This window comes from Chenopodium quinoa, unplaced genomic scaffold, assembly GCF_001683475.1.
Source record: "Chenopodium quinoa cultivar QQ74 unplaced genomic scaffold, ASM168347v1, whole genome shotgun sequence".
Lineage (NCBI taxonomy): Eukaryota > Viridiplantae > Streptophyta > Magnoliopsida > Caryophyllales > Amaranthaceae > Chenopodium > Chenopodium quinoa.
In genome coordinates, this window is record NW_018745650.1 from 1,706,127 (window position 1) to 1,778,215 (window position 72,089).

The 72,089-nt window shown below is 37.8% G+C and overlaps 6 protein-coding genes and 1 pseudogene across 6 annotated transcripts; 5 read left to right on the top strand and 2 right to left on the bottom strand.

The window, feature by feature from the left end:
- Positions 1 to 3,228: 3,228 nt before the first annotated feature.
- On the bottom strand, positions 3,229 to 19,214 carry LOC110717046 (annotated as a pseudogene).
- A 1,455-nt stretch (positions 19,215 to 20,669) lies between these two features.
- LOC110716893 (glutathione S-transferase T3-like) lies at positions 20,670 to 21,722 on the top strand. Its single transcript, XM_021895547.1, has one exon. It carries the CDS (start codon positions 20,670 to 20,672, stop codon positions 21,720 to 21,722), a length of 1,053 nt encoding a protein of 350 aa, XP_021751239.1.
- A 1,122-nt stretch (positions 21,723 to 22,844) lies between these two features.
- Positions 22,845 to 23,585, top strand: LOC110716895. The gene is made up of 2 exons (XM_021895548.1): positions 22,845 to 23,054; positions 23,193 to 23,585. The coding sequence occupies exons 1-2, from the start codon at positions 22,845 to 22,847 to the stop codon at positions 23,583 to 23,585; spliced, it is 603 nt and encodes a 200-aa protein (XP_021751240.1).
- Positions 23,586 to 29,553: 5,968 nt separating this feature from the next.
- Positions 29,554 to 30,785, top strand: LOC110716896 (feruloyl CoA ortho-hydroxylase 2-like). Its single transcript, XM_021895549.1, has 2 exons — positions 29,554 to 30,101; positions 30,209 to 30,785. Exons 1-2 carry the CDS (start codon positions 29,554 to 29,556, stop codon positions 30,783 to 30,785), a joined length of 1,125 nt encoding a protein of 374 aa, XP_021751241.1.
- A 220-nt stretch (positions 30,786 to 31,005) lies between these two features.
- On the bottom strand, positions 31,006 to 32,246 carry LOC110716852 (GTP-binding protein At2g22870-like; the record flags this gene model as incomplete). The annotated part of the gene is made up of 3 exons (XM_021895498.1): positions 31,006 to 31,378; positions 31,488 to 31,646; positions 32,110 to 32,246. Coding segments are annotated over 3 exons (510 nt in total), but the record flags the coding sequence as incomplete, so codon positions are not given.
- Positions 32,247 to 35,024: 2,778 nt separating this feature from the next.
- Positions 35,025 to 37,525, top strand: LOC110716984 (3-oxo-Delta(4,5)-steroid 5-beta-reductase-like). The gene is made up of 2 exons (XM_021895631.1): positions 35,025 to 35,352; positions 35,474 to 37,525. The coding sequence occupies exons 1-2, from the start codon at positions 35,311 to 35,313 to the stop codon at positions 36,611 to 36,613; spliced, it is 1,182 nt and encodes a 393-aa protein (XP_021751323.1). The 5' UTR covers positions 35,025 to 35,310; the 3' UTR covers positions 36,614 to 37,525.
- Positions 37,526 to 49,348: 11,823 nt separating this feature from the next.
- LOC110716818 (classical arabinogalactan protein 9-like) lies at positions 49,349 to 53,442 on the top strand. Its single transcript, XM_021895459.1, has 2 exons — positions 49,349 to 50,152; positions 53,099 to 53,442. Exons 1-2 carry the CDS (start codon positions 49,580 to 49,582, stop codon positions 53,180 to 53,182), a joined length of 657 nt encoding a protein of 218 aa, XP_021751151.1. The 5' UTR covers positions 49,349 to 49,579; the 3' UTR covers positions 53,183 to 53,442.
- Positions 53,443 to 72,089: the final 18,647 nt, after the last annotated feature.

Sequence of the window (72,089 nt, forward strand, 5' to 3'; positions counted from 1 at the left end):
TTTCCGCAACAAGTACATTTGTTGCAATTAATCATTAACGGAGGGAGTAATAGTAATTTAAATGTTAATATTGTATTTTTGGCTCCGGTATTCTATACTCTACTCCACCATTCAATAACCTTCTAAATCATAGCTTATTCTTCCTTAATTAAAAGGTCTCAAAATCTAATGTAACTATTTTAAGTAAATAGAACACAAAATAAAAAATAAAAAGAATACAGTTATTATAAAGATAATACAAAGTATTAAAGATTATGAATAATATAATATCATATCATATCACTAATAAATAAAGCCGGTATAGGTCACGAGACAGCGACACTTGACATTCCAGTTTTTCGCCAAGTGTCGTGCCATGTAGGCGACAAATAGGTATTATTATGACACATCTAATGCTAAATAATCGAATTTTGGACAGATTTTTGAAGATAAAAATGTTGTATAGAGTTTTATTATCGATACACTACTAATATTTCATATATAGAAAATTAATCATAACTTTTAATAAAAATCTAATAACCCGATTCTATTTCCATCATAAAATTCATTTTAAAAAGCTCTTTAAAATAAGATCTATTTATAATATATTTAAAATAATAGAGAATTAGTAAAAATAAGTTTTAATCGGTAAACATACTTTCAATTTAGTAAAAATAATTTAAGTATGATATCGCATGTCTAAATATATATCCTGCATTATCAAAAAGGATTATATGACCGTATTTACATTCAAGTCAAAAGGTTTATCCTAAAATTTAATAAACAACATGTACATCGCCCGAGCACAAAACTAGTCATTAATATATAAAACCGGTCTCGCAGGCAGGCCACGAGACATCGACACTTTGCATTCCAGTTTTTCGCCAATTATCGAGCCACATAGGTGACAAATAGGTATTATTGTGACACATAGAAAGCTAAGTAAACGAGTTTTAGATAGATTGTTTTAAGATAAAAATATTGTATAGTGCTTTATTATCAATATACTTCTAATATTTCATATATACAAAATTAATTATAGCTTTTAATAAATATCTTATAACTCATTACTATTTCCATCATAAAATTCGTTTTAGAAAAGTTCTTTAAAATGAGATCCATTTATAATATATTTTAATAAAAAGTAGAAAATCAGTAAAAATAAGTTTTAATTAGAAAAAATAATTTTAGTTTGGTAAAAATATTTCAGTTCACTAGAAATAATTTAAGCGCAATAAAAAAAAATATCAAGTTAATAATAACATAGATTTCTTTTTACAAATAAAACTACAAAAAATACACTATTATATAAATAAGCGGTACGATATCGTATGTCTAAATATTTTACATTATCAAAAAGGGTTATATGATCGTATTTAACATTCAAGCTAAAAAGTTTGACATCGCCTAGGCACAAAACTAGTATATGTATAAAGGGGAGTCTTTTCTCGAGATTTTAGAGTGCCACGTAGGATTTTTATTTTAAAAAAAATTATTAGAGCGCTACGTAATATTAGTATTTTTAAAATAATACAATAGGATTATGCCACGTAAGATTAGTTAACGTGCCATGTAGGATTATAAATTATAGTGATAGCCAATAAATAATTCAATTGGCAAACAAAATTGGCGAATGAGATTTTAAATTTAAAATTAATTAAAGGAAAATTTGAAAAAAAACCACCCATTAAATAGACCATTTTAAATTTAACCACCCATTTAAAAAAAAATTGTATTTAACCACCCCTTAAAAAAAATCCACACAGAAGACCACCCAATTGTAAAATCCGGTAGAATTTCCGTCACTGGGCCCCACATAACTTATTTCCCTCCTTTTTTTTCGTTCCATTTCGACTTCCCTCACTATTGAACTTTGTGTCCCTGCCTTTTCACCGCACCTTCACCACCAACAACTCCCAAACCACAGACTACCGGCTGCCTGCAACCCAGCAACTCGCCGCTGCCGCACCACCTAGCAGCAAAATAACTACCTCCAACCGTCGAACAACAGAGCAGCCACCAGTAGCCCTCTCGCCGCTCCACCCACCGCACTGCTACAGCAACCCAGTTTGCCGCAACCTTCAGCCCCGCAATCAATCATCACCGCCCGGCTCTCAACCGCACAACAACACCATTTTCAGTCACCAACGCAACCACCACCTTCATATCCACGCTTCAATTCACCAACACCAAAACGCAGCAACAATTGCGCAATTAGAACCTCCAATCCACCATCAATTACAGCAATTCGCCACCCAATTACAACAATTCCGACCTTCAATAGCAACAACTTCGAATTGTGCTCCAATTGAAGATCTAGAAGGTGCGCTCATGGAAGCAGATTCGAAATAACTTAATCACCCCAATTTTCCCCAATTGTACAAACAATTAACTAATCAGCCCAATTAATTATTGCTTTGAAATCAAATAATTCGTGCTAAAAAAACAAACCCTAACTAACAATTCCGCCAAATTTCCCCAAATTAATTGCAATAAGAACCCTAATTTTAAAAATTTAGAAACCATACCTGCTGCGATTACAACTGCTGTATGTATGGGGGATTTGTCTGCAACTAGGGGATTTGATTTCGCTGCAAATTTTGAAGAAATTGAAGGAGATTTGTGGGTTTAATTTTGGGGAAGTGTTTACTCTGAAAAAATCGTGGACAATTTCAATTACAAAGGGAAAAGTAGTCGTTATTAGCCGTTGGGTGGGCCCAATGTCTTAAATTTCCACCGGATTTTCAAAATGGGTGGTCATCTGTGTGAAAATTTAATTTAATGGGTGGTTATTTTGAATTTTTTTTTTTTTGGTGGTTAAATTTAAAAGTAACTCTTTTTTGGGTGGTTATTTTCAAAATTTCCTTAATTAAATACGAAATATTATCTTTTGATAATAAAATTTTTATCTAATATTTTAAAACAAAAAATATTAAATGATATACCACGTACAACTAATAAAATAACAAATTTAATCACATAAATATAAAATCAATTTTTAAAAAAAAATACAAACAAAGCGTGCATCGCACGGGTTTATCTAGTATATTATTATAGTAGTAAGATTTTTCCTAAAAAGAGGGGAAGTTTTGGAGGGAAAAAATAGCACCAGAAAGTGACATGTGTTATTCCTGGTATCTGTTTTAGTATTATGTTATTGATTTCTGGAGCAAAGGTGGTGCCAATTTCCATAAAATAGTAAAGTCCTAGTTTACTATAAGGGCCGGAGATAATGCATGCGCAGCGTGTGGAGTACTACTACTAATTAAATTCTTACACAAACAAAGAATACCAACAAATATAGTCAGAGAACTATTAAAATTATAACTTAGATTAAAAATGAAATACAAATATCAATTGACTTACATGCCAGGGTCCTTCCTTAAAGTAAGAGTGCCGATCAGCTGTACCGCTACGGTAATTCCCTTTCACCACTTCATCACCTTCACGCTAACCAGCAAAGAGATGCCTAAGAGAAGTCGACCACCATCTTTATCTGTTTTTGTCATCTTGGTCACCAACAATGCAACCACATAAATCGTCACCTTTTTTTACCTGTTCCACCACCAAATTAAAATCTGTAGATGATATATTTTTGAAAAATTGAAAATTCGAGCTGAAAATATGAAAAATTGAAGAAAAAGAAACTGAACCAGAAGAAAGATTCAAGAGGAGAGTGAAATAAAGAGAGACAGCTGACCCTACGTGATTGAAATTAACAGCACTTCGAAGCCTAACGACATTAGAAGCATCGACTTTAGCCAGCAACAATTGACATTAGAGAAGGACCTTGCATTAAAAAGATGAATCAGGAACTTCATCCGACTATGCTTGATGATAAGCTTCTGGTATATATGATGCAACTTGCTACTTTTCTGTGGTTAATTATCATTGCTTTCATCAACGTATCATCCAAGTCAGGATCACAGATTGACATACCACAGTCCATTAGCTCCAGAAAAGGTAATTGAGCTGTGGCAAATAGAATACCACCTGGTTGTTCGGCCCGGGGTCACCCACATTGTTGGGCCACACGCACACTCCACTCCACATTAGTATGATATTGTCCGCTTTAGGCCTAATCCGCACGGATTTGTTTTTAGGCACCTTCCCAAAAGGCCCTCATACTAATGGAGTGTGCTTCCACTTATAAGGAAGTCATTCCTTCTTTCTTTCTGTGGGACTTGGGATAAGCAACCCCAACAAAATACCAAGTTGTAGAGATCGGAAGGGGGTCACTATGACACCTACAAGACAATCAACCAAGAATTCAATCTAATCAACCAAAATTCTCACATAACCAAATCAGCAATTAAGTAGTAGCAAACAGACAATAACACCGGCAATACTAGGAAGAAACAATAGCAATCAACACACATGAATTATACGTGAAAAACCCCTTCAATATGAAGGATAAAAACCACGGGACCATTTAAGGAGTCCACCCTAACTTCTCTTATTGATAAATTGAGGGAAAAAGAATCCCAAATCAGTTGACAAAGGATTCACAACCCACCAGCAACAATAAATAATTAGAGATTAAAAATAGAGAGTGAAAAGAGTAGAATTCACCCCAAAACAACAGTCAGAGACGTTTCTGATCAAACCACAGCTCAAACCGACGATCCAGCTGTCCAAAATGAGGCCTTAATGTCAAGAATAAGCTGACAATATTTGAGCACGATCCAACGGTGGAATTTCCAGCAACGACCAGTTTTGTAAAGGTTACCCGGAAAAATTCGAAAATGGAAGCTCTTGTAAAGAACCCTCACTCTCTCTCTATTCTGTGTGTGTGAATGCTCAGCTGAAATTAGCTTACTTTGGTGACTTGTTTACCACAAGATATCACCTCAAAGCTTCCAAGTGAAGGCACAAAAATAAGCCTCAAAGAGGACTTACAAAACTTCGTAAAATGTCTTGAAATGGACCAAATTATTGGACCAAAGTAAAACTCATTTTACTACCACTTGGGCTGGACCCATAACAAATCTCCTCCTCCAGCCCAACACGGGGAAGACGACCATGCTTCATGATTACTTGACGCTCAATCCCGCAAGCTTACTACAAACTTCAAGCTCCCGCAAGCTTACTACAAACTTCAAGCTTGCTTTCGGGAACCATCTTTGTGAACATTCTACGCCATTCTTATCAGTGTAGACTTTTTTAAGTTTCACTTTCTTCTCTTTGATCACATTTCGCAACCAATGATATCGAACATCAATATGTTTGGTGCGAGCATGATACATACATTTCGCAACCTATGATGAAAAATATGTTGTATTGTAAAGATTTACATGAAGCAGTGGAAACAACCACAAAGACAAATGGTAGCACTGTTAAACCAACAAAGTCTACAAAGCCTGATAAGATGGATGATAAAGATAGGGTAAAGTTGAAAAGGAAGACTTTAGGGACTACTAGACAATGAATTGATATTAGCATATTCAATCATGTGTCACAAGAGTCCAACCCATATGATTTGTGGAAGAAACTAGAAGGTCTTTATGAAAGGAAGACCACACATAACAAAGCTTTATTGATTAAGAAACTTGTTAATTTGAAATTGAAGGGTGGAAAGTCATTTACTGAGCATCTTAATGACTTCCACGATATTATTAACAAGTTGACTACTATGAAGATTGTTCTTGATGATGAATTGCAAGCTTGGTTCATATTGAGTTCTTTGCTGGACAATTGGGAAACTTTGATTGTGACTATTAGTAACTCTTATTAACAAGTGTGCGATATCTTTAGATGTGATCAAAGAGAGCATGTTCAATGAAGAAATCAGAAGAAAGGAGATGGGAGTTGATAATTCACAAGCTCTTGTTGTTGAGAACATAGGAAGAGGCAAGAGTAGGGGTCCCAAAGGCCGTGATAACTCATGAAATAGGTCCAAATCCAATGATGGGAGAAATGTGACTACATGCAACTACTGCAAAAAGCCTAGTCATATCAAGAAAGATTGTTTCCGTTTGAAAAAGGAACAAAGAAAGAAGAATTTTTCACAAAAAGAGGGAGATGATAAAAACACTACAACAACAGCTTCTAAAAGTGATGATGATGTCACTTTAATTTGTGCAACTAGTGAGTGTCATCACTTCAGTGGCTTGTAGATACAGAGTTTTCATACTATTGTGTTCCCGGAAGAGAGTACTTCATGAACTACAAGCTCGGTGACTTTGGTAGTGTGAAAATGGGAAATCAGAGCTGCATTGTTGGGTTAGGTGATATTCGTGTGAATGCGAGTGTTGGGTGCATGCTTACATTGAAGAATGTGCGCCATATTCGTGATCTATGCTTTAACTTGTTGTCTGCTAATAATGTTCTTGATCTAGAAGGCTTCCAACATACTTTTGGTGATGGTAAGTGGAAGTTGTCCAAAGGGCCTGATGAAGGCGAGTTGTGTTGCTCCTTGTATAAAACATATTTGAGTGTATGTTTTGGTGAGCTTAATGCACTGGAAGAAAAGAACTCTCCTAATTTGTGGCATCGAAGATTAGGACACATGAGTGACAAGGGTTTGAAATGTTTAGCAAGTAAAACTCCTCCTGTTGATACTAAAGTTGCTCTTGACCCCTATGATCATTGTTTGGCGGGAAACCACCACAGGAAGTGTACTAGGTGGCAAGCCAAATTATAGCTTGTTCACTCTGATGTTTGTGGTCTTATTAAAGTGGAGTCTAATGGTGGCAACAAATATTTGGTCACTTTCATTGATGATGCAACTAGGAAAACTTGGGTTTACATTGTTGAAGATGTAATGAACTGATATTCTGACTTGTATTTCAGATTTAATAAGCTTGAAACTTTGATTAATAATGGTAGAAATTTGAGTACAAAAGTGATAGGTTAATAGCTTAAGGCTACTAAGGCCAAGGACTACTAACCTAAAAGTACTAGGCTTCCCAAATTGCCCTTCCTAATGTTAGCCTATTACATTACTGGCCCCCTTAACTTCCACCTTGTCCTCAAGGTGGATGATAATCAGCACTTGATTTTCGGCAAAAGCAATGATCTCTCAAAGGAGGAGATTGACTTGGGCTGCTGTAAAGTGGAGTAGTGAGTTGGGCGGTGACAGAAAACTAGGCCTAAAGTCATTAAGCCCATTTGTTTGCCTTTCTTTCTTAACAAAGAAAAAGACTTTTAAATGAGCAAGCCCCTTTAATCTCAAGACCCCACTATATTTTGTGTGTTGGCCATCTGTTTTGTTTGAAGCACGTGACTCCTAGCTGAATGCCTTTGCAATATCTTCAGGGTGTATTACTACAATAACCTTACTAGCACTTTTCAAAATTGGCTTCCTCCACAAGCCAAAGACTTTAGTCAAACTTCTGCCAAAAGCTGCTCCTTCTGCATACTTCAAGAAACCACCAGAGAATGGTAGCCACGCAAAACCCTCAAGCCCACATCGGCTGCCGCCACCTTTGCCACCGGCCCACCTCAATAACCCGTTCCACCATTCTTCACCGTCAGTCCCACTACCGACACAAGAGTGTGGTCCTCTTCCGACCAAGATACCACCGCTGGTAAAGCCACTAGAGAAGTCACCGCCCCTTCTTGCAACCATAGACTGTGACGACTCAATTTTACAGGTAATCTTGCCTCCACCCGCGCCGCATCTACTATTGCTGCTCCGGCTCCCTTCACCATCTTTTTCTCCTGCTAACCAACACCCCGAACCACCACCAGATCCACTTCCTCCGGCACCACCTTTCTCGAAATTTCCCTCACCCTTGTAAATGTTGCCCTCCTCACTGAAACCACCAGTAAAAACACTTTCAAAAGTGATAGCCTCACCACTAAAACCCCTAGCATCACTAATTCCACCTGCATTCCCATCAGCTTGTGCGCGAGATCCACCACCAAACTCGCTGGCAATTTGACCTCGACCTCCACCGGTAAACCCATCTCCGAAATCTCTAAGCCTACCACCATATTTGAATTCTTTTGCAAAACCCTAACCTCCACTATCCAACTCGCCATCCAGATCCCATGAACCACCACATCTCCCATCAACACAGCCTACCTCGCATACAACTCCAGTTGGGATGTCTGTTAAATCCTCAGGTAAGTCATCTTTGAAAGTGCTCACCGCACTGCCAGATTCACACCCCACCGGGTCTTGCACCCCGTGACTCTTCTGATGTACTACCTTGCTGCTAGACCAGGGACCACAACAGGAATCAGATTGTGCCGTCGCCAAATGGAAATGATGGACCAACTGAAGAGAATGGTAGCCACCAGTGTTCACATTCGAACCACTGCAGTGCTTCGCCGCAAAGCCCGATGATGTCAACCTTGAGCTTCTCCTCTTCATTCAAATGGAAAAAATGACAGTAATCCTCCATTTGGAAGATCCGGTCATCTGAGTTTCTTCCATTGAATTTGTGAATTTGAAGCTCCTGCCGTACGGATTCTCTTCTCCTCAAGATCCGAAATACCTCTCCCTTTTAAGGGAATTGTGTTAATTTTCTTCATGAATCCATTTCTTCATGACTCATACACCATCTGTTCCAACAAACTGCATTGCTCAGTTCTTTTTTTTTTTTTTTTTTACCACCGCTACCAATTGTAATGAACTGACATTCTGACTTGTATTTCAGATTAAATAAGCTTGAGACTTTGATTAATAAAGGCAGAAATTTGAGTACAAAAGTGATAGTTAATAGCTTAAGACTATTACTCTCTTGATAACTTTAGGTTATCACTCTCCTAGTAACTTGAGGTTGCTACTCTCAACATATTTTCCTCACAATTCACATAATGTCCTATTGCATATACTATCCCCTATTTATACTAAGGCCAAGGACTACTAACCTAAAAGTACTAGGCTTCCCAAATTGCCCTTCCTAATGTTAGTCTATTACAGAAGGCCAAAAGCCAAGCTTAGTTTTAAAAAGCGCAAGGCTCAAAGTGTCCCTAGAGCCTAAGTGCAAAGCGAAAGCGCACACCTTTTGGATATGAGGCGCAAATTTTTTTTAATTTTAATTTTTTATTTATTTAACTTTTTTTTTGGCATTCAAATTCTATTTTAAAATCAAATTAAAGTGATAATTATTATATTTTTATTTTATTTAGTGCTTTTTTAGGAAATTTTACTGCTTTTTTATTATTGTTTTGGTAAAATACTCAAATTTAAGCATAATAAATAATAAAAACTATTTTTTTTTTGGTAAAAAATAGGGAGAAGGTGGTCAGGCAGCAGCAGGCTTTTGTCATTTTATCAATTAAAAAAAACTGAAAATATAATAAAGTAAAAAAAATCTTTAGGTGGGTGGATAGAGTGGGCATAGGAGAGAGAATAATACGAAAAGCAGAAAAAGAAAGAATGGAGAAGAGCAGAGGTCGAAGAAGAGAATAGAAGAAAAAACTTTACCTGGGTTGTTTCACCGGCGTCGGCCGCCAGTCTGCTGCCTGAAACCGCCGGGAATTGTTCCGCGGCAATTCTTCTTCAACTGCAAAGCAACCCATAAATTAGGGTTTTCAAAAAATTAGGGATTTTAAATTGGGGGTCATATTGAAGCAATTTTATTCAATTAACAAGGGGCTTTTGCTCGAATTATCACTATAAAGACCGGGTAAGCTTCAATTTGGGAAAAAAATGGTTTTTTTCACAAAAATTAATCTGAATCCCTTTTTCTCACGCTTTATAAACATAAGGCGGCTAGGCGCTGCGCCTTGGTTGAGGCGCGCCTTCTGGAATGCGCTACGCCTAGGAAGGCCGAGGCGTTTTAGCCTTAGCCTGCGCCTCGCGCCTCAACAGCGCCTAGGCGCGCTTTTTAAAACTAAGAAGCCAAGTGTTTAGAGACATTTTAGAAATTTCATGATATGGTGGAACGGGTGACGGAAAGAAAGTTAAAATGCCCTCATTCTGACAATGGTGGTGAATATACTTCACATAAGTTCAGCATGGTATTCGACATGTGAAGACAGTTCCACACACCCCACAACATAATGGTGTAGCAGAGAGGATGAACAGAACCACTATGGAAAAGGTGAGGTGTATGTTGAACATGTCAGAGTAAGCCGTGCAAACTACAATTTACTTGATCAACCGTTCTGCTTCTATTCCTTTCGGTCTTGACATTCTTGAGAGAGCATGGAAAGGATGTGGTCCTACATATTCACAGCTTGGAGTCTTTGGATGCAAGGCATAAATGTATGTGCCGAAAGATCAGATATCGAAGCTTGATTCCAAGACTACTCTATGTGTGTTTGTTGGCTATGGTGATGAAGAGTATGGGTTCAAGAAACAGAAGGTAGTGAGAAGCAGAGATGTAGTGTTATTTGAGCACGAGATGGGTGCAGAACTTCTGAGTGTAAGGAATCATACTAACTTAGATTCATCTATTGATGCTATTGATGTTTCTTCTGTTCTTACCTTTATTTCTGTTGAACCCGCCAAGAGTTCATGATCTTGATGCAACACATAATGGTTTTGAGGAGGTATAACCTAATGTTGGTGGTGATGTACCAGAATTTGATGATGCTCCTAATGATGCTGAACAACCTACCCCGCTAGTGGATGATGTACAAGTTCCAAGGTCAATCAGAGATCACAAACCTTCTTAAAAAACAATCATCCTAGTCACTGATGAGGGGGAGCCCGAGAGTTTCCAAGAAGCGATGTCTAGTGGATAAGAATCTTTGGCTAAGGCTATGAAAAAAGGAGATGAATTCTTTGTTGGAGAATCAAACTTATGAGTTGGTAAAGCTTCCTAAGGGCAAGAAAGTATTGAAGAATAGATAGGTTTTCAAGAACAAGAAAGATGGTGAGAATATAGTAAAGAGGAAAGCTAGATTGGTGGTCAAAGGATGCAACCACAAAAAGGGCATAGATATTGATGAGATCTTCTATGAGAACTGTTTTGGGGTTAGTTGCAAGTCTTGATCTTGAGTTAGAGCAGCTTGATGTAAAAAATGCTTTTCTACATAGTGACTTGCATGAAGAAATCTACATAGAAAAACCTCAAGGCTTCGAAGAAAAAGGGAAAGAAAAACATGTTTTCAAGTTGAAAAAGACTGTCTATGGTCTTAAACAGGCACCAAGGCAGTGGTATAAGAAACTTGATTCGTTCATGACTAGTCATAGTTATAAACGGACTTCTGCAACTCCTTATGTGTATTTCAGAAAGTTACCTGGTAATAACTTCATTATCCTTCTTTTGTATGTGGATGATAGGTTGACAGTTGGACAAGATTCGGTGATGATTAGCAACTTGAAGAAAGACTTGTCCAAGTCATTTGACATGAAAGATTTGGGTCCTACAAAGCAAATCTTAGGCATGGAGATTGCTCATGATAAGAAAGTTGGAAATTTGTGGCTATCACAAGAAAAATATATTGAACGGGTGCTTGAAAGGTTCAATATGAAGCATACCAAGCCTGTTAGTACACCATTAGCGGCTCATTTTAAGCTAAGTAAGAGAGTTTGTCCTACAACAGTGAAGGAGAAAGCAAGTATGTCTTATATTCCTTATTCTTCTGTTGTTGGTTCTGCTATGGTGTGTACTAGGCCACATATTGCACATTCTGTAGGTTTGGTGAGTAGACACTTATCTAATCTGGGTAAGGCTCATTGGGTTGCAGTGAAGTGGACCTTTAGATATTTGCATGGTACCTCTAAACTTTGTTTGTGTTATGAGGGTGGCAAACCTATTCTTGAGGGCAATACAGACATGGCTGGTGATCTTGATAACAGAAGGTCTACCATAGGTTACAAGTTAAAAAAGTGTGTGGCCTTGTCGAGAGGCAGAAATAGCAATTGTGGAAGCAAGTAAAGAGATGCTTTGGTTTCTTTAAGAGTTGGGTTTGAAGCAAAGTGAGTATGCAGTACTTTGCGATAATCAAAGTACTATGGATTGGAGCAAAAATTCTATGTATCACGCTCGTACCAAGCATATTTATGTTTGATATCATTGGTTGAGAAATGTGATCGAGGAGAAGAAGATGAAACAGAAAAAGTCCACACCGATAAGAATGGTGCAGATATGTTGACAAAGATGGTTCCCGGATGAAGTTTGTGGTAAGCTTGCGGGATTGAGCTTCAAGTGATCATTGAAGCATAGTCGTCTACTCGTCTTCCCAGTGTTGGGCTAGAGGGGGAGATTAGTTATGGGTTCAGCCCATGTGGTAGTAAAATGAGTCTCACTTTGGGTCCAATAATTTGGTCCATTTCAAGTCATTTTACTAAAGTTTTATAAGTCTTCTTTGAGGCTTATTTTTGTGGCTTCATTTGGAAGCTTTTGAGGCGATATCTTGTGGTAAACAAGTCACCAAGTAAGCAGCTAAGGGTTGAGCATACACATGCACATATTGAGAACTAAGTGAGGGTTTTCAAGAGAGCTTTCAATTTCGGATTTTTCTGGGTAGCTCTTACAAATTTGGTCGTTGCCGGAAATTCCATCGTTGGATCGTGCTCAAATTTGGATAGCTTATTCCTGACATCAAGGGCTTCATTTTGGAGTTTGAGCTATGGTTTGGTCGGAAACGTCTCTGGACAGAACTGCTTTTTTTGGATGAATTCTACTCTTTTCACTCTCTAATTTCAATCTCTTATTGTTTGTTGTTGTTGGTGGGTTGTGAATCCTTTGTAAACTAATTTGGGATAATTTTCCCTCAATTTATCAATAAAGAAAGCTAAGGTGGACTCCTTAAACAATCCCGTGGTTTTTATCCTTCACATCGAAGGGGTTTTCCATGTATAATTCTTGTGTGTTGATTGTTATCGTTTCTTCCTAGTATTGTTGGTATTGTTGTTGTTTTGCTACTGCTCTATTGCTGATTTGGTTGTGCTATTTTGGTTGTGTGAGAATTTGGATTGATTGGATTGAATTGTTGGTTGATTGTCTTGTGTGTGACATTGTGGGTGTCGTAGGGACTCCTTTCCAATCCCTACAGCTATAGGCAGAAAGTAGTGTGCTTTCAGAATCAAACAGATAATGTGTAACTGAAACCAACAAAAAAAAACCAAGGTAGCATTAAGTCTAAACAAGGAATAGAAATTTACTTGAAGTGATATCAGGGCAAAGCACTAGCAATAATCTTGATAAAGTTCGGGAGAACACGTCACATATCATTCCAATGCCACGATCAGTGATGCTAGACCTACATTAACAACAAAACAATCTAAGATTCCTGAGGTAAACCAAGTAAACTAGAAACAAAGCCTAATCTTGCTGATGAATGACAAATTTGACTAAGCAATGAAATATGAAGATGAGGCATTACCCACTCAAGTCAAGCAGCTCTAGCTTTGAAAAGCTGTAAGCAATAGCCCGACACTAATGAGAGCATTCTCAGTCCCCTGAACAAAAGGAAAATGGCAACCAATAGAATTCGTCAAGCCTCATCATTATATTCAGTTGTATACTAGAACAAAAGGTGTACAGCCATTCCTTTTTTTTCAACAAGAATAAAAAAAATCTGTATATTTGCACCAACCTCAAACTTGCTGCTGAGAGAGCAAGAACAGTAGCATGAGATAATCTAGGCGATGTAACATGAAAGTTCTGCAACCTTGGGCAGAATTTTCCCAAGTTGTCCATCATGGTAGTGACATCAGTACTATCATTATCTTGATAAGAAAAATTCAAAGAAATCTCCTCAATTTAGGGCAGTTGATATTCTGCAGTGATGAAACCCAAGTAAGCACTAAAAAAAAAAGGGTTGACAAAAAGATTTAATAATATTAGTTCAGATATTTGAGAGTTATAATAAAAAGGAGGGAGTAATTACCGTCTAAGATAGAGAATGAAGATCAGAAAGCCAGAGTGCAGAAAGACAACTTGAAGAAATAATGACCGATCCTAGATTAGAGCATCCTTCCATCTTAAGACTAGTAAGACACCGTCTATCAGCAACAAAACAACCCAGCTCATCTCTACAGTACAAAAACAGCAATGTTAATGGCTTGTGATTACCAATTTACCATGGACGGTAACAATAGCCTAGGAAAAATGACATTCGATAATTTCAGGACATACGATATAGTGATAACACTAAAACTAATGAACCTGTATGTTAAGATATAAGCAACCTCCCTCCCCAAAGTTCGTCAGAAGGTTTTTCATTTGGCAATTGACATGTTGATCGTCACTTGAAACAATGACTTAGCAGCTATTTGTCTGCCAGAGGTAAGCTATCAACTACCAGTTAGGTTGCTCAGACCACTACAAACAACAATCAGCCTTGCAAAATCAATTCAAGTTGGAAGCCACTACCAGTTGTGTTCACAGCATTACATAAATTTTCTGTCCACTAGAACAAGCACTAGAAGAGTTTGAACTTGTATATCCTTTAAAACATATAATAAAACCAAGATATTGATGTTCAATTACCGAAAAAATACTCAGATTCATGAATTTCTCGTTGGAAAATAACCAGAAATCTAATTAATTGAACCAAAATGAATAAATCAAACCCTAGATGAATTTTTCAATAAAAAAAGAAATCACGTAGTATAATTCAGCGTGATAAGGAAATACCAAGAACTGAATACATCAAACCCTAGATGAATTTTTCAATAAGCAATCGTTTTATGATAGATCAAATTTGAAACATAAACCCTAGTATCTAACTCTTGTTAATCACAATTCACAAATTAATTGACTATAGAAACTAGAAAGCCATAGAGAAGAAAGCATATCATAGGGAAATGGAGAGAAGAGCAACGAGTCATCTTCAAAGAAAGCTCAAAAGCCGCTTCAATGGAGAACCAGAACGATCTCACCTTGGAGGAGGTGGTCGGCCACATAGTAAGAGAAAGAGGAGAGAGAAAACCCTTGATCTTCTAAATTGGTACAGGAGGAAGAGGTTGACGGAGAAGGAGGACGCCAAAGAAAATGAAGGAGATGGTGAAGAACATAAAGAGGTTTCTCGTTTTTATCAATCTAATGAAAAAAAAAATGAAGTATGGAGTAAAAGAAGAATGGCTAGCTGGTTACTCGTATTTTTTATTTTCTAAATTATTTGCAGCGCCTACACTTAAAAATGTTGCTAATACATTTTTTTTGCAGCATTCAAGAGCAAGGAACATTGCAATTTTCTTTTCTTTTTGTTTTTTTTTTTTTTTTTTTTTTTTTTTTGCATCTTGCTTTAACTTAGAGCGCTTCAAATAAGTCTTAAAAAAAAATTCCCAAACTATTTGCAGCGTTTTTAGCTATAAAGCGCTGCTATAAATACATAAAATCTTTGACCCACATTGACTAATGATATTTTGCAGCGTTCTATACAGAGGTTTGCTGCAAATAGTGTGCTGCAAATGACGTTTTTTCTTCTAGTGTAGTGACCATACAAGGTATCATCACACTGTTTGCAATCTCATCAACAGCTAACTAATGATTAAAATTTTAAAAACAATGAAATTACCAGACTGTAACAGTTTAACATAGCATCAATGTCCTTGGTAAAGCACAAATGTGAAGGTAGATCTTAATAATCTCAACGAATTTTTTTAAACTACAAAACAACCCATTAGCCAATCAAAATGAGCAACCAGCAATTGTTTTTTGTAGGATTAAGAATTAGTTTATTTATTTTTAACTTTAATGGGGGATCTCTGGTAAGAAAACAATGTTTCTGTATGCAAAATTACAAATAATCAACTTCAGTAGATGGAGAGGATGGAATAGGAACACGTCAGCACTTTTGGCTCTACATTCATTCCAATGTCATATAAAGATGCCACAGCAATGTGCAATACGATTTATATGCAGTAAATTCCGAACATCAAAATTTCAAAACTATTACTTTACCTAGTGACTTCAATATAACACATGTTGTACTTTCTTAAATTGTTGCAACCATAGGAAAGAAAGCAATGACCGGGACTTGTAATCAACTAACCTGAAATTCCAAAGGGCAATAGAGAAAGGGTGATTCATTGCTTCTGACTCAGTCTATATATTACTTTATGAACATGGTCTTCATAGCCTTTCAATCACACAAAGGTTCCTTGATCAAAAGATTCATCTTCTCCTGAAGAAACTTCAGGACATCTTGCCTCCTTTCTTTTATAAGCAACAGCCTCAGCTTGCGAAAGGTCAAAACTGGAGGTTGAATTCCCTTTTCAATCATCTCTTCCATATATACACATGCATCACTGACCTGGCCCTTTTCACACAACACATTAATAAGAACTGAATAGGTATGCATGCTTGGAACAAACCTTTTTGACATCATGTACTTCCATACCTTCAGAGCCTGCTCCAACTGATCTCTCTCAAAAAACATCTTTATCATCACTGTATATGTGTCTGTGTCAGGCTCACACATCTTAATCATCTTTCTAAACACCTTGAAAGCCTCATTAGTCTTCCCCTGTCCAATCAAACTGTTTAATATTATATTGCAAGTCCTAGCATTAGGTACAACCCCTTTACCATTCATCTCTATTAAGACCCGAAATACATTTTTCAATTTATTTACTTTACAAAATGCACTAATTAGGGCATTCTACACTCCCACATCAGCCTCCACACCATTTTCGACCATATCCATAAATGTATCTATGGCGTCTTCCATTCGATTCTCTATACCATAAGTATAAATTAAAATACTATAATGAAAAGATGTTGGCTTACAACCATTAGCATCCATGCTCCTAAGAGTTTCTACAGCTTCATCAGTTCTCCCTGATTTACAAAGGACGTCAACCATTATACCATATGTCACAATATCAGGATTGCAACCTACATTATTCATTTGTCTGAAAGTCTCCCTTGCCCTGGGGAGATTTGGTTCTCTTCCCCAACCAGAAAGCAGTATGCTATAAGTTTTCGAGTCAGGAACAAATTGTTCATGCATTTTATCAAAGATCTCTTGGGCCTTCCTTACATTCTTAGACTTGCATAAAGCACTTAGAAGCCCATTAAATGCAGCTAAGTTTGGAGTAATACCATATTTTTCCATAACATTGAATGTATAGAGTGCCTCATCCACCTTCTGCATCCTAGCATACTTTCTCATGATAATGCAAAACGTCTCAACACTTAGCATCCCCTTGTTCCTCATAGTGTTCACAAGATCCCACATAATCTCAAACTGCCTTATTTTAGCCAAAGACCCAATCATAATGTGATAAGCTTCAACAGTATGTGTGTAATAATGTTGCTTTCCTTCCCATTCAAAAAAACAATATGATATCATACCTGCATTTCCAAATCTCTTCAGAACATCCTCAACCATCTCTGGTGAAGCCTCAACTCCGCTATGATCAAGCCTGACATCCAGTCCTACTTTAGGAGATGACATCATGATTCTACATATTTTTTTAAATGGGGCATCGGATAAATCTTTGACGGCTGCATCAGATGTGTACATTCTAGTAACAACACCCTAGACTGAAGACAAATTCTTGTAATGATAGTGAGCCCTAACCATCTCCTTTTATCACTTCAAACTCGATCACCTTAAGCATTAAAAAATTTACATAAGAACAAGCTAAATATCTGAGGGTAGATTCTATCTATATATATATATATATAAGAAACAATGCATTGCTAATATATCAACATTACACGACCAATTGATTCAACTGCTATCTCTTCTTTAACTAGTATAGATTTAACATCAGCTAAGCTAGAACTTGCTATTTATAAATCATATACCTCTCAATCAGGTAAACATTATTCTGCAGTGTATTTGAGTTCCTTGTAATGGAAAGTGATAAATTGCAAAATTAGAGGGAAAGATTGGATCTTTAATCAATGGAAATACATAAAGGGTCTGAAACATGACTTTAGGCCACCACTCTTCAACTGCCCAAGCTTACAAATTTCTGGATACCCCCTCTCTAGTCTCTACTCTTTTTTCCTCAATTGATCAAGTTCACCAACCCCTAAAATGCGACCTAGTAAAAGGAATTAATTACTATTACTTGTCTTCTTCCAAATATGACGAAAGAGCTGCTCAAGCTCAACCAACTACCAAGTGCTTGCTTAGCCTCCTATGTCCTGGTTTGCCTGGTACCCTGGTTGCGGCTAGTGCTAGCATCGCAACCTCGTGTAAGGAGGGTCACAGGTGGTCTGTTGTAGTTTATCATATTCCGTTCACTAAATTTCCTCCAACTTTATGAGAAAATCATGTTTTCTCTTAATTGTTTTCAAACCTTTTCCACTTTGGATTTATCATGCTATCATCTTTTCATATTAATTTGTGCACAATCATCTAATTGACCTTTTTAATCGACACTATAATAACAAGCTACTGGCTAACCCACTTTATAATACATACCTAAATAACAGTTAAGAAGAGTAAATAACAAGCTAAAGTTCAAAAATATTATAAACAAATTCAACCATGAAACCTACATTTGGAAATCTAATTCAACATCTAATAATTTAATAACCCAAGCAAGCAATTTCATCATTTGCAAGTTTAGCCATGGCAAATTCCAAAAGGAGTTCAGAGGTGCCAACTAATTCCTAAAATCAGATTAAAAAAATTAATAATAAAGATTGAATTTGCCAAATTTAAATTTCAAAAAATAAAGAATGGACAGAAATATAGAGCAGTGAGGTCTAATTTCATAGTTCAATTCTAACATTAAAGAGTTCTGCAATACTTTTAGCAACCAAATTTGATTCAGTTATCAAATAAATAGGGATATTTGATTCAATTATCAATTAGGCTCATAAATTTTATTTCTAACAACATAATCGCTGGTTATGATCTTTCATAATCTTAGTTTTTACAAATTTACAACCAAAATAGTTCAGATTTTCGAACACTAAACTTAGTAAACTGACAATTAAATTAAATTAAACCCTAGATTGAGAAATTGATATGATGATTACAAAATGAAACAAAAATTTACCTCAGAAGCTGCTTCAATGGGGGGATACAGCTATTTCAATGGAGAACGTCAAGTGCGCTTCAATGGAGAACGAACAGAGAGATAGGAGTTTTTTTTTTTTTTTTTTTTTTTTTTTTTTTTGGAATGGGGGATACAGCAATTCAATGGGTTGGAGACTTGGAGGCCTTGGAGCCCCATTACAAGCCCCGACCCGCCCTAGTTATAAATGGGTTAGATCCGCTAATTAATAAATAGGGCAGGGCAGGTCAATAGAGTCATCCAATTATAGATTTTTGATGGGGTGTGAGTGTGTGACCTCGTGACGAACCCTACAAGAGATTGAATTAGAAATAAATCTCTATTACAAAGAAAGAGTATCAATTTTCCTTTTACCCTTTCATTTTTTTTAAATACCGTTTTCATATACCTATACCTAACAAAAAATGACACAACCTAAATGGATTTGGATTGAGTTTTCCAACTCGACATGGGTTGACATGAACTCGGCCTGAAAAAATTAAATGGGTTAAGTTAAGGTTTAAAATTTCAACTCGGAAATGACCTATGTAACTTAAAATATTAAATAAGGTCGAGTTAAACCAAACCCAAATTTAATAACTCGAATTAAGGGCAACCGAATTAATATGATTTTACCTCATATACACCCTTCTAATTACCCTTATATAAATAATCTTATCCTAAGAGCTCTACCAATGGTGGGCTAAAAATATGCTCATGAGCATATTTGTGAGCAAGAAGGAAGAAATAAGGGGTTACAATGGTGGGTGAAATGACAAAGCCCGTGGGCAAGTGTTAAAATGCCCAAGTCTTGGGCATAATTTATGATGAACAGTGCAAGCGTGGGCCCCACTTAAATCAGAATAAAAAATAAAAATAAAAAAAAAAGGAATTTCTGGACTGACGCGTGCAGAGCTTCAGCGAATGGGAAAGCGACACGTGGCAGGCTACAGCGAATTAACCAATTGGAAAATAGCCTCGTTACACAACGGTTATATATATTAAATCTAATTTTCTGAAAATTCTATTTATTTTAAAAAAATAATAATACCAACGGCCATAAAATTTAATTCTGTAATAGACATGCATTTTTGATATATTTTTGCATAATTTCATAAATAACAAAAATCCTCCATATTCTTTATTTTTCTAAATAATCCGAAATTAGAAGAAGATTTTTGTTGTATTTCACCGATTTTCAGGTAAATATTAATATTTTTTTTTTTTTGCAAAATTCAGTTATTTATTAATATTATGTGATTTTTTTGCAAATTAATAAATGTAGTTCATGTAATGTAATTGCAATTATATATATAATTGTATTTAGAAAGTTGTTGCTATTTGTTCATACATTAATAAATTTGAAGTTAATTTAATCTGAATTTATTTGCTGATTTTTTGGAAATTGGGTTGTTGTTTTGTATATGTGAAGTAATTTTTTATGCTTATTTATATTTATATGTTATTTTTGTATAGGTAGTTAATTTCGTTACATTATATTATGTATTATATGTTTTGTTTATATATTGTTGAACGTGAATGTTGTATATTTAATAAATTAAGTGGTATTAGATTATATTTTTTTGATTTGTTGTCATTTTAATTTATTATTTAAATGTAGTTAAAATTGTTGCAAGTTGTATATTAGTAAATTAAGTGTTGTGAAAGTTAGGTTATGTACAGATGTTAAAAGAAATGGTTAAAATAATGTTGTGAATGTCATGTCTTATTACAATCTTTTTAAACATATTTATTTTTTGTTTTGTGATGCAGAATCTTTTAATGGATCCGAACAACCCAAATTTCCGTCAACAATTTTCTGGTTTTAGTGATGATTTCCTAACAAATTGAGTTTTGATTGTTCTTGCAAAGAATGGGAAATACGTCTTTGCAACCACCTCCACAGCATCAGACACCCACTGAATTTTCCCTAGAAAACTATGATAATGAAGAACGTACACCTGTAACTGATCATGGTAGCAACACCCAATTCGATGACAGTCAAGAAGAAAACGTACCAGAGACGCCGCAGTATCCTCCACAAGTTCCCAAAGTGCAATCCAACCAGGTTGCTGCACGAGCGACTCGTGTTTGGTCTATTGCGGAAGATGAAGCTCTAATTGGGTTGTACTTGCAGATTAGCGAAGATGCTATTAAAGGTACGAACCAGAAAGCAACTGACCAATGGCGCAATGTACACGCAGCATATCAAATGGCTCAGGCGGAGAAGCCAAATATACTTCTGCCAAGACCTATGAAGAGTCTGTCGTCGCACTGGAGAAGGTTGGCAGCAGACACACTACAGTGGATATCTTGCTATGATGAAGCGGGTAAACTTCCGGAGGGAGGGAGTGGTTACAACGAAGCTGACCGTGTAAAAAGTGCATCAAAGCTTTTTCATCTGGCCACCGATCACAATTTCAGTTTTCCTCACGCAGTTGAAATGCTTAATAAAGATCCAAAGTGGAGGCCAAAGCTGAGATGGTCCTTGTCAAAGGAGGAAAGAAAAGTTGTTTGTGATGTTGAGGAGCAAGGTAGTGCTGGAAGTGGGAAGAGGTTGAGAGATGATGTAGGGGATAAAACCCCTACAAATGGTTTTTCATCTGGAGGAATACGACAACTCGATGGTGTGAAGAAAGCAAAGGCCAAACGTAAAGGGAAAGCAGTGGCAACAGAAAGTGGTTCGTCTGACCTAGGCGAACAAATGAAGGAATTCGCTACAATTCGCGAAAGGGAGGCCATTATGAAGGAAAAGAGGATAAAAATTGAAAAGGATAAGGAACAGAGGAAACGAGAGGAACTTGACATTCATAAGATGAGAACCATGTTTGATATGCTGCAAACTCTGAAGAATTCGCCTACGCCACTCACTCCTCAAGAAGAGGCGTACAAGAATTTTTTACTTGGTAAATTACAAGGCTTTTAAGCATGTTATTGTAGTTGGTCTACGTTTGTATTACTCAAGTTTTTAATTATGCTATTGTAGTTGGTCTATGTTTGTATTAATTAAGTTTTTAATTATGCGCAATGTAGTCTTTTATTTTTAACTTGTACTAGTGGTGTGTTTAATTTCAATGTCAGATGTAAACTTGTATTCTGATTTTCCAATATTGAATGACAAGTTGTTTAACAAGTTGATTTCAATTGCCATTGTTACCGACATAATTGCATTCACTTTTTTCATTGTGTAGTACTTTTTTCTGAATTCACTTTGTCAGAATTCTTTAACTTTTTGTCATTGTTACCGACATAATTGCACTCAAGATTTGTCATTGTCAACTAGCATAGTATACCTATTCCGTGGCTGAAAATTTGATTCCTTCAATTGGTGTGGTCATTCAGATTTGTAACCACATATTCATTTGATATATTTGCTATATATAGTAAGCATGGCACATATCCACAACCACACAAATTCAGAAACTTACATTATTAATACAAGATGTATTCCAGAGCATCATCAAGTTCAAGTTCGAGTTCATCTTCTTCAAATACTGAAGAATATGATCAACTCGTTGATGAACTCTTCACATTCCAACCCCCAACTTTCCTCATGCCCCAAAAACAATCCCAACCCACTACAGAAACACCCAGAGGGGGTACGAATAGAAGAGATAGGAAATGGGACATGCCAGGCTGTTTAATGATTATTTTTTTGATAATCCTGTGTACAACACCAACCAATTTAGAAGAAGATTTCGAATGCAACGACCTTTGTTTTTACGTATAATGAACAAGGTCGTTGAAGGTGATGTTTACTTCCAGCAGCGTAGGGATGCAGCTGGAAGGTTAGGCTTATCACCTCTGCAAAAATGCACAGCCGCGATAAGAATGTTAGCCTACGGCTTGGCTGCAGACACCGTGGATGAATACGTTCGAATCAGTCAATCAACCGTTCGAGTTGCCCTTCAACGTTTTTGTGCCGGGGTCATTGATCAGTTCGGAACCGAGTACCTGCAAAACCCTACAACTGATGATTTGGCCTGAATACTGCATCAAAATGAACTGCGTGGTTTTCCAGGCATGATAGGCAGCATTGATAGATTGCATGCATTGGGAATGGAAGAGTTGTCCAACGGCTTGGAAAACGCAGTACGCCGGTAGAAATAAGAAAACAACGCTAATACTGGAAGTTGTTGCGGATCAGGATTTATGGATCTGGCATTCCTTCTTTGGTATTCCCGGATCTTGTAATGATCTTAATGTGCTGTACCATTCACCAGTGTTCGATGAGGTTCTGCATGGTCGAGCTCCTCCGGTAAATTTTACAGTTAACGACCATGAATACAACATGGCTTATTACTTAGCCGACGACATTTATCCAAAGTGGGCAACTTTTATTCAGGGTATCACACACCCTCAAGTTCAGAAGGATAAAATGTTCACTGACCACTAGGCTGCTGCTCGGAAGGACGTTGAAAGAGCTTTCGGTGTTTTGCAAGCTCGATTTGCTATAATACGAAAACAGTCACTGGCATACGATGAGGATATATTGCGGGACATAATGAAAGCATGTATCATTATGCACAACATGATTGTTGAAGATAAGCGCCACAACTACACTCGAGCTGAAGTTCTGAGAAGCTTCTACGAAGAAGATCAACAAGATTTAACAACAGCATCAATGTCTACAACGCCACCGTTTGAATTCAACGTAGGCCGACCTACCAACTTTGACTTTAACTCATTTCTACAACGAAAAGCTCCCCTCCGTGATAGAGAAACTCATCTATCTCTGAAAAGTGATTTAGTCGAACAAATTTGGTTACAATACGGGCCAACTAATTAGGGAAAAATTAGCATGACTTAAATAAGGCCAACTACTATGGCCTACCTACTTTTACGTACGCAGTCGTGTGTATTTTTTTAATTGTTTTGTTTATTTTATTCCCTAAGTTTAATTACGCATGACGTTTCAAATGTAATCGGTTTTTAGTACTGTACCTCTTTTTAAAATAAATAAAAACATTTACGAAGTTTTAGCGTTTTGTTACAATTATTTCATCTAACGTACATAATTTAACGACATATTTTACCGATAAAAACGATACAAATGAAAAAAATAAGTTACACAAATTTAGACTAGTTTTTTTTTATTTGGAGTAATATTGTTAAAATATAAATGAAATTAATAAATAAAGAAGTGTTGTGTAGGAAAGAGAAAGTAATGGTGGGGTATTGAAAAAGTAAGAGAGAGAGAGAGTGGTGGGCAAGCATTATTTTTGCTCACCATTGGGAGAGAAATTGTGAAAAAAAATTGCCTATGGGCAAAACTGATTTGTTGAGAGAGAAAGTGGGTCGAGAGATATTGGGCAAGCATTATTTTTGCCCACCATTGGAAGTGGTCTAACTACTCTTAGAAAATTAATCACAATCCAACTACCTATTTTTTTTCATTCTTTCTTCCTCTCTCTGTATTTATACACGCAATGGCAGCAATTTAGTTAATGTGTTTCTTTTCGAATCCATACTGCTCTATGGATTCAAGTCAATTCGAAAAGAATAAGCCAAAAGGGTTCAAGTTGACCCATACATAGTTTTCATTAAAAAAAATTAAAATATAGATTAAACGGGTCAATTCGAACCCAATCGTACAAGAAATTAAATTAATCAGGTTAGGATTAAAAAATTAAACCTGGAAACCTAAACAGGGCAGGGTGGATAGAGGGATAATCAACTCGATTAAAGCTGACTCGAACATGAATCCAACCCAACCCAACCTGATTGTCAACCCTACACACACCAAAGCTTGTATTAGTTATATGTAAGATTTATTTGGTGATGGATCTCTCAAGACTCTCACAAGGCTCGTAAGCTATAATAACATTAGATTTTCGGATTTTAATAAGAACTAAAGAAACTACACGAAAATAAAAAGGATAGTACTCTAATTTTCGCAAGAATAGAGGGTATCTTCCTAGTCGCAACTAGAAGCTGATCACAAGTCGCAACAACTGATGTTTTTGATTAACAATCAAACGAGCAACGCTCAAAGGGGTTAATTCCCAAAACTAATCACTAGTAGAAAACAGTAAATGGCAAGCGGTTCAAAACCCTAATGGGAAGCGGTTTTTGAACCGCTCGCGATTGGGGGGCTTCCCATTGCCATTTTAAACCGCTCCCCAAATGGAAAGTTAGGTTTCACTTTTCAGAGTTCAGTTTTCTATTCTTCATTCTTTGAGTTCTTTCTGGCTTTCTGTCCGTTTAAAATGGCTGGAAAATATGGTTGGCAATTTGGCATTTGGGGAAACCTGATTTATTAAATTGTATGCTACTGTGCTGCATAGCTTATGTTATGCTATTGAAAGTTTTATGTTATGCTCATTACTAGTTGCAGCTGAGCTTTTTATATGATAAGTAGTAAGTGACTAGCCCCTTGGCCTATGCTCTATGAGGCAGTGGAGTCAGGCCCAAGGCTTTCTCGGCTCTTTGCATTCATTGCTGACTTCGAGCAGGAAAAATATTGGGAAGACCATCCAGGAGAGACAGTACCTCTGATGAAACCTATGTTTTATGGTGGTCCAAGGAAGGTATACAGAGGGGAGGTTCCAGTCTACCCTAGTGACAAACCCAAGTAAAATAAGAACGAAAGTTGAGATATCATAACTCTATATTCTTGAAGCAAGATTACATGCCTGAGCTTAACTTTTACCTTGTCAACCCTCCTCAGTTTTCTTTTATCTTTGTGTTTTACAAAGTAGCCTTAGATGGGTGACAGCATCTTCGAGGTATTTATACTGCTGTACATAAAAAGGTACGAAGTACCATATCTACAATGTGTGATCACCCTTTTTGGAATGAATTTCATGTATTTGATGTGCATCAAATAATTACGAGTATTCAATTTTTGGAGTCATACATAAAAACAAACATCTCATAAAAAGTTTATAACGATGTGACGATAAATGATGTTTAAGGATCATATGTTATCTCAAGCCTATTATACAAATGCATAATTGATCACTCGTTTTTCCTGTGCGCTCATGATATGCTTGCTTAAACAAAATCAAAACGAAATATAAACCGAAAAATTAAGTACAAACTGACAACTACATATATTCTTTTCGTATCTTTCTTGCAAATAATGCTTCATTGCTTCAGGTGTGCAATATGAAAATATTTTGTCTAATTCAATTACTCTTCTTCTTCCATCCCCTCTTTTTTCTTTGGAGGGTTATCATTTATTTTTCTCTTCAACACAGTAAAGTACATCTTCTCGTTAATTCCATCCCAATGAAGTCCAATTTTATCTCCTAGTTTAAGTCCTCTTCGGTTGACAACTTTGCTTTTGTAATTTCCAATGAGCACACAACTTCCACTTGACCATATTCTTAAAGTCATCTTAAATTCATATTTATCATCCCAATCAATGAAATCAATTTGATAACCATCTTTCTTGCTTTCCTCTTGAATTCTGTTGCTGAAGTTTTTATACACCCATTTCTTGTAGAGTAAAAGTCGATCTTGATTATCAATGTCACTTGGTGTTAGGATTTTCGTAAAGCTCCATTCTGGTGTGGCTTCGAATATATTGGGAGTACTACTATTTTGAGCAGACGAACTAATGGCAGTAATTCTAGTGGTAGTGTTAGTAGAAAGAGAAAGAGAAAGAGAAAGAGAAAGGATAAGATGATCAACTTCCTATTCCCCTGTATTTTCCTTCAACGAAGATAAATCGATGTATTTTTCACCATTAACCTCACAATTTTGGTCTAAAAGAGTAGATTTTATGGTATTTTCCGTTTCCATAAAGTCATAGAAGGTGTAATTGTTTACCAAATGTTGAACCTTTTGTTTCTCCATGATCGATTCATCAGAATTTCCCTCAAAGTTTGAACTTTCTCCAATGTTGTTACTCTCTGTTTCTTTGCTTTTTTTCATGATCAAGAATAAAAACAAAATTCTCGAAGGTTTTGATAAAATTATGAAGAAGCTAAAGTGCTAAACTAATAGAAAAAAGAAGAGTTTGAATTGATGTACTGTAATTCGAAAGATAGGAGAATTTTATTTATAATAATGGTGTAATTTCCTTGAAGAAATTATAATTCTAATAGGATTTGGAAATCTATCCTTTTATTTATAATGGAGAAATTATAATTCTACTAGGATTTGAAAATCTATCCTTGATCCTTGTCTTTTTTAGAAAGAAGAAGGTTTTTTTTTTTTTTTTTTTTTTTTTAAGTTCTCTTATTTTATACAGTTTTTTTTAAAACTTAGTTAATGAAGTGGATAAATATATGATCATTGATTTAAAATAAAAGACTGATGTTTTTTTTAATAGATTTTTTTTTGGAAAGTTTTTAATAGAATAAAAGATTGGTATTATTCAAACTTCACTTTTTTTTCCCTACAAATATAAAGAGGCATATACTATCAAGTAAAATATTGTGTTATATTCATCTTTATCTTACTTTCCTTTTTTTTTGAAAGATATCTTAATTTATTAAACATAATTGAATATCTATACATATTTTAATTTATTTTGGATATAATATTGAATTTGGGTACGTAGCCATTGTTAACCCTAATTGAATTTTTTATCACGCTTTTTTTTTTTTTGTTTTTAGATAATCTGCTAAAAGTAGTTCCGAAGACTTGATTTTACTCTCTAATCTCTATGCATGCCGACATATAGATTTGATATGATTTCCACATTGCAATGCTTTTATACCAATTTTTTAAAAATTATAAAGTATATGTAATTGACTTGGGCTTAGACCATTAAATTAGGAATCTCTCTTATTTTTGTACACTTGGGAGTGTCTTAGATTAGTCAGAACATTGAAATACGTAGTAGTTTTTGTGCAACTAACTTTGGGCATGATGGGAGCTGACCATTCATGCAATACTTGTAGAAAAAGGGGAAAAAAGCAGAGAATTTTATACAAACTTCATTGCATTTTATTTTATACAAACGTTCAAAGAATAACATAGAGTAAGTTGGTATTGTTGTAATTGTAAGTTGTAACACCAGAGAAGTCTTGAAAGATACAAGTACTTCCTAACCATTCCAATAGTTTCTTGGTTGTGAAATATGGAGAGGAAGCTAAATTCAACTCGGCTTAGCTCGGTGATACTGCTAGTGATCCATGGGGGATATGATGTTGTTTGTGATTCTGTCTAATTAACTCATGGAAACTTCAATTATGACGTTTTCCTCAGGTCGTTCGCCTTTTCCGCCTTTCATCTTATCATACTTAGTGATCGAACACAAAGGTACTCCGTAATAGGTATCGATCTGAAAAGCATAAACCAAAGCAGCAAAAAATGAATGAAGTTATAAACTTATAACACTTTAAAGAATGAAATTTTAACTATGTATTTTCTGAATAATTTATTTAAATTGTGCAGTGCATGAGACTAATCTATACCGCAGTTGTAGTTGCATAAAGCAAAGCAGTAAAAAATGAATGAAGTTATAAACTTATAACACTTTAAAGAATGAAATTTTAACTATGTATTTTCTGAATAGTTTATTTAAATTGTGCAGTGCATGAGACTAATCTATACCGCACTTGTAGTTGATATTTGGAACGAGTATAACACTTAAAATTAAAAATAAATAAATTATATGTTTACAAACAATATAAATAAATTATATATACACTAAAACATTATTTTAAGTAGTTTAAAGTAGAAACGTAGAGATAATAACCATATTAAAGTAAGAGTAATGTTATATGTTGCCTAAGGGCTACAAATAAGCATTGAATATCTTTCCTTTGGTATTATTTAGGAATGCATGACAAAATCACGCACAAATTAGTGTAATTAATGATTTAATGATCATATTTCACAAAATGTTCTTTTTTCAGCTTCTTATACTCAGATTTTAAGGCTATGTATAGCATTATCCTTAACATAATTTGATGACATTCTATAGTACGGAGTACCAAAATAGTTATTTGACATTTAGTACAAAGTACGGGTACTATTAATTGATCAGCAGGTCTTGTACGGACACGGGCTATAATAAATCATTGTAGACCCAAAATTTAATACTCTCAAATAATATAGTCACATTCGGGATGATATAATCACTTTTTTAGTTGATATATTTAATTTTTTGTGAGTCATATTTTAAATGATTTATGTATTTTAAACAATTTATCTTTTAGATGATATAATTATTTTTAGAATGATTTTATTACTGTTTGATACTTTTTTTAATGATAAATTCACTTTTTGAATGATACATTTACATAATGAGTTTTTGGATGATATAATCACTTTTATAATGATATATTAGATGGTTTGGTGTGCACCGGGTCTATTCTAGAATTTGTCTTAATCGAAACTTAATTTTGTAGTTAATTGTTTTTTATGGAATATTATATTTTTATGTCAATAGTCACTAAATGCTTTGGATTCCGTACTATGGAGTAATTATCTGCGAGTACGTTAACTCCTTAATGAAGTGTTTATAATTACTGTCCTTATTAACTCGAATTAAAGTGATAAACGTACTAAGTATATTAAGGGAGATTAAATTGAAGTAAGCGATCAAAATACTTTATTTAATGCGGTTATTTATTTGCTGATAACTACACAGGGAGAATTAATCAAAAGTGGTGTCACTGATCATAATTATATGCTAATGATCTGTTGCTAATTTTCCTAAGGTATTCCGAACGATCCATTCTAATGTAAGATCGTTTATACACCTTGCTGACTTTCTTGGAGAAAGATTGTTTCAGCAAGACAAAGAATTAGAATCAAAACATTATAAATTTCGCCCATAATACAACATTTAACTCATGAGAAAAAAGAAAGAGCCTAATACAAAGAGCAATTTTGCACTTGCACCAAGCTTACGAAAAATGGCTCATGAAACAGAAGATCTAACCTCTTTTCTTATCGAATCGGGCCATGGAGTGAAAGGTTTATCGGAGATGGAATTGAAGGATTTGCCAAAGGAGTACCTACAACCTCAATCAGAGAGGCCGTCCAACATAAAGATCATGGAAGAGGCATCGATCCCCATAATTGATGTGTCTAATTGGGATGATCAAGCAGTTTTAAAATCACTATGTGATGCTGCTCAGAAGTGGGGATTCTTTCAGATCATCAACCATGGGGTGCCACTTGAAGTACTTGAGAATGTGAAACGAGCAACTCTCGTGCTCTTTGCTATGGCACCCGAGGACAAGAGGAATTATTTCAAGGAGAATTCACCTAGCAATCATGTGAGGTTAAGTACTAGCTTTATACCCGAGGTTGAGAATGCCTTAGAATGGAAGGATTACCTTAGTCTCTTTTATGTCTCTGATGATGAGGCTCTTGCTTTATGGCCTACTATTTGCAGGTAATTAACCGTTAAGCTGCACTATGCAATCACTAATTATATTATTGTTTTGTCATGAGAATGCTAAATCCATCAAAATAATTATCTGTATTACCATTGATGTTCAGGGACCAACTTCTGGACTACATGAACAAGTGCCAAGTTGTGATTAAGTCCCTCCTGCAAGTCCTGTTGAAAGGACTCAACATTCAAGAGATCAATGAGGAAAAATGGTCTCTTCTTTCGGGTTCCAAGAGGATTAATCTCAACTTCTACCCAAAGTGTCCGAAACCTGGACTGACAGTAGGAGTAGGGAGGCACTCAGACGTGTCCACCTTTACCATCCTCCTGCAGGATGATATTGGTGGACTCTATGTTCGAGCACCTGATGGAGAAGGTTGGGTCCATGTGCCACCTATCCCCGGGGCGTTGGTGATTAACATAGGTGATGCGCTGCAAATCATGAGCAATGGCAAGTACAAGAGCATAGAACACCGTGTAATAGCAAATGGAAGTAAAGACAGGATTTCAATTCCCCTGTTTGTGAACCCAAAGCCTAGCAAGATGATCGGACCTCTCAAGGAAGTTTTGGTCGAGAGTGATGAGGAACCCAAGTACAAGGAGGTGTTGTATTCTGATTATACTTTGTACTTCTACAGGAAGGCTCATGATGGTAAGGGAACCCTTGATTTTGTTAAGATATGATCTTTCTAGAGATGAGAAAGGTAATAATTTGAAACTGATAGAATGAATATGTAATAAAACAACAATTTACGTTCATTACAGATGCTTGTATATAGTAATAATAAGAAAGTAAAATAAAGATATTGATGTTGGATGTAGACAGATCTTGTTTCAAATTGTCATCCCACTTAGCTTACAGATGATGTCTTTGCAGTATAATAATAAATGTACGTGTCATATATGAGTACTAATAGTATATCTAGCAACATAAACATCTACCCATTTTTTTTTCTTTATAAAATTTCAAAACTTCATTCCATTTTATACAAACTTGCAAAAGATAACATAGGGTAAGTAGACATTTCTGTAGTTGTAAACCAGAAATCTTCTAATATACTTTCTAACTATCCCAATAGTTTCTTAGTTGTGACATGTGGAGTAGAAGTTGGTCTCGGCCTAGACCAGTGACACTGCTAGTCATGATCCATGGGGGATGTTGTTTGTAATTCTGTCTGATTAACTCATGGAAACTTCTGATGTTATCCTCAGGTCGTAGGTCTTTTCCGCCTTTCATCTTATCACACTTGGTGAACACAAAGGTGATAGGTATCTGAAAAGCATAAACCAAAGCAGCAAGAAACGGAAAATCAGTAGCACATTTAAATCACATTCAAAAATGTTAAATGAATTAACGATAGTATAGTGTTCAGAAATTGGATACATTCCCGCCCAAGCCAATTAGCACAATCAACATCTATCTTCTGTGGGGGAACACTTGCATCAACTAGGAGTAACACAGAAACGAGTGCATCTCTATTCAAGAAGTAGCCTTTAGTGAATGCAGACCAATCTGTTCGAGCAGATTCAGACGCTTTGGCAAATCTATGTAAGAAAATCAGGCATAAAAAAGTGATCTTTCAAATGTTGCACTATTGAAGCAGATTTCAAGATCATCATATGCATAATTGCTATCCACCATTGCTATCCAAGGTTAAATATGACTTAATTAAGGGCGGTTAATTTCCACAATGACATGTAAGGAGACATTTACTTCCTAAACTTGAAAATAAACAACACGATTGGAGACCAAATTAACTACAGCGGATGTAGCCTAAATACATATCAGTCCGCAACATGTTTTACAGGGTGATCAATAATTTTGAAGCAATGCCACAAGGCGTAAAAGCAATCCTTTTTTGGCACTTCAATATGATTCAAGCATATGATCAGGTATAAACACGAATAACAATTGATTCACAATACAAGTATACAATATTCCCAGCATGAAATAGACTCAAGAATTACAGAAATTGCCCAAATTAAAACCAAAATTACAGAGACTCACCCATATCCAGGCAAATCAACAATATACCAACTCTTGTTGATCAGAAAATGATTGATAAGCTGAGTCTTCCCTGCATATAAATTCAACAACCTAATCAAACACAAAGTTAACAAAACAAATGAAATCACAAGTATGAATCATATGCAAATAACCCCAACAGCGAATTACCCCTATTCATAATTGGTGCAAACATGATTTGCTCTTGAGAAACTGAAGAAGTTCAAGGACTGCAATTGTGGTTCTCCAACTGATTCAAATTTGGTGTATTATATAAGAGAAGCTGTTGGAGTCATGGGCTCTAATATGAAGAAAGTATCCATAATCTCTTCTTGGGGAGAGAGTGGGGGGAGGGTAGTGACTGCTTGAGTTGAGCACTAATTTGTGAAATTTTTTTGCATTTCTTTTTCTTTTTTCTCTTATAATCTATACATACATACATACATATATATATATATATATATATATATATATATATATATATATATATATATATATATATTTATATATATATATATATATATGCATGTATACACACACACACACACACACACACACACACACATATATATATATATATATATATATATATATATATATATATATATATATATATATATAAGTTATTGCAGGCATGATTTTCTGAATACTATCCCATTGTAGCACCTTATACACTTACAAGGCTCGTTTCCCAGCTCAAAGGATAAAAAAAAGTGTTGAAGTTGTAATAGCTTGTGACTTCAAGGAGAAATCCAGCCAATTACCCCCAACAGGATGTGGTGAAGTTGTAAACGCCGAGAAATTAGACAAGATCCCAATGTGAGTCTAATATGATCAGTGTCAATTTTCAAGGTCCTTGTGGTTGCCTCTTTCCCTAAAGGATGTTAATTAAGGCCAGGATTGCATCTGAGAAATAATATTGTGAGCTCAAAGTCACATTGAGCCTTTTGATGAATTAGCAGAGTTTATTGGTAGTGCTGAGAGAAAGATCTTTTGGATCTCTAGGGCTCCAGTGATGAAGAGCTGGGGAACAAGCCAGATATGGTGTTACAATGGGAAAATATCTATGGAGCCTAACCTGCTTTGACCTAGACAAGCTAGTCCTGATCAATCAAATAGCAGAAAAAAAGGAAAGAACTATTAGCAAAGAATATGTGCTCACCTAGTCACCTCCAGGACTCTCCAAACTCTCTGGGATTCTCACTCTTTTGGATTTAATGTCCATATCTTGAACATCTTTTCTAGGCATCACCTTAATTAATCTTCTTGAAATTCGCTAAAGCAAGCATGACTTTGAAGTGGATCCAGTTCTCTGTCATTGAAGATGGTAGTGTCAATGAAATTAGTACGATTCATCCTAGCTACTCAGGCATTCGCCTATTGAGGTTTAGGAATAATACAAGAGTCTGTTGCAGAGGTGATGGGCTTAATGCAGTTTCTTTGTTCAATTTAAGAATGCTGATGGGAGTTTCACCAACGTTGCCACGTAGGCAAGGTTTGAAGTTTGAACAAGATTTGTCAATAAAATCTGCTAAGCTTTCTCATGGTGGATTTTTAAGTTCTGAAGTTGATGACGAAAGTTTGCTCATGAGGAAGTCTATGCTCAGGCTCATTGTCTGTACGCCTACTAAAAATGACAATATCTTTGTTGAGGATGTGGTTCTCTATATTTCTATTTAAATTGATTCCTATGCTCTTGTCCAGCCTCAGACTTTTATTTGGCAACAGATTATTTTATCTTACTTTGGCATTTGAGACGGAACCGATATCTATGCTTAGTTAAGATTAGAGTCCGGCTTTTTTTCGATCCAAGTGTAGCAAAGGGGGCTCCAAGCAGCATGTTGTGCAGTTTAGGTAGCTAAGGTCTGTTATATAAACTAACTCTAGGAAGATGGATCAAAGAACTAGAGAATCTGGATTCGGAGATTAACTATGATGGCCACATGGCATTGAAAGGCTTTCTCCATTGGACTTAAATGTTCTTTTCACATTTTCCCTTATTCACTTTTGAAGACATTTTGCTGCATCTTTTAGTACTTTTCTTTAATACAGTTTATTAAAACAGCTTTATAATGCCCCCTATTTTCTTCATAATGGGAGAAGGATTCACCATTCTTCACTAATGGACGTGTTTCTCTGGTTTAATTTGCATTTTAAATCGGTTTTTTCTATTATTTATATTTGAATTTTGAAGGGATGTCTAATAATAATTAAAAAAAAATGTTCTAACATGGCTGAATGATAAAGTGTGATTACCTCTCCCTAGTTGTGAATATTCTTATTATAGGGGAATAAAATGAATTGAACAAGTAATCACATGCTTTGTCTTAACTAATTATTGTCAGTTGACATTCATGTCTTGAAGCGAAACGTATACATTGCTTTACTGCTTCTAACTTGCTGTTAACATAAATACCTGAAAATGGAATGTCAAAGGGTACTATAATATTCCTTCTGCTTTATTTATTTAATTACGTACCCAATGAAAAGGAAAAAAGGGGGGAGGGGGGTGTTGGTACATATCATAGATTTGGGAATTTTCAGTCTAAAATTCTCTTTCTACTATTTGGAAATACCTTCTGGTTGAATTCTTCAAGATTAATTAAAATACAACCACTTTATCCCAAATTGTTTGCATCATTTTGATTAGACATGTTTCTCTGTCAATGCATAACTTTGGCCGTTAATTTGGTCAAGATAGTATATATTGTGATAAAAGTTATGATGATGCGAATAATTTGGTTTGGAATGAGTATTAAAAACACAGGTTATTACATACGGACTTTTAATTTGCAGCTATAAGCCTATAATCATATAGCAGTAGGCTGTTGTGTAGCTAAATTGCTTGATATGAAGTACGAAGTAATATAACAATGTGCAGTTTATTTTGTCATTAAATCTCTTGCTGAGGGTTCGCCTTCTGTATGATACTATTCTTTAGCTTCTTAATATGAGTATGAACTGGTTCAAGTAATTTTTCTAATACTTGATGACATGAATGCTGACTATTATGAAACAGAGCCGTGAAGGGTTGTATATGGATTTTTTATAATTTTGTTTATGATAATACACCTAGTCAACAGCTGCCTCAGGACCCCTGTTTTATAATATGCCTCTCTTTGCTTCTGTTCTTTATTGCCTTATTCTATCTGTCTCCGTGTTCTCTCATATAATTTCAGGGTTTTCTGCAATCAAATTTGCTCCATGAATTGGTGGTGGCTAGGAGCTATTGGTTCCGCCTTACATGTATGTCGCCTTATATTCGTTTTTTTTTTTTTCCAATGATTGTTTAATTTTCAATTCATTTCAGTATTTGCTGTATTTTGCACCTCTAAATCTTTTATTTGTGTTTGTCTGGTCTTTGCAGAGAATAGAGAGTGGAGATATTCCATCAAAATACCATAATGTAGCACTTGTAGTTGGCGTGACTGGCATCTCTGGTAATAGTCTTGCAGATATCCTTCAGCTATCTAGTACACCTGGTGGGCGGTGGAAGGTCTATGGTGTTGGGCGACGGCGTCAACCTGAGTGGCAGTTTCACCACAACCATGTTCAATATATCCAATGTGATATGGTTGATCCTGAAGCTACCCAAGCTAAACTTTCACATCTGAGTGATGTAACTCATGTATTCTACGTTGGATGGGTTACGAAATCCACTGAAGAGGAAACTTACGAAGAGAACGGAAGAATGCTGCGTAATGTTCTTAATGCGGTCATACCTAATGCGCCAAACTTGCAGCATATCTGTCTTCAAACAGGTCAGAAATATGCCCTACCTTCTTTGGACTCAACGGCTGAAATTCAAAATGAACCTCAATTTGTAGAGGAGTTGCCCAGGGAAGATACTACCGATAGTTATTATGCTATGGAGGATATATTGGCTGAGGAAGTGCAGGCAAAGGAGAATCTGACATGGTCAGTCCATCGACCTGCTGTTATGCATGGGTTTTCTCCTTACAGTACTAGGAACATTATTGGTTCGCTCTGTGTTTATGCCACTATATGCAAGCATGAAGGACAACACTTAAAGTTTCCAGGCAACCAGGCAGGCTGGGATGGGTACTCAGAGGCTGCAGATGCGGATTTGGTGGCTGAGCAGCAAATATGGGCGTCACTTCATCACCAAGGCAAGAGGCAAGCATTCAACTGTAGCAACGGGGATGTGTTCAAGTGGAAAGATTTGTGGAAGATTTTGGCTGATGAATTCGAATTAGAAACCGTGAAATTTGAAGAAGATTCTATTACTCTTGAAGAAATGATGAGGGAGAAAGGTCCTGTATGGGATCAGATTGTACAAGAGAAGGATCTGCTTCCTACTAGATTCGACGAGGTTGGGACTTGGTGGTATGTCGATTCTGTCCTCAGATGTCAGACTGTATCAGACGATTACATTAATCGGGGTATGGAGAAAAGCAGGAAGTTCGGATTTGGGGGTTCCAGAAACACTGCAGATTCATTTCGTTTTTGGATCTACATGACAAGAAAGTACAAGATTATTCCTTAATCTGTTAGGTTGTTGTTGCTGCTGCTGCTAATGGTAACTGAAGCAGATTGTCATTTGAATTCAGTGGAATTGTTATTATGCGTGAACTATGAATTGGTCTACAAGTTATGTTGTGCCCTCAACTTAGCCAAAAGCCAGCCATAGACCAGATCATTTATGATAATGGAATCCCACTCTCTTTGATAATCATCAAATCACACGTTAATGGCACATCTTTATTTATTTATTTTTTTTTAATCTTTTTTTTTTTTTTTTAATGAATTTTATTGAAATGTAGAGTACAAAGACTAGTATTCTTTTTTACCATTTCTCAAGTTTGAACTTTTATGTATCAAAAACCCTTTGTTAAAGTCAGACCATATATATTTAAATTTAGGCTATGTTTTATAATCCAATTTGAATTTTTTTTTGTTCGAGCTTGATAAGATCTGGTTTAATCTAATGTGAATATTTATAGTTTATTTTGATTTGATATGACAAATCTATTATTAGTATTTAAACACACAAACCAAAAATGCCACATGCTCTCCTTCCCTATTACCTTTCTTTATAAATCATTCTGTTTTTCTATATTTGCATAGAACTTCTTCAACTCCCTCCTTTATTTATCAATAACTCTTTATATTCTATAACCTATACTTAAATTTAACAAATTGAAACCTTCTCCTCTTCTCCCTCTATTTTTCAATATAATTTAATCACATTTGTCTTTTAATTCATTGACCCCCAATCTCTAATATAAATACAAATTTCCATTAAAACTTTTTTCACATCATCTAAGTTCAAAAAAAAAAAAAAACAAAATATCCCTCAAAATTCTATGTAAAAGTTTTACTATAATGAAGATGATGATTGAAAAGGAAAAAATTGAGGCTGCAAAAAAGGGTGACTTGAATTGGTCTAAAAAAAAAAGAGTTTTGTGTTAGAATATTATGGAAATTTCATATGATAATATTGCTTGCATGTCATTGGGTCATTATTTTCAAGATATTAAGCGCAAGAAATAGGTTTGGTAAAGAACAACTTTATAATATTTGATGTAAAATTACAACAATGGTTTGGTATACAGTTTCTTTTATACGAATTAATGATTAACTATCATGCAATTGGATAATTTGATTATACAATTATTTAAGCCATATTTTAAGTATTAATAATAATTTATACACAGTCAGTGCGTAGAACGGGCAGTATGATTTTAAACAAGTAATAACATCATATATTAAGAGAATATAATATTTTAGTCATTATATTTTATTTTTTTGAAAGCAACATTATAGTCATTTTTTTTTTCTTTCTGAAAGCAACATTATAGTCATTTTTGTATATTCTTCATGGTTCTCTGTAGAGTTCAACTATAATAATTTACTAATTTGATGAAACAAAACATGATGATAGGCATCGCATACTGAGGTTATGGCCTGTATGGGTTATGATGGCCTTTGAATCTAGGTATTCAATCACCCATAGTTTTTACATACTCTTACAATCTAGTTACTCTTCTTAGGGAAAATGGTCAAGGAAACATTAACTATTTATACTTCACTAAGATTTGACATTTTCGGCTTGTCCTTTCAACACTACATTATTCATAAGGGGTCATCAACGTGTTTATCGGGCCATTAAATCGCGGGAAAGTTGCTCTACATTCTATATGCTTCTCCGGCGATTATAAATGTCTAATACGAAAGTACTTGCTAAGGGATTGATTAAAGACTACCATAGCTCGGACTATGAACCTCCTAAACCTCAAAAGTTCATAAGGTCTTTAGATAATTAACATACCCTTTGGGTCGTTGTTTGAGGATTTTAGATGTTTTACTTGCCTAGTATCCTTATTTGTGGCCCAAACCTTGCAAAAAGCTCCCAAGAGGAAGATTTTAGAATCCACATAAAAGTGGATCAAATAAGATTTACTCAAATGAGTAACCCAATATCAAGCAATAGAGCCTCAGTTTTGAGCAAGTGTTAGGAATTAGGATGGCTTGTTCAATGTCTTGCCCTCCCGACGTCACTGATAAAACACAGACACATCATCCAATTGTTGAATTTGTACTAATATTTTCTAACAACGACAAGCAAGAGTCACACTTAAATACGTGTCGGACACACGAAAAAACATTGTACAATCTTTAACATATTTTGACAGATGGACACAAAATTTGTCTTACCTTAATGCGTTTTATTTAATATTGAATACACCACGTCAACATATATAGAATTTTCTTGTATTTGCACTTTTTTGAAGACTTTATACTCTAGTTTTGGATTTTTTTTTTTTTTTTTTTATTTTTTTTTTTTTTGGCGTTCATTCTTTTCACTAACGGTTCTATCCCCCTCTCATCACTATTTTATTAATGTCCTCCTTACATCGCCTCTTCACATGTTCAACATATTCGTTTTTTGGATGTTTTTAATACTTCTTTTAATCATTTATAAAGTTAATTATCAGTTATTCAATTTTCTTATTTTATATAATATAATTATGTTTGTTCTGCATCGTACCCATGTCTCTTAATTCTAGACTAACTTTATATTGTATCCGTTTTGTATTATATACATTCCCGAGCTCGTGCATCCTAAGTGTCACCATCACAGCCTCTACGCTATGTTGCTAAACACAATTCAACATCTTGATTTAGACTCTTCCCTCTACATTAAGTTTGCATCCTTTATCATGGAACCACACACTCTACCCTTTCTTAATCTTCCCTTTCATGGTAATTCTCTTTGAAAAGTACAATATCCATTTTGACTTATTTTGATCCACCAACTTGTCATAGTCATTGCCGTACCATCTACCATACGATGAAGGCAAGAAAATTAATTAATGATTTGTTACCTTAGTGTCGTTTGATAGAGTGTTATTATTGAAATACACTCGCTATCTTCCTTTTGATGAGCATTGTGCACGAAATTCAAACACCAATGATAATGAAAATTAATAAAAATTTGTTAAGGATATTATTCAATTAACAAATTATCATTGTCGTTATTTAACCAACAAAATTATAGAATTGAATTTAAGTTGTAAAAAAAAAAAAAAAAAAAAAAAAAAAAAAAAAAAAAAAAAGTGGGACAATATAGTGTACGATTAATTGCATATATTGGGATTTTTCTAGTGACCCTCGTGAATAAGGCCATGGCTCAACATGACCAAGTGCCATGCTTCGTAGGTTAGTAATAGGAATGTTAGAGACGACTTGTTGTGCGACAGCGGAAGCAAAGGTCGAAAACAAACAAGAAAACAATAAAGAAATTCAATGCAAACAATAAGAACAACACCAAGAATTTACGTGGTTCACTATCGATGTGATAGCTACGTCCACGGGCACCGAGATCGAATGATTTCACTATAAACTGCAAAGATTACAAAGATGATTCTTGTATTTCTCGAGAACGGCTCTCACTCTGTCTCTCTTAACCCTAATACTGATATTAGGGAGGTTTTATATTAATCCCTAATTAAAAGATACTTGGGCAAAAAGATAATAAAATAAGATAACCTAAAACCGCAAAATCCGCGTTCCGTATTTTTCCTTCTCCGCCCGGTCAGACCGGGCAAGGTCTGCCCGATCGGGCGCGAGAAGAAAACTCCATACGAATGCTTCAACGTATCCAACCCCCACCGCCCGGTCAGACCGGGCAAGGTCTGCCCGATCGGGCGAAGGCTCGCCCGGTCGGGCGAAGGCTCGCCCGGTCGGGCGCGAGAGCAGCTTCTTCAACGAATTTGCCAGGCACCTCTTCTTCTTCCGCCCGGTCAGACCGGGCAATGTCCGCCCGATCGGGCGGACAAAGCTACGAAGTACGAGTCACCTAATATACTTATCAACAATCTCCACCTTGACGAGAACTCGTAGTCAGCAAACGACCCCATCAAGACATAGTGAAAAAACATCTCAAGCCAAACCCGATGCAGGACTCATGCATAAGCCATACATCCCGATAAGTCTTCAACCAAGACCCATCACATACTCGTCTCCAAGTATAACAACTCATAATGCTCCACCTGCATCACAAGCCCCGGGCAAGCTCCACCTTAATGCCAACACACCTACACCAGGAGCTCCCCAACTTCGCCCCTCAGGGCCTACTACATCACGTAGTAATCAATATTTAGCAAGTCTAAGCAATGTTTAAACTTGCTAAACGGAACAGGCTTAGTGAAGAAATCAGCCGGGTTGTCAGCAGTCCCAATCTTCTTCACCTTAATCCTCTTGTCAGTACGTAAGAAATGATACCTGACATCAATGTGCTTCGTCCGATCATGGTGTACTTGATCTTTAGCTAAGCAAATCGCACTTAGACTATCACAATACACTGTAGCAAAATCCTGTGCAATACCCAGTTCACCTACTAGGCCTTTGAGCCAAATAGACTCCTTAGCTGCAGAAGTTAAAGCCATATACTCAGCTTCAGTAGTTGACAACGTAACTGATGACTGCAATGTAGACTTCCAACTAACCACAGAACCACCCAAAGTGAACACATAACCAGTCACAGACCTCCTGGTATCCACATCAGCTGCATAATCAGAATCACTGTACCCAGTGACCAAGCATTCCTTATCATTCCCGTACACAAGACCAATATCAGCTGTCCCTCTCAGGTAGCGAAAAATCCTTTTCACCCCTTGCCAGTGTTCCCTCCCAGGTCGAGCCATAAACCTGCTTACAACACTAACGGCATGCGCAATATCCGGCCTAGTACAGACCATAGCATACATCAAACAACCAACCGCGTTTGCATATGGAACTCTAGACATATAAGACAACTCCTCCTCTGATTGAGGTGACATAGACAAAGACAACTTACAACTAACAGTAGTTGGCGTACTTATAGGCTTCGATTTTTCCATCCCAAAACGAGACAGAATCTTTTCAATGTAGCTTTTCTGAGTCAAGAAAAGCTTACCTCTAGCCCGATCCCTGTAGATCTCCATACCCAAAATCTTCCTAGCTGCACCCAAGTCTTTCATGTCAAACTCCGAGTTAAGCATCTCCTTTAATCTTTTGTACCACTGTCGGGGGGATTGCTTAAGTCCATACAATGACTTTAGCAATCTGCAGGCATAGTGTTCCTTTCCAGGAGCTTCGAATCCTTCGGGCTGCTTCATCAGAATCTCCTCCTCCAAATCGCCATGAAGGAAGGCCGTTTTAACATCCAACTGCTCCAGCTCAAGATCAAAATGTGCTACAATTGACAATAACACACGGATAGAAGTATGTCGAACCACAGGTGAGAATATCTCAACAAAGTCAACCCCTTCTACCTGACTGAACCCCTTAGCAACTAGCCTAGCCTTAAAACGTATTTGCTCAGTTTCCGACAACCCTTCTTTCTTCTTGTAAATCCATTTACAACCCACAAGCTTCCTCCCTTCCGGTACCTTTACCAGTTCCCACACTCTGTTCTTGTAAAGGGACTGCATCTCTTCACCCATTGCGGCAAGCCATTGCGCAGACTCACTACAACTAATTGCTTGTTTATATGTGGCAGGTTCAAATGACTCTACATCATCAGCTACACTCAATGCATAACCTGTCATCGCATCAACACAGCAATTTCTTCCCTCCATCTCTTCAATCAATCTAACAGGCTTCTTGATAACTCGTTTAGGCATCTCAAGAATGGTGTCAGGTTGACTAGATGACCCCTGATTAGATTGCTCCACCTCATCCCCAGAGTTAGAATGAGTAGGAGTAATCTCAGGTTCAGGAGTACCCGGCACTGGAACATCAGCATCATCATCAATATATTGTACCCGAGGTAAATCAGCAATGGTAGACTGATGTACCTCAAGTACCCCATCTGTCTGTAATAAATTGTCTCCTTCCCTTCTCAAATCTGAAATCTCTGCATTTTTAATTGAATACATGGTGTTTTCATCGAAAGTAACATCCCTACTAAGAATGACCCGACCCTCCGAAGGTGAACAAATTCTAAACCCCTTCACACCATCCCCGTACCCAACAAAACACCCCTTCTTGGCTCGTGGATCCAGCTTACCCTCAATAACATGATAATAAGCAACACAACCAAAAATCTTCAAATTCGAAAAATTAGGCAACTTACCACTCCAGATCTCAAACGGAATTTTGGAATCAATTCCAGAATGAGGACCCCTATTAATGACATAACAAGCTGTTAACACAGCTTCACTCCAGTACCTCCTCCCAAGCCCTGCATTAGAGAGCATGCATCAAACTCTCTCTAGCAGTGTCTGATTAACCCGTTCTGCTACACCGTTCTGCTGTGGTGTCTTCCTGACAGTATGATGCCGACCTATACCCTCATCTGCACAGAACTGATTAAACTCGTCTTTGCAAAACTCTAGCCCATTGTCCGTTCGTAGCTTCTTGATCTTCCTTCCTTGTCGATTTTCCACCAAAGCTTTCCATTGCTTGAAAACTTTGAAGGCCTCATCCTTTGACTTAAGCAACCTAAGCCATGTGTATCGGGACTTGTCATCAACAAATGACACAAAATAGTGGTAACCTCCCATACCTTCAACTCTAGATGGACCCCAGCAATCTGAATGGATGTAATCGAGCACTGCATCAGTAATGTGAGCACCCTTGCTGAACTTTGACCTGTGTTTCTTACCAAACACACAATGCTCACAAAATTCAAGGTTGGCAACCTTGACCCCGGATAGAAGACCCCTCTTGGACAATAGCTGCATCCCCTTCTCCCCCATATGACCAAGCCTCATGTGCCAAATCTTAGTCATCTCCTGGTGAGATACAGATGCGCAAACCGCAGAACTAGGCAGTGTAACACCCTCAAAAACATAGAGGGTGTTCCTTTTGATACCCTTAAGTACCAACTCAGAACCTCTGAAAATACACAACTCCCCATCTGAAAACACACCATTGTACCCCAATTCATCCAGGGTACCCAATGAAATCAGATTCTTTCCTAAAGCAGGAACATGCCGTACATTAGTCAAAGTTAACCTCCGCCCATCAACAGTCCTCAACCTCATGGAACCAATACCTGTGACCTTACATGGAGCATTGTTACCGACTATAACCATACCCCCATTGCGAGGTTCATATGTATCAAACCAATCTCGACGTGGACACATATGGAACGAACACCCCGAATCTAGAACCCAGTTATCAGATAAATCATCAGACCTAGCAGAACTGACTAATGCTAAATCTTCCTCTGAATTATAGCTCTCATTCGGTTTCTCTTCAACTACAGCAGCCTGGGACTTGTTTTTCCTCACCGGACAATTATTCCTAAAGTGACCCGGTTCTTTACAGTAATAACATGTTTTAGTAGTAGTTTTACTAGATCCATCCTTGCCGTTTCCAGCACCCGACCCAGCATTGTTCCCCTTGTTAAACCCCTTATTCTTTTTAGACTTTCCGGACTTAACAAACAACCCACTACCATTATCCCCATTATCACTCGTAGCTTTCATTCTGAGTTCCCTAGTATGAAGTGCTGCCTTCACTTCTTCTAAGGTTATAGAATCCTTACCAACAACAAAAGACTCTACAAAATTCTCAAAGCTAGACGGTAGAGATACAAGTAAAATCAACGCAGCATCCTCATCATCAATTTTAACATCTAAATTACGTAAATCAAGCAAAATAGAGTTAAGTTTTTCTAGATGTTCCCGTAAGGAAGTACCTGACTGCATCCGGAGGCTAAACAACCGCTGTTTCAGTAATAATTTGTTGGTCAACGACTTAGTCATATACAATGACTCCAGCTTCAGCCACAATCCAGCCGCCGTTTCCTGATCAGCAACCTCCGTGATGATTTGATCATCAAGACTAAGTAATATGGTAGAGTGTGCCTTCTCTTCCATAACTTCTAACTGCGAGTCAGTCGGTCCGTCTCCTGACTCCGAAGTAGTACTCTTTGGAGCCAACGGACGCCATATCTGCTGTTGTTTTAACAGAGCCTTCATCTTAATTTGCCATAGCCCGAAACTATTTTTCCCGGTAAACTTCTCAATTCTTATTGTTGAATCTCCTGCCATTGTTATCTTCAAGAAACTCTCCAAGGATTGAACCTGAGCTCTTGATACCAATTGTTGTGCGACAGCGGAAGCAAAGGTCGAAAACAAACAAGAAAACAATAAAGAAATTCAATGCAAACAATAAGAACAACACCAAGAATTTACGTGGTTCACTATCGATGTGATAGCTACGTCCACGGGCACCGAGATCGAATGATTTCACTATAAACTGCAAAGATTACAAAGATGATTCTTGTATTTCTCAAGAACGGCTCTCACTCTGTCTCTCTTAACCCTAATACTGATATTAGGGAGGTTTTATATTAATCCCTAATTAAAAGATACTTGGGCAAAAAGATAATAAAATAAGATAACCTAAAACCGCAAAATCCGCGTTCCGTATTTTTCCTTCTCCGCCCGGTCAGACCGGGCAAGGTCTGCCCGATCGGGCGCGAGAAGAAAACTCCATACGAATGCTTCAACGTATCCAACCCCCACCGCCCGGTCAGACCGGGCAAGGTCTGCCCGATCGGGCGAAGGCTCGCCCGGTCGGGCGAAGGCTCGCCCGGTCGGGCGCGAGAGCAGCTTCTTCAACGAATTTGCCAGGCACCTCTTCTTCTTCCGCCCGGTCAGACCGGGCAATGTCCGCCCGATCGGGCGGACAAAGCTACGAAGTACGAGTCACCTAATATACTTATCAACACGACTCATATTTTTAGTTACTCTGTTGAACCTATAACTCAAGGATCAAGCCTCAAGCTATCAAAAAATGACTCAACCATTGGTACCATCCAATTGGCACCCACTTTAATACTAACCTAAAAGCTACCGACATGTTACTCGACTTGAATTGGTCTGGCCTGAAGTCAACCCAAACTTGATTTTCACTGGCCTTGAATATAACCTGACTCATAATAAACTTGACTCAAAATCAACCTGCATATATTCAACACAATTAATATAATAACATATGTGATAAGAATAACTATGACTTGTGACCCATTTGTATTTGACTTGCTTTTTATCAACTTGTTACTCCGTATAGACTTATTCTTAACTTGACCTAAAACTATGTGATTAGGTTTCATATGCAACTAATTTGCTAAAATATCCACTCATATTATATTATAATCGTACGATGTATGATACAATGATATTTAAATAGAGTGAAAAATTGTAAATGATTTTACCACCCCTTTTTTTATTTTAAATAATCACCCCTTAATGTTAAAAAAAATAAAAAATAAAAAATAGAAATCACTACCTCTTAACTAAAAGTTTTCGATTTTCGTGCCAAAACTTGATCTACTAAGGTTTTGGGGGTCACTTTGGTCATTTGGATCCGATTTTAGGTCAAAACACCCAAGAAAGTATCGAAAATGCCTCATTTTGAGAGTTTCACACTAATTGAGGTAATTTTCAACATGCAAAATGAGGCATTTCCAATAAAAAAAATTCAATTATGACCTCACATTGATCCAAATGACCAAAGTGACCCCTAAAACCTTAATGACCAAGTTTTGGCACGAAAATCAATGTTTTATTTCTAAAAAATGAAACTAAATGTAAAGAGGTGGTGTTTTTTTTTGTTTTTTTTTTTAACTTTTAAAAACGGTTTTTTTTTTTAAAAAAAAAAAAAAAGAGGTGGTAAAATCAATTTTAGGTGAATTGAGAGGTGGTTATTTACAATTTTTTCTAAATAGAATTATTATTATGGGTACAATAATAGACATCTCATAAATCATTCAATAAAACAATACACAATTAAAAATCAGCTTCTCAACAATATTTTGTTTTGCAAATTACATTAATTTTTTCAACATCATCGCTCTTTGTCATTGAATTTGCCACTATGTAAGAAAAATTCATAACCTCGGTTAACACAAAATGAATAGAGCAAATATACTTCACATAGTGAACATAACTAGATATTAATCTAATACCGTAATAAACTTAGTCAGAATACGAGTATAGCCTAAACATAAAAAGCACCTTCAATAAAAATAGACCTAACTCAAAATCAGCTAAACTAAAAAATGATCCAATCTTACTCGAATTAAATTGATCCGGACATGATTCAACTCAAGTCGATAAGATTAACTTGTTTCGATTCAAGTTATTATGATGGGTCAAACTAAATTCAACCCACGCGCTCGATTTGACACCTCTAATTAAGCCATGGGGGTACCCACAAAGAGTTCACGTGTGTACACTACTTTGAATGGAACATGTAGTACACAGCTCATGTTTGAAGAGTATACAAGTACCCTATGAAAACTAGTTCCTAACTAATAATGGGCAGAAAACATCACATAAGTACCAAACATAGACAGACATAACACCTAATTAAATCGGTGCATTATTTACGTGGCTTTGTGATAATGATCCATAATATTATGGGGGCATCTTATTATGATCCATCCACCCCAGCATTGGTCCCACAAGATGGCGCAATCAGATGCCTCAATTACAATTTATTAACCAAAGTAAATTAATTTCTCCCTTTCTTAAAGAAAGCAATGCTTAAATCTATTTTATTTTAGGAGAGATTCTTTGTTTTTTTTTTCCTTTGAAAAAGAAAATTGTAATCCTTAAAGCATTCTTTAAATAACCTTTCTATATTATTAGTACAAGTCGTTGTTAATTTATACTAAATAGTACTTTTCCTAAACTAAAAAACAAAAAAAAAAAAAAAAAAAAAAAAAAAAAAAAAAAAAAAAAACTATATAGTACTTCTTACATGGTGTAAAGCTCATATGAGTTTAACAAGTACATGTGATTCTACGAGACTACATGTTAATCTATATGAATGAGTACCTATTGCTTCTAAGTATATTATCTTATGTTGTCTTGGTTCACATACAGTAAGTTCATACAATTAACTTAAGATAAGTTTAGATAATTTTTCGGACAAAATAAGTCAAACTAAATTGAGCATATATCCATTTACAAATAATTCCTCCATATTTATTATTTGTATGTACCATATGGTTATTGACACCAATTACATACTTAACTTTTACCATCATTGGTTATATATAATGATTGGATGTTATTAGATTAAGCTCAACAAATAGTTTCTAAGTATTAAATTTCGACAAATTTTAAATTGAAAATTCATAATATTAAGGGTTAAATATTAATGTGCATTGACAAACATGAACAATCAAAGTGGAACAATTAAAAAAACAAGGAAGCATCTATCAATCTATATGATATATAGCACTTAATTTCTTTGTTCCTAAAAGTGTGGCTCTCTCAATTTTTGCATGGTCTAATGTGAATATTAAAAGTTATTTTTAATTGAAAATTATAAAATGTTAAATCTTAGTTTTTGGTAAGGAAAAATTGAAAATAATAATCCCACCTTTGCTCGACCTGCTCAAAACAAGCCCACTTTTGCGTTGGTAACAAGCCATCTTTATCCTCTATTTTCTCGAAACAAACCTTTTTACCTATAACCTGTTTAACAGGTTAATTTTTTTGTTTTTTTAAAAAAAAATCTTTCTCCTCCACCTCACCACCCTCTTCCCACCATAACTACAACCACCCAACTAGGATAACCACCATCCCACCATAACTGCCGCCCTCTTCCCCTTCTCCAGCGCCCCTATTCCTTCTTAACCCAGCTCCACCCCTCCCACCACCTCTATTTCACTTTGTTTTCCTTTTTCTATCTCTTAAATCTTGTCAAGGGTGTGGATTTAAGGGGTCGGGGTGGGTTTTCGTGGGTGGAGGTGGCTAATCGGTGGTGGGGTAGGGTGGTGATGAAATTATATGGGAATGTGGGTTTTTTGGGAGGGTGGAAGTGTTTTTACGGTTGTGTGGGTTCTTTGAGTGGGTGAGGGTGAACTTACGGGGTTGGGGGTGAGGTTTTCGAGTGGTGGAGGTGAAGTTAAGGGGGTAGGTTGCTAGTTTTTTGGGTGAGTTTAGCTCGTCAACGACGGAACAGGTGGATAGAGGTTTTTATGGGCGGGTTTCAGGGTGAATGAAGGGGTTAGTTGGCTTGTTTTGAGTAAATCGAGCAAAGTTGAGATTATTGTTTTCAATTTTATCTTTTGGTAAATAAATTATGCTCACCTTACCTTATATCAACGTATTTATGTGAATAATTCCAAATAAGTTAAAGCTTTTAAAAAATAAACTTTGATAAAATAAGAGTATTCAAGTTCAATAGGTTTTCATAAACCTAATTTACAATTAAAAATGAAAAGTTTTAGTAAGTTTAGGGCAAATAAGTTCCAATAAATAACTTAAGGAAAAAAAAATTACACTGATATTAGAATATATGGTAAATAAAAGATTATTAATTCAACTCAAATCACATTAGGGGTGAGAAATTATGATCACTGTACACAATACACCCATTAGTCTATTATATACAAGCTTCTTTTATAAATTACTGTAAATTTTCACAACCAAAATCCTCAAATATAAAACAAAAATATAGTGTAATCATTATTAATTTATAAAATCGGATCCTATGTACCAAAATATGGGCATATCCATCTACATACAAAAGTAATAATAGAAGTAGTAATCAATTGAAAACCCCAAACACCCTAATAAAAACGATACACATGTTACAAGTATAATTGAGAGTATATTATTGTATAATCTTATGAGAGAGTAAATGCATAAATGTATGGCTTAAGATTTAAGATGAGACATCCCAACCTGGGCCACCAATAGCCCAGGCCCACCTCTCAAAAATATTTGTTTTGGTTTTGGTTGGTACTCTTTAATTACTACTAGTGCCATGTGATCAAGTGTTTTCAGCTGCACTCGAATCTTCCTTACGCTACCCCCTCTTCCCCTCTCTCTTCTTTCCGTTTCTCAAATCACTATTTATTAGCCTTCTCCTTCTTTACTTCTTCTCCGCCGCTCTCTCTTCACTCTCTCACTCTTAACATTACTACTCTACTTTACTCTCTATTAGTCTTGCTAGTTTTTTGGTCACCTATTTTCGAGTTCGGTTTAAAGCAATGGATCTCAAGGCCACGCTATTGCTTGGCCTCATCTGCATTACCATTGCCGTCGCAACCGGTCAATCACCCGCTGCATCACCCACCCAATCACCACCGGCTAACACCCAACCACCACCGGCTAACACCCAACCACCTCAAGCTAGCCAACCACCACCCGCCACTCAACCACCTCAAGCTAGCCAGCCTCCCCCAGCCACCCAACCACCTCAAGCTAGCCAGCCTCCTCAAGCTACCCAACCACCCACCAACGCACCACCACCATCCACCACCCAATCACCCCCACCAGTGGCTCAAGCCCCTCAGCAATCCCCACCACCTGTGGCTACCCCACCACCAGCCACCCCACCACCAGTGGCTACCCCACCACCAGTGGCTACCCCACCACCAGCAGCCACCCCACCCGCTGTTACACCAGTGGCTGCACCGGCTAAGTCACCGGTTGCGGCTGCGCCATCTCCATTGCTTTCTTCCCCACCATCTCCTCCTTCCGAAGCACCTGGCCCTAGTATGGGAGGTGCTCAATCTCCTGGACCTAGTTTGGGACCTGCCTCGTCCGATACCGATGATCAGGTATTATACATTTTCACAGCTACGACCTCCGTCCTTATTTGTTCATATTTTTTTCGGAGTTAATGATCAATAAGCATGATATAATCACATGAAAATTTGTTTGATATAATTTTTCAAAATAATAGGTCTAATAATTTTTATTAATAAGCAATTAAAAATATTATTTAGGGAGTAAAAATTACATAAAAAGTAAATAAATGGTGCGGACCATAAAAGATCTGAGGGAGAGTGGATTATTTAATTTATATTTATACGTGTATTGTTGTGTAGTGCTGTACTGCTGTTCAGATCTAAGTGTTAGATCTGGTGTTACACTAGTGTTACTTTTGGTTTGTATTCGATCGGATCACTTTGTTGATCTTTGTGTTGTTGTGCTTATCATGCTGCATTCTTGTCGGGTATCTTTTTTTGTCCTTCCTTGATCCTAACATAAATCACTTGCCTCAATGCTCTACATTATCACATTACTTCGCGTAATTTTGTGGTGCATTGTTTTATTAATACTATTTCTAAATATGGGAAGAACTTTTAGAGTCGGGAGTAACAATTTAGAAATGTATTAAATTGAATGGCAGTGTGTTACTCATTTTAATCTAAAGTTATTTGTGGAAAGGGGTGAGGGTTCAGGGTTGGCTGAAGTCAAATGTACACCGACATAATAAAATGTAGTCAAATACGTACTTAAATCTGAGAGATCAGTACTCTGGGACTAGTTATGTGTCTTCATTGGTCTTCTAATTAATATTGATTACATGGAAAAATATGCTTGGGAATGATTAATGATCGTGCCACCATTTGTTCGATAAAAATCTTATATGAGACGGATGTACAATAACTTAATGCAATGAGTTTAGGAAATGGGGAGTAAATTCTAGTTATCGACCCAATTAATTTCTTCATAAATTCAATTAAGCGTTTATCAATATGGTGATGTTTTGTATGTGAAAATTGGCCTGGGTTTAAGAATATTGCATCATTAAGGATTAAGATCCATTGATTCATCATCATTCTAAATTTGTGTGACACAGGCTTGATTTGTGGCAATGTAGACATTGTAAATTTGTAACAAATTTTTTGTCATTCACATATTCAATGTTTATCCAAAAGTTTGCATTAGTACAATTATTAATTAGTGCATTAATCATGTTTGTTTCCATAAAACTTAAGCCTTTAATAGAAAAAATGTAAAATTGGTTGACTGACATTAATGATGATGCTGGCCTAGTGTCCTTGAACTTTAATTGTACGGACTTGTAAAATTAAATTGACACTATCTTACTTTAGGACTGTTTACCATTTAAATCACAAAACTTAAATCTACACCAAGGAGATAATTATTATAAGAAATTGTTAAGCGTCCTAAGTTTAGATTCGAAATTATAAAGGAAATTGGATCATTAGATGTGATCGAGTTTTTGCTTTTCTTAAATTAGCTTCACGAGTTTGTAAAATGTTGTTGTCTAACAACATGAGATGCCAAAAAAATGTTTAATTAACTTGCTAATTATAGATATACTAAACTATAATTGCTTTAATTAGCAACATAAGATACCTTTTTCGTTACCCATATAATAAAACTTTTTATCATCATGTGAAACATGGTAAAGCCTTTAGTATCGCTTAAGTAATAATCCTTCCAGTTGTTAGCTGCCACATTGAAGATCCCTAGATTAAGAGAACTTTGCTTAGCTTTTAAGGGAATCACAAGCGGGCCCACGAAAATTGGATGATTGGTTTAGATTTGTGATGAATTAACCATGTGCTATTGACATGATTTTGCTGGTACAACATCATCTTATTGCCTTTTTTTTTTTTTGCATTAACATGTGCTTGTTTTCTTTTATTATAAGGTCCTACATCTTACTAGCTTGCATGAAAGTGACTTTGGTTGTTATGTTTTCACTTCATTTTTTTGATGTGTAATCTATCCTCTAATCTTTAGAAACAATTGGTGCATTGCATGCCTGTTGATGAGGATTGATGACTCAATAAGAGTAGTGTTTATTGGATCTTTTGATCGAGAGGTGTAGGGTCCAACTTTTTTTATAATAATGACATATTAGTGGCGTAGAAGGATAAAATAGATGGATTATATTCTAAGAATTGATCATTTCAAATGAAGATTGATTGATGCCTAAACTAGTTGGATCTTAAGATTCATTTGATACTATTACTACCAATCTATGACTTGATTATTTGGGTGATTAAGTGAATTTATTGGTTGGTCCAATCCATGTATGATTTACATACAATAACAGTACTTTGAGAAAATATGTTAGGTAGCAATTATGTGATTAAATAGTAGCTAAATGATAATGAGGGACGGAGATTATAGTCTTTGGGCCTATCAGCTGACCTTGGATGCTACTTTTTGGCATCGTATCAAAATCAAAGTCATGATTCATGAACATTATGAAACACAGTTAGTTATGATCTCATTTTTAGAATGATTCGTTCAGGTTAACAGATAGGTTAGTTGTCTTTGCTTTGAAGGCATATAATCACCATTTCTTGAATTTCCATGTCATGGAATCGCCTCTGGCAGTGTCTATTCTCAGCTCAGACGTTTCTTGCTGATATACCTGTATGTAATTGCATACATTCACAAGTATATACATGACATTCAATACTAACAAGATACAACTCGTGATTCTTGGAGAAACATACTATCTTTAGTTGGATGTTGCCTGTAAAAAGTGATAAGGCCCACAATCTAGTGATCATATACAGAAAAGTCAAATGTTTCTTAAGTACCATTGTCAACCATATTCATTTTTTGACATTTTTTCTCAATTCATTCATATATTTAATGTGAGTAGTACTCTTTTAATAGTAAATATACTGTTATATGTTCATAAATTGACATCAGATTTCAAGAAATATTACCATTATTGCATATACTCACTAGAAGCTGATGTTAATGGTATCTTTGATAATGTAATGCAGAGTGGAGTAGAAAAGATGTGGTCCATTTCAAAGTTGATTGGATGCTTGGTTTCTGGATGTGCTATCCTTGCCTTGCTATTTTAAGAGAATCAGCTGCTTTCGGTTTTTCCCTGGGATATGTTGTCGCGATATTAATTTCATTTATGTAATATTGGATGTCATTTTGTACCCGCCCTCTTGTATTTGGATTTATACATTCGATCAGATGGATTCATTTTTTTATTTTGTGAGATTTTTGAGGGTTAGTTTATCTTTCTGGGGTGAGACTTATGTTGTATGAGATTGTATTAGTAGTCGATTTAGCTTATTACTTATAGTAAATACTGCCTCTTCATTCTTGTCTATCCGATTCAACTTATTTCTTAAATTATACGAATATCCCCCCATCCCCTCTGGAAGTAACGCCCCTTGTCCGGTATTGGACAAGCTTGTAAGATCGATACCACGAAAGAGTAGTGTAAACCCCAGCGAATGAAAGCATGTGTAATTTAATGGTTAAAATGGGTTAAATTACTTAACAGTCAAATTAGCCAACAATAGGATAACACATTAACACACGAAAATTGTTATAACCATGAATCCATGATAATTAAATATGGGGCATTATTATAACACGTTAGAGCAACATTATGATGCTCAGTTTGTTGGAAAAGAATAAAAGCTATGATGTTTAAACAAGGTAGGTGCACAACCAACCAACAGAATTATTGCTGCCTCAGGTGAAGAAGCTAGTCAAACAACCATGCTTATAAATTTAACTACTCCGTAAGAGATAATTAACATAATCTATTGATCTGTGCATGTCTTGAAGTGAACTAGTTTTGTATAATCTTGTTTCTACAACAATGGTATGATAGTTGTGCGTCAACGTACACCTTATTAGGCGGAGTTGACTTTTTAAATCCACTTTTAGCTGTACAAGTAGGAGTAAATACAAAAACAAGGTACTAATGTTTGTTTAAAGTTACAGTTAAGATACTCAAGTTTCAAAAGTTGCACTTAGACTACTCAACCCAAAAATCATCTACTACAACAGGTTACCATTTGCAAAAAAAAACATAATAACAGAGGGTACTAATGTTTGGTGACAATTATAACTTCACGACTTTTTTAATTCACCTTCTCTCTCCTTCCTTCGTTAACCACTTCTACCATACTCTGACTCTCTGTACTTTAGCATCTTATTCTTCACTCAAAAACAAACACCAGACCACCACCAATTCCACCGTCACCCCCTCACCGTCAACTCCAAAGACAAACACCATTGCCACCATAAACTCCAAATTCTCTCTCTTCCTCTCCATAATTCGACCCATAAATTCGACCCATAACCGCTGAAGAAGACGAAGTTCAGTATCAGATCAAACCCGAATCGCAACACTTTGTGAGCTCCGATTACTCACCAAAACCGACCTAGAAATTCGACCCATAATCGCTGAAGAAGACAAAAGTGCAGCAATCTCTCTGCTCGCTGAAACCCTTTACTCTCCTACACCATTAGCGCAAGAAAACGTTGCTGCAACTCTGCTTAATCTCTCAATTTCCTGTAAAAATTCTCTCATGTCAACTCGTGGGGTTCTCGATTCTCTCTCCTATATTCTCTCTAATCACCGCACACACCCTCCTGCCGCCATGCAATCCGCCGCCGCCGCGATTTAGAGCCTTTTCGTTGAGGAGAATTATCGTTCTGTAATTGGGTGGGGAAAGTGAAATCCCTAAATTTTGATGAAAATTCCATTATTGATTAAGGTGGCTGCGATAACTTGTAGATGGTTTTTCGTTTTCCAATGCAACAACTTAGCTTTTTTTTTTTTTTTTTTTTAAGGTAGAAATTGAGGTAACCGGTTGGAACAAGTAGACACTGGATTTTTTACCTACAATCAAGGTTTCAGTACCTTCTTTGAAACTATTGAAACTTGAGTACCTTGTTTGCAACTTTTGTCAAACATCAGTACCTTGTTTTTGTATTTACTCATACAAGTAGTTGTCCAATAATTACCACCCATTTTGCAAACCAATCTCATTCGAGACAGCATAGGGTTCTTGGGCTCTTTCTCTCAAACTCCTCAGCAATTAATTTGTTCACGAAACTCCATTATTATTTTACTAGGTTAGCCTCGTGCGATGCATGATTTTACAAAAAAAAAAAATGGCTTATTTGTGTGTAATACGTAGTATAAATAATTTAAGCAAAATACAATAAATTGATGAATCAAATAAAGAGTGAAAACCCCAAATTCATACACCATATATAAAATAAATTATTATGTCACTAAGTGTTTTGGCAGGAAATTTTTTATTAGAGATTGACAAGTGGGTAGTTATGATGTCAGCGGTAATTACTTTAGTTATAGTTATAGATTTGATCTGATATAATACTTAACCCTTTCTCATGTGCATAATTATGGCTAAAGATGGCAACCTCATCGCCTAATACAAAGGACATTCTAACTCCTAGACAACTTTCAACTCAATCGAATGCATAAAACTCCATGCCTGTTAAAGTGTTGTAAGAAAGTACCTTATTTTCCCTAATGTAATGAATTTCAATGATCATGCCAAGGGTTAAAGAGTAGCTATCAATAATTATATACTAAAAGCGAAATTAGGAATGATACATGTTATCCCCTGGTTAAAAATTTTCCCGCCCATTTTACTTTTCGTTTTTACACAGATTCTTAATTTAAGGAAATTATTTTATAATAATCTAAAATATCTTTCTTCCAATTAAAATTCTTAACAATAATAATTCTCCATATAAACCCAACTAATATATTTTACATATACGTAATGTTTTACTTTAGTTATTTTTTTTTTGTAAAACAATGAACGTATATTAGGTAAATATTATTGAATAATAGTGCTCTATGTTATCTTAGTTTTCGATAATACTATTAACTTTTTTTTTCTTCCAATTTTGTTACTTTTTCAATAATATTTAATTCAATTAAAAGTAAAATCATTTTGTTAACACATACATGTACACTTCATTTTCTACTCTTAAAAGTTATATCAATAATAGTAGCAGACGCGCGGGTACTATCCTTAGAATTTTATTTTTTTCTAAATAAAACCTCATAAATAGACTTTTTTTTTTTAAAAAAAAAAAAAAAATCAAGTCTAAGGCCCTGTTCTGTTCAGCTTAATTTCAGTTCAGCTCAGCTCCAATCATAATTTATTTGTTTTATATGATTTAGCTAATGATATTGTTAATGACAATTTAGTTTAGGCATGCCTTTGGGATGATCTTTTTAACTTCATCTTTATGTCTAATGATTTTGCTAATGATAATTAAAGCCAAATTTCATACTTTTTAGAACGACTGAGAAAGATGGAAGCGTCAAACGTTAGCTTATAGTAGCCGCAGATGAAAGAGCTTTTTGGGTTTAGGGTGGCCGGAGGACGGAGATGAAGGGCGTGTAGGGCGATGTGTACTAGCGAAGTGAGGAGAAAAAAAATGGAAATGCGAGGTGTTTTTTTTTTTTTTTTCTGGTTTGGAATGGAAGTGCGTAGTTTTCGGTCTTTGTTTCCTTTTTTTTCATTTTTTTATTTTTGGATATTTTCTTCGTTTTTTTTGTTTGTTTTTGTTTCATTTTTTAAACAAACAAAAAACAAACTATTAGTGGATTAATTTTGAACTTCATATTAATTTTCATAATTATTAGTGGATTACTATCATTACTAATCCATAGTTAAAAATCATAAATCCATAGTCAAATAATTTAGTTCAATTCATTTGAGCTCCAATCAGTTCAGTTCAGTTCAGTTTAGCCCCAATCAGTTCAGTTTAATTGTTTTCAGTAAATTGGAATGGGCCCTAAGTCACTAATCTTGACATTGGTAGAGCTAGGTATAAAATTAAAGTTATATTTATTTGTGAATTAGTATTATGAGTATAATTTTTTTTTATAAAATTCAATACAATAACTCTTTATAAAATTTAATAACAACCGTGCATTGCACGGGACTTAAACTAGTTTTATAATATATTTGAGTTCATATATAGACTCAAATTTTACTTAGGGCCTATTCTGTTCAGCTTAATTTAGTTCACTTCAGTTCACTTCACCTCCAATCAGTTCAGTTCAGTTCCTATTTTCCTTCTCTCATAAACAATTCATTTCAGCCCCAACCAGTTCAGTTCAGTTCAGCTCAGTTCAATTGTCTTCATTAAATCGGAACAGGCCCTTAGTGTTTTTTTTTTCTACTTACACTCTATATGACTACATAACTTTGTATTATAATTCCTACGAAATAAACAAAATATTCACTCCATTCCTAAATAATTGACACGTTTGACTTTTTTCACTATTCATATATTTACTTTGACCATCGTTTTTAGTTTTTGTATAAAATATAAATTTTATTGCTAAATAATTAATATAAAGTTTCATAATATCATATAAAAAAAAAACCCTAGCCTCCTCTCTCTCCCCTAACCTCTAGCATCCTTTGTAAATATTGAAGGGGCTTCCATCGGATTTCAACCGGTGAAAAGCCCCAATCTTTATTTCTTTTAAGCTTTTTATTTCTTAGGTTAATTTAATGTCTCCCTCGAAAGAAAGGGTTTATCACCAGACAAGTTTTTTTTATCTCCTTCGAAAGACAGGTGATTAGGGGATTTTGCTCCCACCAATCGGAATGTGCCACGTGGGCCAATCAGGTCCTGCCAAGTGCCCTCCAGTTGGAACTGTCAGGGCTTGCCACGTGGCACACGCCTATTCGTCCACCCTGGACCTATTATGTCATGACACGTGGCATCCTCCATGCCTAATGGAGAAACCGGCCACCTAGGCCCAACTTCCAAGGGAAGCCCAATCAGCCCAAGGTTAACCTAAACCTAGGATTGACACGTTTCCCAAGGTTATAAATACCTCCCTTAAACCTCATTAAGGGGAATTACGCACATTAAACACTCTCACCTAGAGAGACCCAATCACTTTAATTTCCGCATTAATTACTCCTTAATCAAGTACTAACTTGACCGTCGGAGGCGGATCTCCAATCATCCGGAGCATCCGTTTGTTTTGCAGGTACAGGCGTCTGGTTCCAGTCTCGGAATTGTAACTCTCCCGCAGGACATCAGAAAACCCCGAAACATTTTGGCGCCGTCTGTGGGGAGAGTACTTCTGAGATGGCATCCACGTCTATACCGACTCCTGAAGAGAGGCGTCCCCTAGACGACCCTCAAGTTCAGTCGGACCACGATACTGAGAATGAATTTGAAGTTGAAGCTCACACAGCTTCAGACGGGACCCTAAGGGCCCGACGCACCCGTCATACCGAAAGGAGGGAACGGGAACATCTTCAAACTGGACTCAGTGATCCAGCAGGCGCACTGCCTGTTCAGCAGCAGCCGGCTGATGGGTCTGCTCCCATTACAAGGAACGAACTCATGACCTTCATGAGGGGCTTCAAGGGAGAGATTCAAGAGTTGCTCAACAAGAAGCCTGCTCTGGCCAAGGAACAGTCGGCTAAGAAGCCTTCCACTTCAAGGAAGAGGAAGCCAGTTCAAGGGCGAGAGGCGACCCCTCATCATAACTCTAGGAAGAGGGAGCCGCCTGCCCTTGATTTCACAAAGTACCGCTTTCCAACTCCAGGAAAGAGAAAACATGTTCGTCATATTCAGGCGGACGGGTCGAAGAAAACATACACAGATGCTCGGTTATTGCTAGAACAGAAGAAGAATGACCGATTGTCAGATTCGGCCTCTACTTCAAACTTCCAAGACAGTCTGCGCAATACCTCGATGAGGCATACTCAGTCGCATCATGAGAGTCAGTCAGGCGGTACCTCCCGTCAGTCCGGCTTTCATAGTGACCAGGCGGTACCAAACTTACCATTTGTACCGCAACAACAATATTTTTTGCAGCCACCTCTGTTTGGTGGGCATGCAGCAAAGAATGTCCAACCTATGGAATGGCAGCTACGGTTGCTTAGACTTGGGGAACAGCCGTCGGCCTTCTCCAAGGAAATTGCTGAAGCCGCTCAGCCGGCCAAAGTGAAAAATGTATTAGTAGGCGCCTATGACGGCACTACTAACCCAGAAGACCATTTGATGGCATTCACCAACCTGATGTACCTTCAAGGGTTGGATGATCCCACTTGGTGCAAGTGTTTCCCAGCGACTCTCAAAGGAATCGCACAACAATGGTTCGGCAACCTGCAGACTGGTTGTGTGAATAACTTCAGGACGCTTGCTTACTTATTCACCTCCAACTTTTCCATGAACATACCTGCGAAGAAGATGACCCTTGATTTAGGAACGATTCAGCAGGGCGAGAAGGAGGGGCTTCGTTCTTACATCAGGCGGTTTAACCTGATGAGAATACAGATTCAAGGGTTACCGGATGAGGTAGCCTATACTGACTTTTTCAGAGGCCTCAAAGACGGATCGACATTCAAATTTGATTTGGTCCGAAAGAGGGTGGGCGACTCTTCAAGAGGCCTTGATTGAAGCGGAAGCCTATATACAGGCGACTGATCTTTGTAGTACAAAACAGTCGGACGGGAAAAGGTTCGACAAAAAAGAAGGGCGACAGAAACAGTTGTCGAACAAAGATGAGAAGAAAAGAAAAGAGGTCTGGGCGGCTGATTCCTCTAAACAGCAGGCCCAGAAGAAGAAAAAAAGAATTCAAACCATACTCCCCAAAGTATGCGTTTAACAAGGATAGCCAAGCTATCCTAAAGGAAATCAAGGGACGGATCTCAATTGAGAAGCCGGTCCCCATGAAGGGTTCTGCAAGCAACCGGAACCAAGAAAAATTTTGTGATTATCATGAAGATGTTGGTCATCACACCAACGAATGCATCAGTCTCATGTGGTATCTGGACCGCCTGGCTGAGCAAGGCGATCTTGACTCTTATGTCAAGAAATCCACGGGGAACACTTCCTCGAAAAAGCAGTCGGCCAAAAAGAGTCAACAGGCCGACAGCTCTGATACAGATGATGCAGTCGTCTACACCATTGCAGGCGGCTTCGCAGGAGGCGGTCCCACTATTAGGGGCAACAAAGACAATATCAGGCGGCTAGATGTAAATTCCGTTCACCAAGAACGACCCTCCAAATATTCATTTCCTGAGATTGTCATCACTGAAGAAGATCTAGGAGGGGTAAGGGGGCCGCATGACGACCCTATCGTTATTGAGTGTAAAGTGGCCAACCAGAGAGTGGGCCGAATCCTTATAGATACTGGAAGCTCCTCAGATCTTATCAGTAGCAAATTTCTGTCAAAATTAAAATATCAGACTGATTGCATACATCCGGCATCCCACCCTTTAGTAGGGTTTGGAGGAGGAGTCGTCCACCCAGTGGGACGAGTGGATTTACCCATCCGCCTGGGTGAAAAAGGGGAAGGACGACACATGGTAGTCCGGTTCCTGGTAGTAGAAGAACTCTCGGCCTACAACATGATTCTGAGACGACCAACCCTGAATAATTCCAAGGTTGTTATAATCCTATCTCTTATGTTGCTCAAGTTTGAGAGGGATGATGGAACAGTCGGGTCCCTAAGGGGAGATCAGAGGATGGCCCGAGAGTGCTATCTCTCGGATATCAAGCCCACTGTTATGACCGCTGGGTCAAGTGGTGGAAAAACAGACCTTGACAATGTCAAGGAGAGTGCGCCTGTTCAAGAAGCAGGCGGCAAGAAGAGAAAGGCAGCCCAGACGGGGGCCGCAAGAAAAGACAGAAAATAGCAATCATTGGCAGAGGAGCGGTCGGACGAATTCCGCCCTCAGCCGGCTGGTGAGCATACGGACCTGATCTTAGACGACTCACGTCCTGACCGAACAGTCAAAGTTGGGACGACTGCTCTGAAAGTCCTGGGTGACGATTTGCACAAACTATTGAAAGAATACAAGGACATCTTTGCATTCGAAGTCCACAAAATGCCAGGCATTAGTCCTGACCTGGCGGTACATAAACTGGTTGTGGATCCGAAAAAGAAGCCGGTAAAGCAGAAAAAGCGGAACCATGGCGAAGAAAGAAGTTAGGCGGCAGCCGCCGAAGTTAAAAAACTACTTGATGCAGGGTTCATTCGGCAATGTTACTTCCCAGACTGGGTTGCAAATGTGGTGCTTGTTAAAAAGTCGAATGGCACCTGGAGAATGTGTGTAGACTACACAGACTTAAACAAGGCGTGCCCCAAAGACAGTTACCCTCTGCCTAAAATTGATAACCTGGTCGACTCAAAAGCCGGCCATGCTTTAATGAGCTTTATGGACGCCTACTCTGGTTTCCATCAAATTTCTTTATGGAAGAAAGATCAGGAGAAGACGGCCTTCGTCACTGATCAAGGGTTATACTGTTACACGGTTATGCCGTTCGGTCTTAAGAATGCCCCGGCCACCTTCCAGCAAATGATAAACACTGTGTTCTTTGATCAAATCGGGAGAAACGTCGAGGCATACATTGATGATATGATTGTCAAGTCTAAGCTTCAGACAGATCATCTGTCGGACCTCCGAGAAACTTTCGCCACACTCAGGCGGCACCATGTCATGCTCAATCCCAAGAAATGTGTATTTGGAGTTGAGTCTGGGAAATTTCTCGGATTCCTTATCAATCAGAGAGGAATAAAGGCGAACCCTGAGAAGGTGCAGGAGGTCATCGATATGCAGTCGCCTCGTACCGTCCGAGAGGTTCAGAAGTTAACAGGTTGTCTGGCGGCCTTGGGAAGATTTCTAAGCCGATCAGGCGACAAATGCTTATACTTCTTCCAGGCCATTAAGAAGAAGGCAAGTTTTGAATGGGGGCCGGATGCTGAGGCGGCCTTCCAGAAATTGAAAGTTCACTTGCATTCCTTGCCAAGGCTGGTCAGCCCTTTGCCCAAAGAAGTACTCTACATGTACCTGGTCGTCTCTGATCATGCGTTAAGCGCTGTTCTTCTTGCTGAAAGAGACGGTTGTCAGCTCCCGGTCTACTTTGTAATTCATGTATTGAAAAATGCCGAGTTAAGGTATCCCTTAGTGGAGAAATTTGGTCTTGCACTCTTCATGGATGTTAAAAAATTGAAGCCCTACTTTTTGGTACATGCAGTCGTCGTGTATACAGATCAACCTACCAAGCGGCCACTGACCACCATGGAGTCGTCAGGTCGGATGATCAAATGGGCCATACAAATACAGAACCTCGAAGTTACTTTTAAGCCTAGAAAAGCAGTGAAGGGGCAAGCCTTTGCTGACTTTATTGTTGAGATGACTCGTCCCCCTGATTCTCGAGATCCAGACCAAGTCTGGAAGGTATATGTGGATGGAAGCTCTACTTCAAATGGTTGTGGAGCAGGCGTCATATGTCAGTCGCCAGAAGGCGACAGGTTTGAATATGCTCTACGCTTCAGTTTTCAGGCCTCAAACAATGAGGCAGAATATGAAGCTTTACTAGCCGGAATCCGCATGTGCAAGGCGGCAGGGGCACGAAAGATAAACGCCTTTTCCGATTCACAATTGATCAAGTATTTACAGGCGGTACGACAGGCAGTCGGTTCCCTTGAAGATTTTCATCTGACTCAAGTGCCGAGATCAGAAAACAACCAGGCGGATGCACTTTCAAAATTAGCATCGTCCGCCTCTTATGATACTCCTCGAACTGTTTTTTGGGAAGTAATGGAGAAGAGGAGCATCGAGGAAGACCCTATTGGAATCCTAGACAGAAGCTCAACCTGGATGGATCCAATCAGGGCATATCTGACAGACGGTACCCTGCCGGATGATCATCACCAGGCGGCAGCGCTGAAAAAATGGGCAACCAGTTTTGAAATGATAAAGGGAGAACTTCACAAAAGAGGGTACCTTCAGCCCTACTTAAAATGTGTTACTCCAGAAAAGGGGCGAGAGATACTAGACGATCTTCACTCTGGTTACTGCGCCTCCCATATAGGCGGTAGGACGCTTGCTCAACGGACAAGGCGGCAGGGCTACTTTTGGCCTACTTTAGAAGCAGATGCAATGGAGATGGTGAAAAAATGTGACAACTGCCAAAGGTTTGTCAAATTAATTCACCGTCCGGCTACTGACCTCACTACCATTCATAGCCCACTACCGTTTGCTAAGTGGGGCATGGATATTCTGGGACCCTATACGCCTGCTATAGGAGGAAGGAGGTACATACTTGTTGCAGTCGACTACTTCACTAAATGGGTGGAGGCGGAGGCTGTAAAGGGAATCAAGACGAAGGATGTAATTTCATTCATTTGGAAAAATGTCATCACTCGGTTCGGGGTTCCCATGTCTATGGTCTTTGATAATGGTCCCCAATTTGAGACGCCTGTTCTCAAAAGCTGGTTGGGTGACCAAGGAATTGCACACCACTTTGCATCAGTCGGCCGTCCACAAGCAAACGGTCAGGTAGAAGCTTTTAATAAAATCATCTCAGACGGTCTCAAGAAAAAGATTGAACGAGCAGGCGGCCTATGGGCGGATGAATTACCACATGTTCTCTGGGCCATTAGGACGACTGAAAAAGGGGCGACTGGAGAAACTCCATTCCTCCTAGCTTATGGTGCGGAAGCTGTTCTTCCAATAGAACACTACGAACCGACTCTTCGAGTAATGCTATATGACGAAGAGGCAAACTGGGAAGCCATGCGCCTGGCATTAGACTCACTCCCAGAAAGGAGGGGCAATGTTGTCTTGCGCCATGAAATTTACTGCCTGAGAATGACTAGATCATACAACAAAAAACTACACAGGCGTCCACTCAAAGTGGGGGACTTTGTACTTAGAAAAATGGAAGCAGTTGGTAGGGCTAATGAGTCTGGCAAACTAACTCCCAACTGGGAAGGACCCTACCGAATCTATGAAGAAGTCAGGGACGGTACCTACCGTATGGAAACACCAGACGGCCAACCGTTGCCTCGAACCTGGAATGTAGATAATCTTAAGAAATATTTCTTTTGAATGATGTAAATAGTCGAGGGCTACTTAATAAAAGTTTATTGTTTCATTCAATTCTGTACTAAGAGGGGCATGCCTACTGACAAACAGTCGGCTACTCTCCATGTTTAATTTTCATTTTTACCTAAGAGGGGCATGCCTACTGACAAACAGTCGGCTACTCTCCATGTTTAATTTTTACTTAAGAGGGGCACGCCGCTTGTTCCACACAACCGGTTACTCTCCCATAGCACAGTTCACCAAGAACTATCAAAGGCTCATGGCTAAAATGATCAGACCAGGCGCCAAGCCAACTGATCCAAATATAAATTCTATTCGACCTGTCCCAACATTATAGCAGGCGTCCGACGGCATCCATCTGGATGAAATTCGTCGCAGAGAGCAGCTCCCTTTTGGGTGGAACATTGTTCTATAAAATCATTACACGGCACCTATACGACTGTCTAACCAAGACAACCACGTAGCCGTTTCCCGGACAAGGATACCTCTCACTTAACTAACTAATCAGGTCAAACAAGTGTTCGCAGTAACCATCCGTGTCAACCAACCGACTGAACTACTTGGGATAAGAAAAGTTGGTATCTTATGAGTTAATAGCCAACAAACATTGGCGAATAAAGGGGAACAACCGGTACCCACCGCTTGATACCTCTACTACTCAGTCACTTGGCGACTAGGTAACAATTATGTTTCCATGGTCGCTCCTTAAAAAAATTTAGTATGAAGCTAAAAAGGTGTTCATACAGCGCCTGTTCGCACTAGATTAAAAGTGGCGGGGAACAATCGGCCTGGACCGACTAGAGTCTCTAGCTTAAAAAAAAAACAAAAAACAAACAAGGCAGGTAGGAAACCACCTTCCTACTTGGTTGAAGGAAATCCATTCTTTAAAGTGGCCGACTGATCGCTTAGCCTGGAAACAGACAACTAGTCGTCCAGGGGCATAGGTGGCGTGACTAACTATCTCGTACCTGTTCGCAACTATCGGCCATGCAAAACAGTCGGTATAGTGTGCAATTGGATATCAGAATATTCGATACTTAAACAAATTTGAAACAAAACAAAAACGAAATATTTTGGCATAAAAAAGAAGCCGGTCATTGAAGACCGGCCAAATATTCAGAACCCCGGCCCCCTGGCCGGGTAAATAGAAGCAAACGGCACGCAGGCCGTGAAAAGAAGACATAAAACTTAAGAAGGGGGCAGATCTTCAATAATAGCAGCTGCCGCCTGGTCAGCACTCTTTTTGCTGGACTCGGCTTCAGCTGCATCCTTCTTCGATGCATTACCCCCAAGCGGCACAAGCGCCACTACCGGCTCCTCCTCCTCCAACGCTTCGTCCTCAGCAGCCGCCAGAATCTCTTGATTATATCTATCAGAACACTGGCGGTACGTTTTTTCCCAGGAGGAAAAGTCGGCATTGGGGAAGAGGCGGCCCCAGGTCATGCGCTGGATTTGAGCAGAGTCTTCCATCTTCTCTCGGACCAGCTCCTTCTTTTCTTGCTCGGCCTTTTCCGAGAGCTCCTGAGTAAGATTCTTCTCCTGGGTCACCAGGCGTTCCTTAACGTGCGCCAAGGATTTCTCCAAGGTGTCGTATGAGGACATTTTTTGGGGCGAAGAGGTCTCAGCTCGGCCTTGAGATTGTTGATGGTCGCCTCCAGCTCGCTATTTTTCTTCTGGGCCGCCTCTAACTGAGCCCGGATGGCAGAAGTAGCCTGCGCCTGATAATAAAGAATGTCAATTGTCAGAACCTCATTTTGGGCAATTTGAAACATTGCCTTATCACAGTCAGAGGCGGCCATAGCTTTTGCAGCCTTTACCTCTTTGTTCTTCCTGTCAAGCGGCTTGCGAAGGTCGTTCACTTGCAGCAGGGCCTAAGTAAAAGGGAACAGGCGTCAGTTTTCAAACAAAAAACAGGCATCCTGGAATTTAAATAACCAAAAAAAATGCTAAGTATACCTCAGCAAGGACCCCTGCAATCCCGTCTAGGTCAAGGGTGCCGACACCCCTGACCGCCTCCCTTTCAGCTGGAGGAACGACCTTGATCATAGACTTGGCCACCTCGACCAAGTCAGGCTCCTGAGGGCCGGCTGCATCAACCATAAACAAACGAGTTAGACCTAGGAAAGAAGGGAGCAAGTCTAAATTCACAAAGACAGCTTCATACTTCTAGGCGGCCCAATTGGAGTTTTAGAAGGAGTGGCCGGCTGTTTCTCAGCCGCCGCATGTTTCCTGGCAGAACCAGGAGAGCTCGCAACAGCCGTCCTCCGGGTCTTGGAGTCCGGCTGTTGGGAAGAAGAAGCTCTTGGAGCGCCCGTCTAAAAAAAAAAAAAAAAAAACAAAAACAAAACAACACTCGATCAGTATATGCATAAACCCAACTCCAAAAAGAGAGTGAAAGGTTCGAAGCTCACCAAGGGCGCCCCCTTGTTGGGGGATTCGGTTGAGGACTGTTGCATGATGGAGGCCCGCAACATGGCCGCCGCAGTCTTGGAGGCGGTAATTTTGCTCATGGCGTCCGCTGCAAAAACAAATAGCAATGTTAATAAAAAGTCATAACAGTAATGCATGGAAAAACAGAGTATTCGACAGGCCGGCTACCTCTTGAGCACCGACTGCTGAGGCCACGGGCGGCCAAAAAGTACTCGTCGTAGAGCCATTTGAAGCTCGGGACGCAGTGCAGGGGTACTTGCTCTCGTACCCCTGAAGTAGAGTCGACCCTTGACTCTACTTTAAAGAGTCCTTTATCCAGGATCTCTTTCTTAGCTTTGGGGGGAACAGGCGGCATGCTGTGGCCGCCTGCAAGAAGAGGCGGATTCCTGTTCCACCTGTTGAAGCGCTTGTTCAGCTCTGTGTCTGAACTCTCAATGATAAGGAAGGTGCTTCGCCAGTCCTTCCACTTGTTTGCTTTACCTCTTGTCATGAGGTAGCCTCTGTGGCTTGTCAATTGATACCAGCCGGTACCGCCTGCCTTAGAGGTCCGGCTGAGGTAGTTCATGTGGGCGAAAGCCTCGAAGTTTGGCTCCACCCCGTGCAGTTCGCACCCGGCCACATAGTCGAGTACGTTGACCCAGGAGTTCGGGGCTAACTGTCATAACCCCAACTCATACCTATCCAAGATCCGCTGAACAGCCGGATGTAGTGGGAAGCGCAGCCCGCCTTGATGGCCGCCTCGTAGCAGCCAAAGCAGGCGCCATCATAGCTAGTACCAGCCGGCCAGACGACTGTATCTTCTGGATCCGGCACGAACACTAAAAAGCCGGGGCCCATTGTGTGGTTCGCAATAAAGCTCCCCACTTTCTCTTGCATGGCCGTGATCCGGCCCCGTGGGACAGTGCAGTAGTAGGGGGTATTTTGCTCTCGGTAAGAGGCGGATGGCTCCGCCCAATTGTCCCCCTTCTCAACTGCATGAGAAAGCCTCGCCTCTTGTAGGCGACTGCTTTTCTCTTCTGTGTCCAGAGAAGCATGACTAGAAGAGCTAGACTCGGATTCATCCTCTGACGAGTCCGAGGAGGACGACTCCTCCCCTCTCCCAGAGGGGCCCGCCTCCTCTCCTTTAAAAGGAGCAGGAGAGAATGTAGACTTGTCAACTGTAAAATTGGAAGGGGTCACTTTGACTCCTCCCTCAGAACTGTCGGCTTTCAAGCCGCTTTGGTTCACTTCCACATCTGGCGCCTGGTCAGATGTTTCACTAATCGGCACCCTGTGGGAGGAGCCGTCTGAGTTCGAAATCCTAGCAGTTCTTTTTGTTCTGGCCATCATGTTCTGCATAGACACAGAGACAGTCGGACTTTGTATAAAGGGCAAAGATGGGTTCGGAAAAGGGCAGGCGGCACTCCTAGTCCTAGATTCAGCCGTCCCCGGTGACCGGCTGATCACTAACCTAGGTCGTGTCGTGTGCTTCCGTGGTGCCATTTCAAAAAAGAATAAAATAAAGAGAAAATTAAGAGTAAGAGAATCGACGGGGTTACCTGAACGAGTGACGTTGATGGAGTTCTGAAAATCCTTTGCAGTCGGCTTGTCAGAGCAGGCGGTAGGCAGAAAGGGTCCAAAATGTCAGAGCAAGTTCAGGGGTCCGAATGTTCTCTCAAAAAGTTCTCAAGTGTGAAAATGACTGAAGTCAACACTCCCTTATATAGGCGAAGTGAGAAGGCGAAGGGTCACTTCCAAAATTCAAAATTTGGGCGGGAGAATCTCTCGGCCTTTCGCCGAGTGACACTTGTAGCAGGCTGTCGCCTGTTACAGTGCGACACCTGTCACAGGTAACACGTGACCAGTCACGTGCCACCTGTGAGGGGCAAATGATTAGGGGATTTTGCTCCCACCAATCGGAATGTGCCACGTGGGCCATTCAGGTCTTGCCAAGTGCCCCCCAGTTGGAACTGTCAGGGCTTTCCACGTGGCACACGCCTATTCGTCCCTCCTGGACCTATTATGTCATGACACGTGGCATCCTCCATGCCTAATGGAGAAACCGGCCACCTAGGCCCAACTTCCAAGGGAAGCCCAATCAGCCCAAGGTTAACCTAAACCTAGGATTGGCACGTTTCCCAAGGTTATAAATACCTCCCTTAAACCTCATTAAGGGGAATTACGCACATTAAACACTCTCACCTAGAGAGACCCAATCACTTTAATTTCCGCATTAATTACTCCATAATCAAGTACTAACTTGACCATCGGAGGCGGATCTCCAATCATCCGGAGCATCCGTTTGTTTTGCAGGTACAGGCGTCCGGTTCCAGTCTCGGAATTGTAACTCTCCCGCAGGACATCAGAAAACCCCAAAACAACAGGGTTTTTCGAACTCCTTCGAAAGACAAGGTTTTATTTGCGTTTAATTTGGTCTCTAGTTGTACGGGGCTAAAATTGATTATTGCTCAGATTCGAGTTATGAAATCAGCACAAGAATTTTCTTTCTCACAAAATTACGAAGCGATGTCGGATCCACTCAAAAAATTGTATGAGACAACGAATCGAGAATGTGCCGAATTGTTATATTTATGTATTTGGATTCTTTGCCCTTCCCCGATTAATTCTTGTTTGATTGTGAAATTCGTTTCCATTATCGTTAATTATCAATTGTTGATGTTGTATGGCTTAAATTAATGAAATTTAGTGTCCTTTAGGACTTCTTTCAAAAAAAAAATGTTTTATAATATCCACTTTTATTTATATTCTTACTAATATTTAATCGTATATATTTAAGGTTTAATTAAAGCATTGACATGTGTGCCAAGTTACCACGTTAATTATTCAGGAACGGATCGGAGGGAGTAATTGACTTAAATTAAGAGTAAATAATAAACAATATTTATAAGAAGCTTAAAAAAATAACACTAAAATCTCAAATGTTGTTGTCCTTTTTCCTCTCCTCTAGGGTTTTATGATTTTTGGCCGTTTAGGGTGAAAATAGTCTAATTTCGTTAGAAATTGGAATATTTTTAACCCTTTTCTCTTGTTTTTCTTTAGATTTTCAATCCAGATTCAATATTATACACACGTACGTAGGTGTTCGCCCATTCCCTATGGTGAAGTCGTTAGTTATTTGTTTTCCCTTAGGTTTTCTTTGGTTCAATTTTAGTAAAGGAAATGAAGAGAAAGGAAGGGAAGGGTAAAGAAAGGAAGAGAAGGGAAGTGAAGGAGACAACCCCCATTAATCTCCTAGATAAACGTTTTGTGAATATTTTTACTTGTTTTTGTTCCAACTCACTAAAAATGAATTAAAAACTAAGAAATAAAAGAAAAATAAAAAAAATTGGTACTATACTATTGCTGCTCCGTGAGAATTACGCCGTTAACATTAACTCCGTCTTCCTCACTCCTCCCCTCCCCTCCCCTCCTCTCAAATACCAATTTTCTCTCTCCTTCCCTCTTCAATGGAGAAAGCTCGTAACCAGATTCAATGGAGATATTGTAATTGTTTCTCTCTCTCCTCCCCTCCCATAGCCATCGAGTCCTCAAATAGAAAAAGCTCATACAATGGAGAAATCAGAGTACTATTTCAATGGAGGATCGAGCTCAGAAGGTGCTTTAATGGAGAAATTAGAGCTATAATCCGGCGACGAATTAAGAAAAACCCTAAGAAAAAATATGCTAATGAGGGGAATGGTTAACCCTAAAGGGTAAGTGTTTGTGTTTGTTTGTGAATCTCACCATTGAAGATGATTGCAAGCTTTTGCAAGCTTCTTTGTGCATCCCTTTTTCTTGAACAGTGAACACTAAAACTTTGGTAATAAAGGCAGCATAGGAAGCCGTTACATAATAGTAATATGTATCTTACAAATATACCCCCATTTTTCCATACGAATTTACAAAAATACCCCTTGATAAACACTACTTATTTATCAAGGAGATAAACTTGAAGTGAAGTGAAGTGAAGGTGATTTTATCTTCCAATATTTGGTTGGTGAAAGGAAGGGAAGGAAATAGAAAGAAAGTTTATGATGTATAATTTCTCTTTTTATCTTTTCAGTCGAATTCCTCCAATTTCGAGAGGAAAGAAAAGCTAAAATTTTGTAAAGGGACTTTCCTCCCACTTTCATTCATTTCCTTTAAATTCTCATGCCATTTATTCAACTAAACATGGGACATGATTAAAACCATTCCTTACATAATTAAAATTTTGTATGAGATCGCAGTGGTTGTTAAATTTTCAAATATGTTCAAGTATATTAGATGAAAATTATCCTCACGACTACAACAAATTGTTAAGCGGTCTCTCCGAAAAGCACGGTGAAACCTTTATTTAATTATATTTTATGTATTTGTTAAATATAGATTTCATTTTTAGATGTCGTATGACATTTTATTAATGAATTATTACTAGGGCAGGGATGGATCGAATCTCCCAATTGACCCGACCTACTGTCATCCCTATCCGGTGTACGCGGATGAGACATTCGGGTGTATGATGACACCTGGGTCGTATGATGAGATTTTAAAAAAACATTTGGGATACTACATATAAAACTTGAAAATTTAAGCTCAACAAAGAACGTGACTCGGCTTAAGTTCAAGTGAAAGTCTAAATGAGCTAGCTTGAGCATCTCAGAGCTCAATCTCATCTTGATCAATTGTCAATGTCACCCTTTTGGCCCTTAGGAGTTAGGACATGGGAAGTGGTGCTAAAGTGTCTAAACCAGAAACAATCAAACACTAGCTAGAGCTGTTAAAAGCTGACCCGACCTGAAAAATTTACATAAACCCGATTATTAACCCACCTGTTTGAACTTGGAAAAATGGTGACCCGAACCCGATATGGTCCGACCTGAAACCAACCCTAGACCCGAGTTAACCCGAGTATTTGAGACCCGAACCCGAACATTAACCAACCTGGTGGAGATGACCCGACCTGAATATAACCCGTAAATTATTGACCTGAACCGAACCCGACCTAAACCGAGATTGACCCAAACCCGTTTTAACCCGTCAAAACCCGAATTTAACCCGACCTGTTACTAACCTGACCCGAATTCAACCCGACCTATTACTAACCCAACCCAAATTTAACCCGATTTGTTACTAACCCGACCCGAATTCTAACCCGATCTGTTACTAACCCAATCCAAAATCAACACGACATGTTATTAACCTACCCAAATTTAACCCGAATTGTTCCTAACCTATTTCGAACTCAACCTAACCTGTTATTGAACTAAACCAATTTCAAATCACCTTAGATTCGATTTAGACCACCTTATTAATATATATTTACTGTAGACACCTGATTGTGTCTCCCCAAAAAACCAAACCCAGTGATGAGTACCTTTCATGTCTTTGATTATCGAGTTAGGTGAAGAGTTGAAGAGTCTTGTGAATTTCCCTTTAGTCTTGACCATATTTCTAAACTTTCCTAAAATGTTTTAATCCATAATCATTTATTTCGTGTCTTTAAACCCAAAATAGTTCATTTCATGTCTTTGGAAATCATTCATTTTGAGTCATCTTTATAAAATGTCCAAACCTGACTATTTTGGTCCATAATATGGGTCCAATTATTAAGTAAATAAGATGGGGTTTGAAAAGAGATTTCCAACGATATATTATACGCCAAAATTCGAGTTATAACGAGGAAGTTATGGCCAAAATACTAAAC

Excerpts from the sequence above, each read along its gene's own strand:
- LOC110716896 (XM_021895549.1), top strand. The coding sequence starts at position 29,554 with ATGAGAAAAAAGAAAGAGCCTAATACAAAGAGCAATTTTGCACTTGCA. Across the intron at positions 30,102-30,208 it reads TTATGGCCTACTATTTGCAG|GGACCAACTTCTGGACTACA; the intron begins GTAATTAACCGT and ends ATTGATGTTCAG.
- LOC110716818 (XM_021895459.1), top strand. The coding sequence starts at position 49,580 with ATGGATCTCAAGGCCACGCTATTGCTTGGCCTCATCTGCATTACCATT. Across the intron at positions 50,153-53,098 it reads CGTCCGATACCGATGATCAG|AGTGGAGTAGAAAAGATGTG; the intron begins GTATTATACATT and ends AATGTAATGCAG.
- LOC110716895 (XM_021895548.1), top strand. The coding sequence starts at position 22,845 with ATGCATTGGGAATGGAAGAGTTGTCCAACGGCTTGGAAAACGCAGTAC. Across the intron at positions 23,055-23,192 it reads TGCATGGTCGAGCTCCTCCG|GCTGCTGCTCGGAAGGACGT; the intron begins GTAAATTTTACA and ends ACTGACCACTAG.
- LOC110716893 (XM_021895547.1), top strand. The coding sequence starts at position 20,670 with ATGGGAAATACGTCTTTGCAACCACCTCCACAGCATCAGACACCCACT.
- LOC110716984 (XM_021895631.1), top strand. The coding sequence starts at position 35,311 with ATGAATTGGTGGTGGCTAGGAGCTATTGGTTCCGCCTTACAT. Across the intron at positions 35,353-35,473 it reads CTATTGGTTCCGCCTTACAT|AGAATAGAGAGTGGAGATAT; the intron begins GTATGTCGCCTT and ends TGGTCTTTGCAG.